The sequence below is a fragment of the Melanotaenia boesemani genome, chromosome 9 (assembly GCF_017639745.1).
Source record: "Melanotaenia boesemani isolate fMelBoe1 chromosome 9, fMelBoe1.pri, whole genome shotgun sequence".
Lineage (NCBI taxonomy): Eukaryota > Metazoa > Chordata > Actinopteri > Atheriniformes > Melanotaeniidae > Melanotaenia > Melanotaenia boesemani.
Genome location: NC_055690.1, coordinates 26674862 through 26735809, shown reverse-complemented (window position 1 = coordinate 26735809; position 60948 = coordinate 26674862). Strand labels below are relative to the sequence as shown.

The 60948-nt window shown below is 38.0% G+C and overlaps 2 protein-coding genes across 5 annotated transcripts; both read left to right on the top strand.

The window, feature by feature from the left end:
* Positions 1-262: 262 nt before the first annotated feature.
* zbbx (zinc finger, B-box domain containing) lies at positions 263-57976 on the top strand. 3 transcript variants are annotated; one of them, XM_041995506.1, is made up of 19 exons: positions 263-417; positions 2053-2185; positions 2675-2788; positions 10719-10821; positions 12424-12475; positions 12589-12674; positions 25027-25234; positions 26538-26688; positions 30215-30315; positions 33184-33305; positions 33517-33575; positions 35786-35988; positions 36730-37560; positions 40915-41135; positions 42164-42199; positions 42940-43108; positions 55525-55830; positions 55957-56023; positions 57761-57939. In XM_041995506.1, the coding sequence occupies exons 2-19, from the start codon at positions 2121-2123 to the stop codon at positions 57837-57839; spliced, it is 2973 nt and encodes a 990-aa protein (XP_041851440.1). In that variant the 5' UTR covers positions 263-417; positions 2053-2120; the 3' UTR covers positions 57840-57939. The 3 variants fall into 3 exon arrangements, with proteins under 3 accessions (XP_041851440.1, XP_041851442.1, XP_041851441.1); XM_041995508.1 differs by lacking the exons at positions 42164-42199; positions 55957-56023 and having other exon boundaries at positions 40915-40971; positions 41074-41135; positions 57761-57976; XM_041995507.1 differs by lacking the exons at positions 42164-42199; positions 55957-56023 and having other exon boundaries at positions 57761-57976.
* Positions 52783-54920, top strand: LOC121646493. 2 transcript variants are annotated; one of them, XM_041995510.1, is made up of 2 exons: positions 52783-53459; positions 53721-54920. In XM_041995510.1, exons 1-2 carry the CDS (start codon positions 53067-53069, stop codon positions 54711-54713), a joined length of 1386 nt encoding a protein of 461 aa, XP_041851444.1. In that variant the 5' UTR covers positions 52783-53066; the 3' UTR covers positions 54714-54920. The 2 variants fall into 2 exon arrangements, with proteins under 2 accessions (XP_041851444.1, XP_041851443.1); XM_041995509.1 differs by having other exon boundaries at positions 52783-54920.
* Positions 57977-60948: the final 2972 nt, after the last annotated feature.

Sequence of the window (60948 nt, the reverse complement as noted above, 5' to 3'; positions counted from 1 at the left end):
GTTTCATCTTTATGATGCAAGGAATTTAATTAGATAAGTATTCCCACTACTATTAACTATTCAGGCAACTTGGGAATTAATTTCTTTCGAATGAGATGTTTATTCCCAAACATAGGCAGTTTGCAATAGTGCTTTATAAAAAGTTTAAGATTTGTTATGAGACACACATGTACTTGGACATACCAGGGCAACAACAGATCCTCTGGAAAACGTCACTGACAGGCTATCGCGAGAGAAGCGTAAGTTGCCATGGTGACGACATCCCAACAGAAACGTTTAAAATAGAAACAGAAGCACCTGCTACCGTGAATATCAAACTTTGAAGCACATATACGACGAAGCTAAATGAAAACACATGTAAACAGCCAATTATAATAGAACAAGCTGGGAAGCTAAAGAGATTCACGGAGATTCTGGGTGAGTCCGATATTCTGAACAGTTTGTATGTTGCTGTAAGCTTCGACGCTAAGTTTCCTTTACTTATTTACTCGCGGTCGAAAGCTGTCTATTGTTAAAAATTTATTTCCCAGTGATGTGTTCCAGTGAACCAGCACGCAAAATACTGGAACTTCCGACAGTAACATGCCATGTCGCTTTCATTAAAGAGATTGAATTCACCCGCTATGGCTTAAATGTCTGACGTGAACAAATGTCTGTGTCCATGTCCGTTACATTTACAGGTGTTGTATCAAGGACAGTTTCCCCTCGAGATCCGCCCAGATCTGCTGAGTCCTGTCCTGTCCACACAGGAAAGAAAAGCATTCTAGAAAAATTAACTTTGTCCATGTTCATATAATTAACAAACCTCTGACGCTAATGAATACTGTAATGTCCTAAGAAAATCTTTATAAAGGTTTAAACGTTTTCATTTTTGAAGGCATTTTTTGCGCTGTTATTATATATATTTTTTTAACGTTTGATAAAATAAATCCTGAAATTTTAAATCCTTCAAATCATAACCAGGCTGTTATGATATCCGGGTGGATGGATCAGGTATCACAATCAGATATTGTTCCCCTGTGTTTAGAAGGAAGGCAGGTCCACAAAACTCAGAAATTGTTAATGATCACTTTTATACCTTTATACTGTTACCTTTTAAAACAAATAAATATTGAAAATTTCTACGTCATAATTGGTCGCATATAGCAGGGAGAACACACCCTGATGGACAGGGTGGAGCTCAAGCAGGAACAGATCTTGACGGGGAAATTGGCCTTGATACAACACTGGTCCTAATATCCTAGCAAATCAAATGTCTTTTTAAACTGCCCACTATTTTTTAAAAACTGCTTTAATATTGTGTACCTCACCTTGTAATGCCACGATAGTTCATCATTGACCTCTCAGAGGAATGGACATGGGACCTCTGACAGGTGTTTGGTAAAGAGGAACTGATAACTACGCATGTGACATGCTGGGTGGGGTCTCTAGATTGAACTTTTTTCTGACTGATATATGATTTGTAAAAATGATTGTTTAACATGTCCCTGGGGACTTTTTGTTGTGGTCATATTTTCCTGTTGGGGGAAGCCACTGTCATCATAAGCTGTTTTCATTGGTGGGTTTGTATGTGGTCCGCAATGGTGTTTATGCGGGTAGTACATGGAAAGAAGCTTGGAAATTACATTTCTGAAAATATAACATCTATATAATTGCTAGGACCAAAGCAGAATGTTGATCATTATGCAGGGTTAAATTATGTTAATTTGAGACGTTTCAGATTTTGCTTGTGTTGTGGATTAAATTTCAATAGGTTTGTGTGTGCTACCATTTTTTTTTTTTTTTTTTTGTGCCTATCTTCTTTTCTTAATTGACTTTTACTTCCTAAAAATCATTTGTCTTGTATATAAATCTGGCAAATGCAATTTGCACACAGCACCAAACATTTTATCTCATACATTTGAGCAAATGTGTCCCATCTATTTTGTTCATTTTCCTGCAGAAATATTCATTTAAGATTGAATGTGATTTACTCTGGGTACCGCATGATTACTAGAATTATGCCACTATCTTGTTTTATTTATTTATTTTTTGTATTTTTTTTAACTGCAGGAGAATCCCAATGTAAAAACACAGTGGTAGACACAGAAGGAATACCTGGATTTACAAAAAGACGAAGCATGAATTTAAATGCTTCTGTGGTGCTTCCTATCACCAAAGCCAGGTCTGTCAAGCTCAATGGCAGGTAAGCTGAGATTAATAATTTGATTTAAGATGCTTGGTTGAGGTCTACTGGAATTATTTGACTGCCACTCTGTTTTCATCTGTAGCCATTCAAAATTTATCCAAGGAATGGCTATTTTACAAAATGGACTTCTATGCTAGATAACCCCTGTGAGGTCTGCAATTATCAATGCATTCCTCCTGTTAGCCTAATCTTTCTATGTATGTCTTTATTTATATTTACAATCTTGAATTAAGTCTAATTTCTTATTGTAGTTTCTCATTTCCTTAGAGGTAATTGACTCAGTTGATGCTTTGCTTGGTGGTACGCTGACCTAGTAACTAATTGATTAAAGTATTGATTAGTCACGGCAACAGGGATCTGCTAGTGCAGAAGATGAATTGAACACTTTTCGATGAAGGCCTGCCTGTCCAATCCGACGGAGGAGGTCATTTGTATGATTGAATACTCTTGATTGATTGCTTACATGTGCATGTGTTGTTGCGATAGAAACATGCAAGAATTGCGAGTGGACACCTTGACTTTGGATGATGAGAGCAAGGAGATGGAGGAGAAACTGCAGCAATTAAAGGACACCATGAGTAAAGAGAAGGAGGAGAGACAGTGAGTATGAGTATTATAGTCCTTGAAAACAAGAATGGGGAGAGGTAAAGGAGTGAATGAGTACAAATTTAAATAAGTCACTTGAAAGCAGCAGGTAGACGTAGAAGATATGGTGATAGAAAAATGAAGATAGAGATGAGATTTGAACAAGAATAATGAGTAACTATGTTCAGGATAGGCTGTAGTGAATAACACCAGCTGTGTTTCAGTTGATCCTAGAATTGCACAAAACCTAAATATTGCAATAAACTGTTAATGGAAACACCAAAAATTTGAAAAACCTCTCAAATATTGCTAAAAAGTATTTATGCTCTCATGAGGTGGATTTTCAGACATGTGAATATAGAAGTATATCACACAACTGTAATGGAAACACTTTTTTCGTATTTACGTGTGACTGGACGTGATGTAGGGGGTCATGTGACTAGCTCATTTCAAGTTAAGATGGCTTATTCATGTCCACTTCCATACATATGGACTTTGCCTCTGATCACCCGCTATTTTCATCTTTTGATGAGGATAGCGGCAACAGCAGTAGTGGCAACCAAAACAGCTGTTCCGAAACACAACATGTCTTGTATCTCTATCCTCAAAATGGAGTCTCTCGGGATGAGATTTTATGAGAGTTACGGCTTATTCGCTAAATACCATTCATTTTATTTTGGGAAAAACTGTTATGAAAATGCAGCTACAGAGGACTAGACAAATTACTAGACAAAATCTTGTACTGCAGTTTGTGTTTTCTGCAGTCCATCTGGTGAAATATCAAGTTCAAATCATCTGAAATTATTATACTGCAAATCTCATGAAGGACAAGTACATGTTGTCGAGACATTTTCTCAACGCAAAATCATTACAATCATGTAAAATACATGATTTCCTTTAGTTTCACTTAATAAATTAATTTGATGGTAATTTCATAAGTTCATAAGGACAAACACAGTATTCACTTGGCCCAAACATCATTACATTTGTTGTTGTAAACTAACAGGCCACCAATTTACTCCACTAATATATTCATAGAGTCACACAAATTAATTTAATGAGTGCCGAGAAATAAATTAGACTAAAATCTTTGTAAATCAAGATAAACTTTTTGGTTAATTTAAGCAAAATTCCGCTGTTTACCTGTCGAGGAGAAACTTTGCCTGCTCAGACTTCTCCACCTTTCAAAACATTCTCCAATATTGATCCTCGTTTTATTCCGTTTTTGGTCTTTTGCTTTTTTAGGAGGATGCCGAGGCTTTTTAGGTTTTTCTGAAACTATTTCTGGTCCGCTTCTTTTACTACTTCTTTTACCTGCACGCTGCTGCTCTTTTGCCGATATAAAATACCAAACGCTGCCTTGTTGTTGTTAGGCAACTGTGGAGAGTCGCATATGTTTGGTTAAGGAACCAGGAAGTTGGAAAGAGCAACACGGTGCACCCAAGTTATTCCGACACGGAACTCTTATTTTGAAGGAGAAAAACTTGACAAAGACATTGTTGATGTAGGAGGCAGATTGTTTATAAGGAAGCTTCCTTTTATCCCTGGCAGCAAATGAGGACATTTTAAATTATTTTAAGGAAAAAATCCTAATTATTCAGCCTTTAAGAGTTCTGAGTACTTATAGATCAGAACATCAACATGTCAATGAAGATAGCAGCTGGTTGATCCCATTAGAATGTGTTTTTAGTTTGTGCTTGGTGTGACAAATGTGTAGTTAAAATATAACATTGTTCTTTTTTTTTTATTTTGTTTTTAGTCAACATTATTTTGTTAAACTTATGAGGGTATAGCTGGAACAACTAAGGAAAAAAATGCAGATTGTGTTTGCTGATTCTCTTTCACAGCACATTGTCTGCATCTTGGTTCGTGGTCGTCTGTTTTCTCACCTTTCCTGTCACTACCTAACAAAGGCAAAAATGCAGAGATTAAAGGACTGCAGAGATGATGTCTGGACAAGCAACAGTGACTAAAGAATTAATATAGTCTGGGGAGACATAGGGAACAGTGCAGATGAGTTATAGAGACATGGATGTAATGTTGGAAGCAGGAAAGATGGGAAACGACTGCCACAGTGGGAAAAGCATGAACAACAAAGGAACTAGAGACAATGAATAATAGAGACCGATGGAGTAGGACAGCGGTTGAGTGGGGAGAAATGATTTCTCTACCTGTAAAAGTCAAGAAAAGGTTGCTGTAGAAGGAATGAAGGAGCAGTGAGAGAAGTCTGGAGAAAAACATCCCATGGATAAAATATAGGCTCATGTCCATTTAGAGGACTACTCTAAAAAGGGGTGAAACAACGACTTGTGCGTAGCTTAACTTCTTGTATGGTTCTGGAAGTAGACACACAGAGGCCAACAAATTGCACGGTGAAACATGTACATGCTGTTTGTATACTTACATTTATTTTTATGGATGCTTTCATGTATTTCATTTGGCTTGTTAAATCACTGTTTTAAACATAAAAAGATACACACTTCCCATGATACAGTTATTTACACATTACAACTTCATGGAGAGGGCCAAAACACAAAAGTTGTTTCTGTTCTTTATAAGATCAACCACGGTGCTCTTGTGACAAATTATACAGTACTGGCTCTACAAATTAGAATTTTGGATAATTTATTATTTAAGTTCATCACTCATGTGAATTCTGCTAAATGCTACTAAAGCTAGGCTTGCACATGTCACTTATTCTTCTTATCGTTTTTATGCACTTATTTACATCCCAGCCTCAGATGAGTACTCACTCTTCATGTTTGTGCATTTTGTATTGTCCTTCTTTGTCTGTTTTTGGTTTTAATGTGTTTTGTTTTTGTACAAAGGATAGACTCTTCTATTTTACAGCAAAACAAATCTACCTTGGGGTATCAATAAAGTTACATTGACCTTGACCTTAACAGCCTTAGCCACTGTGCAAATTGACCATTAGTAATGGAAACGCACTTTGTGCTAGTTTCTACTTTTGTTTCTAAATTCTCCTTGGTCACATGAAAATGTTTTTGTTTCTGTATGTTATCCCATTTTGATAATTAATGGTGAACTGAATACAAAAGCAAGCTTGTTTTGATGATGAAAATTGTCAAAGGGATGCATCAGTAATGCATGTAATGGCTTTCATAGAGTCCCATCTGTAGCAACTTTTTCATAGGTATCAGGTGTTAAAAAGGCTGCTACAGGAAGAGATAGCATCATCATACTCACATGGTTGTTTCCCCACTTTGGACATTACACAGGCTGAATTCAGTTCCAGGACATTTTCCCTGGCCTTTTCAACAACTGCAGCTTGTCTAAATCCACACTTAAAAATGTATGTATACTTACTGTATGTGTGGAAAAAATGCTGCTTCTGTGCTTATCATTTGTGCAGTCTGGGCAAGGTTCTTTCACAATACTAATATAATGTCACTTAATTACAGCAAGGCTATGGAAAACAAAGTAGTGGTCATATACAAAGACACTCATACATCACTTTTCATATAAGTAAAAAGAAGAAAAAAGGATATTTGTCTCTTAAACCAATACAACTCCAGCTCGGAATGTTTCTCGCCATTCCTGAGCTTGGAGTTAAGTGATTTTGTAATTAGTCATGCTCTTTTTAAAATGGAGTGCATGAATATAAATATGGCATGTGTCCTTGAAAGATGCCCTCATTCAGTATATGGTTAATTACTGTGCACCACTTATTACGCTGCTCTTGATAATTTCACATGGCTAACATATGCGTTATCTATAAAATTCTTTAGAGTTATCCCCAATGACTCATTAAATGTCCTCAAATCTGAATGTGTTTGGTATTGGTCATAATGAATTAATAAATAAACATAACATTAATAAATAAACATACATTTTCTTTTTCTATTTTTCTATTTTCTGTCTTGGAAAAGAAACTAGTTGGTCTCTCATTTCCGTGCAGGCCATGGTTGATTTGTAATGCTTTGTTAATTAGTCTTCATTCCCTGCACAGAGCTGTTGTCACAGACTTCAACACAGAAAAAAGGACGAGCTTTTGAGTTTAAAATATTGCATTGCTGCCGTATCTGTGTTTCCAAACCTTTGTTGTCGATTTCTGTCTAATGGTCAACATTTAAAAAAAATAAATAAAAAATGCAGTGGCCCTAGGAAGTAGCTAATTGTATGAAGAAGAAAAGTCGGAAGGAATTTGTGAAAAAGTGAAACCATCACAGAATTAACTACATTTACTAATGAAGAACAGTTCTGTCCTGTCAGGATTTTATGTTTGACCCACACATTTATTTTCACTGAATTTCTCTCCCTCTTTGTATTTGCATGTATAACAGTATAAAGTAAAATCCAGATTTGCAGTTTCACACATTTTATGCCAAAAATGAATCTGTTTCTATTTGATTATTTGACTGACAAAAATATGATGTTTAGCTAACGGTTTATCAGTATTTTTCTTCAAGATATGAATCTTTCCTATATTTCCTCTATGCTTTTTTTTTCCTTTCTCTCTTCTAGTAGAACATACCGGTGTATCTACAGTCTTTACTGTAGATCTTCAAGCTGTGATTTATTCCCAGGCATTGTCTGTTAGGTTGCAGAGCAGCTGAACTAGATCAATTGCTCATCTTACAGTGAGTTTACACATACACACACTCATGTATTCACTGGAAGAATACCTGGACAAATTCAGTTTGCCGAGAGGAGGTGTGGTATAATGAGTTTGTTAGGGGTACTCCAGCAATAATAAGCAGCTTGGGGCAAATGTACTAAATCATTCTCAGCTGTGCCTTGCCTGAGCCACAGATTTAATGTAGCTTTGTCTCTAGGCCTTGTAGCTTACAGAGACTAGCTCTTGTCTTATGTTAAAGTATAGTTGAGGCATCTTTCCTACTTTCCTGCTTCCTTTGCTGTCTCTAAAGTAGTTGTTTTTGCAGTTTTTTTTCTGCAGTGCTATGTTTCAACTCTTTTTTTTTTTTTTCTTCCCTTTTGGCTCAAACAAATTCTGATAGTTTAGACTTTTAGTTTGAGTGCAGGCAAACAATTCACATGTTTTAACTCTGTGACCTGACTAAACTTGTGGTCTGTTAATATTTAAAACATTTTATGTCCGAATCGTTCCTGCCCTTGGTAAGTTTATTTGGTGTTTGAACACTCTCCGTTCTTGCCTTGTTCTCGTGTCTCACACCGGGAAGGTATTGAAAGAAGACACAATTACTTTGGCATTAGACTTCAAAGTGTTCTTGTGTTTCCATGTGTGTGTGCGTGGGGGACACAGATGTTATCGCGTCCCCCATTGGGTGACATGGGTCAGTTAAAGGAGATTGCTGTGTGTATGTTTGGGTATGTCACTGTGTTAGCCAGCCTTGAGTGTTCATAATGAGTCTTTTACCATTACCTCTGCTTTAATTACTGTTTACTATAATAGAAATGTTAGAAATATGCATTTCATAATGAAAAGTACACGTCCTGAGTCTGTATTACTTTTCATTGTGAAACACGAATGACATCTCTCACTGTGTTGCATATTTGTACACTATTTTGTTTGAGGACCAAAGCTTACATATCTATCTTATAGTCTTTTATCCTGACCTTCACAATAACCTATCAAAACGTCAGTAAGTAAATTACTGAAGAATCAAATAAATGTCTTGTTACCAGGCCTCTGCAGGGCTGAATGACATGTGGATGAGGGAATTTGTCCATTTGATTAGGTCTGTTGGTGAAGGGTTGCATCTAAAATTTGCAGGATAGTAGATCTCAGGGACCGGACTTGGGTGCCCCTGGACTACATCATTACAGAAAAATCCTTCTTTCATTAAGGTCATATTAAATAGAAATTGATCGGCTGTTTACAGTTGCATGATACGGTTCAAATAACTTGATCCTTTCAACTCAACTACTCGACTTTGTGTTTCTTGTGGAGTTTGTTTACTTTTTATTAGATTGAAAGCTGCTACTTGTCCAATGTGAAACTGCACTGACTGTGAGACAGGACATAAAATTTTCTGGTGTGTGTGTGTGTGTGCGCACAGAGTACTCTTTGTGAGCAGCAAGGTGTTTGACATATTTTCAGTGAGTGTAATTTTTTTGTTGTGAGAAAAAAGGGCCATGTGTAAATCTGCTTCTCTTGGCTCATAAACTGTGCATTTTGATTCAGTATTCATGCACATCGATATGTCATTAATGTGCAAAAATAAAATATCCGTGTCTTATGTTTTACATTACAGTTATTTATTTATTTATTACATGGTGGGAGCAAATTTGCAACTTCTCTCTGCAAAGAATATGGAGAGGTGCTTGTGTATGCAAGGCTTCATCACTGCTGTAGAATTATTAATCCCACAGAAAAAATGAAAAAAAAATTAGAGATGGGCCATATCATGCAATGAAAAAGGCTACATCTTGTGTGCAGTGGTGTTTCTTCGTAGAGCCAAGGGAAGCTAGGTTCCCACTATTGATTGATTGATTATTTGATTGATTGATTCATTCTTTTTATGTCCATTCATTAATTAGTTTTTAGACTGTGGCTGTCATTGTTCTTGTCATTTCACTCTAGAATTTCCTTTAATTCTAAACTTTATTCCTGCAGTTCAGGTTTAGCTCTAAATACAGATCAAGATGTTGCTCTAAAACTCAAGCAGTAGTTAAAATTGACAGAAAAAACTTTGGTTGTGCTATAGTTTGTATTTATTACAGGAGACAGGGGTGTTTATTTTTCAGTTCGTAAAAGAGACTGCCACTGACTGTGGAAATGTGTATCTATATGCTTTTCAAAACAAGCTAAGTATTTATTTTGATGTGTGGATTTTGTCATGTATTTTAAGTTAATTCAATTTATTGTGTCTGTTTGTGTATATTTGTGACTGCATTAACAAATATGTAATTATGTGATCCAAGCACACATGTCTCTCCAGGCTGCATGTCCTGAGGGGACACCCTGTCATCTGTACCGACAGGGGTGTGCCTCATCTGTCACCCCTAGCGACAGTCTAGTTGCCTAGGTGATGCCGGTAGGGTGATTACCAGACGCCTACCCTCAGTGTCAGCAAAGCACAGCACAGCATCTCAGTGTTGGCATCTCTGTCCATCACATACACATTCATACAAATTCAGTGCCTGACTTCCTGTGCCCTGACAGGCTGCCAGCTCGATCCAAAATAAACTTTTCTCAAAGGCAGCCCGACATCACAATAGCTTAAATACCATAAATAATTCAACAATGTGTGAATAACCCACATCTAAATTAGGATCCCTCCCCATATCTTAACTCTGCAACTGACAGGAGTATCCTGCATGACTTCCATAGTCATGGAATATCCATCATACTCGACACCAGACAGGATAGAAAGGATACCTGCTGTGTATATTTCTTTTTTGGGGGGGGGGGGACTTTAGCTCTGCCTTTGATATAACCATTTTCCAGAAGCTGATTAAAATAGTTATTGGAGTTATTGGACTTTCTGCCTGACAGTTCAGTGGTTGTGAAGGCAAATAAATAGTATGGCATGGACTTGGTTATGAACTGTGTTTTGTCTGCCCATATGTCTGCAGAAACGACACCAACACTTTGCAAGTTGTAGCTAATCTTGAAAATTTGCATAAACTTGAAGCTGTCCAAACAATATACCCAATCACATGTAATATTGTTGTAAAATGGTGCTCAAGTAAGACCTCACTTCTGTGTCCATAGTACAGAAGTAAGACATCTGGTATTGACTCCATCTGAACTTCTCACTTGGTACTGTCATGTCACATCACTGGCTAAAAATGTGCAACAACACACTAGCCATGGGTTCAACAGTTGTTTTCAGATGACACGGTTGTCCTTTTTTCTCTAATTATTTTAGAGGATTATTGTCTGTTTTAATCAATAATTTGTAAATATTTAAGGGTATTTTTCTTAACTGGCTATAATATTTAGTAGGTGATCGATCAGTGGCAATGGTTTTGAAATGTTTTTTTTCTATTTGTATAGAAATTCAAGAGGATTAAGATGGACATCTGAAAAAAAAATTTCTATAAGCGGCAATTCTCTACCAAGCAGCTTCAATAAAAATAAGGAGACCAAAATCCAAAAGGTAAAAAAAAAATCTGTTGGTGAATCACTCTAGTCACTGGAAGAATTATGTCCGTTAATGTCACTCAAGCCTACCTTTGTTTCTGTGGTGCAATTTCTAGTGGCATGTAGTTCAGGTTTATATGTTTTTTATTAGATTGTTGTAGGGCTACTCGATTATGGGAAAAATGATAATCACGATTATTTTGATTGAAATTGAGATCTCGATTATTTAACACGATTATAGATAAGCGGTTTGGGGCGGGGGGGTGGACATTTGAAGTGTTTAGTTTACTGTGGTAATGCCGACTAGTTTCTTTCCACCAGGTCCCCATAGCTATTGTTTGTCTCAGACCAGCAGCTATGTTCCGTCTGGTGTGATCTGGGAAAAAATAGTCTGGAGACATTTCGTTTTCACGTTGAAATCCGCATCAATAAAATGTAGCGCAACATTTCTATACGGCTCTGGTGCGACTTTACCACAGGTCCGTAGCGGTGGCGAAACATCGGACTGTCACCGCGTCTTTCACAACACCCTCACTACACTCATCATACAGGGCAGAGAGAGACACTCCACTAAAATGGTGTTGAGATGGCAGTGATACCGTTTGTCCAAAGTGTTGATGAGTTTCTTAAATCCTGGATTGTTCACTGTGTTAATTGAGAAAAAAGTTCTGTTTATAACGTTTGTCTCTCTGTGACTCTGGGAGCTGGTGGATTATTTAGTCACTCACAAAAATTGAACATTTTTCTATTTTTTTGTGTTGCGTCGCAAGCCCCCATGTGCACGTCTGTGTGCACGAACGCAACATTTTACATGCACGACTGTCGCCTGTCGCTTGGCTGGAGGAGGCAGCGATTTTCGCTTCCTCGAGCAAGTTTACATAGAAAATGATGGAGAAGGAGCAACTCCGCCTCCCGTGTGTCCAGGTGTCTGCAACTCGTTCTGAATAAAACTAAAGCGGTCGGGGCTGTGGGAGGAGTCTGCAGCAAAGCGCTGCAATGCCAGCTGCGCTCGATTTGAAAACAGCACAAATCGAAGGACAAAAAATAATCGGACCATTTCATTTTTATGATCGTTCAAAACCCAGATCGTAATTGCGATTAAAATTCGATTAATTGCCCAGCCCTAGATTGTTGTTAGTTTGTGTTTTGATGTACATTTCAGCACCACATACTCCTTTATCATAGCGGGAAAAGCAGACTTGAGATTGCACCAAACATCCTTTTTTGTTTATTTAAACTTTTTAACCCACTTTAGTGTCCCACCATGGAAGTGAGTGATGACAGAATGGGTTTTAAAGAAAAGAAAAGCAAATAAACACTAGCTCTTATTTAGAGGTTATAACCATAGTACAAACCTTCATAATTTGTCACATGAGCTAAATAATGGCATAAATATGTAAAAATATTCAGGGAGACTTTACCTTGTTGACAGCTGTCAGTAAAAGAGTACTTCAGAGATTTCTTGAAAAAAGAAAACCCTCTATAAATTATACGTTATGATCACCATAGTTCACAGAACTACTTAACTTACATATGAATTTATAAAAACTGCCAGATTCTTTCTAAGCTGGGAGTGTACACAAATGTTTGCCACTAATTTGTTACTATATGCAAACAGGTGTCAGCAGGCAAACAGAAGATTCGAGTTTTGAAGGAAGAACCCCTATCAGGTAAGAGGTCTACAATCCCAACATATTCTTTTATGTGTAAAATATTGGCATAACTTAGTTGATACTCAAATACCATTTACCATTTAACTCAACACTGATTCCTGCCACCCCAGCTCCTGCTGTTTGTCGAGGGTTAACAAGGGGAAGCAGACTGAAAGAAAAGATGTGTGGACAGTATGAAGTGAAGACTGCTGGATTAGTATGTATAAAAACATCCATACACACACACACACACACACAAATACATGTAAGACGTGAAGGCTTAGGCTGATTATCCTGCTGTCTTTTCATCCTCAAGAGGTAAATGAATCTAAGTAATTTGCACTAATCATTTCTTAAGTTTGAGCTTTAAGTGGATAAATAAAACTAAATTCACCAAATAAAACAAACAAAAAAAAAAAAACATTATTTAGAAAGCCAGCTATGCATTTAAAATATAAACCCTGAATCTAATTTTCTTACCTGGTCTTCTTTTCTTTTGCTACATCATAGTCACTCTCCATTTATTCATCATTCATTTATTCCTGCAGCTCCCTTTCCTGCTCTGTGTCTCTCTTGCTGTATTTCTGTTCATCTTCCCTTGCATCAGCTTCTAGCTCCCTCTGTCATTCATATGCCTATTATCTCCCAGCTTCTTTTCACTTGGTCATTAGGGTTAGATGTTTTCTTCCTTCCCCGCTTCTTCTTTCCTTTCTCTTCCCTCTCATATTTTATTTTCTATATTTCCAAGCTGCCTTGTGTTTTGCACTCCCTTTGCCATGTTTACTTGTGTTTTTCTTTTGTTTTCCTCCCTCTCTCTTGGTGTGTCTCGACCATCCTATCTGATGGTCTATCTGAGTGTTTGTGTTTGCACTGATAACAGTTTAGTGGGATCCATTCATCGATACTCAAGACCCCTGAGGGCACCATTGTTTATTCTTTCTCACTTCCATCCACTACTGCTCAGAAGGAGGGACTACAGCCTCCAACTGTATGTGAGAATAAGAGGAGAAAAAGAGCCTTACTCTGTGCTTGTGTATGTATAATGGACTGTGTCAGACTGAGCTGAGTAATGCATGCTTGCTCCCACATCTCCACCTTCTAAATCCCAGGCTTCTTGTGCAATTTCTATCCTATTTTTCAATATGAATCGTATAGACTTTAGTATTGAATAACTGATGCTTCTGAAAGAACTGTGAGGCAGAGTTTGCAAGCAATGGGTGTAAGAGTAACACCAGTGTATAGAGGGAAATGGAAGAGAGGGAGGGGTTGAACTGGTTGAGGTGACATCTGCCACCTCTCTGCACCTTTGTTGTAGAATAAGTTATTTAAGAGACACACACACACACAGTGTGTTTAAATGTAATGTGGTCATTTTGTTGATCGTGCAATTGATGATAATTGTGCTGGATTGTGCTTTGAAGGGCCCCGATACCCCAGTGGTTCATAGTGATGGGCTTAATGTTAGTACTTACCACCAGACAGGGCAAGCACACAGGCTAAATTCATGCACAAGTACACACAGTGCACTTGTGCACACACATTTGGTATATCCCTTGTACCATGTAATGATGGAAATAAAAGGAAGCGGTACAACTGTCACTGCTAGTCTGCATGAAACACACATACACACTCATATACATGCACTCATGGCACACACTTATACACATCTGGGCTTGTTTTAGGCTATGACTCAGACTTAGTAGGATGGAATTTGACAAAATCACATGCACACACAGACACACACCTAGACATAAACACTACAGACTAAGCTGTATTCATCCAGGGGGAGAAAAAAAGTACCTCATCACTTTCTGTGTGCTACAGAGAGTGCAGTGATATGCTGCTTGCAGCCTGATAGGGATGCCTGGTCCCTGGGGAGTGGCTGTAATTTATCCTCTGGCTTGAGAGGAGAAATGAGGCCCTTGCTTTATGTGAGACCCTCAAACTGCTACAAATTTGCATGTGCACACACACTCATTCACACATACAATGTTCCCCATAACTACATTTATTTCAGGAATAATAAACAGAAGGGGAGAAACAAAGGTGTCTCAGACTTTACATGTATCTTGGATTTTGTTTAAAGTGATTAAAACACATTAGTTGTACTGCTTTAAAGAGCAAGACAGTGAGTAATTAGGTCAAATAAATACATAGAACATTGTCAAAAAGGGCAATTAAAGTCCCACTAAAGATAACTAGGATTTTAGGGGATTTGAAATGATATCCCTTTGGTACGATGTATTGAATTTTACATTTTTTGCTGGTCCTTACCTCCACTCTTCCCTTCCTCCTATGCTTGTATTTCCACACTTTTAGACTTTACCTGTTTGCTGTGCCCTCCCAATAATGGCCTGTATCATAAACCTGTCAATGCAGGGACTTTTTCCTATTGCTAACATTGCTAACACACGTACCATACATTTACATACATGCACACGCAGTCATTCCTTCCATGGCCTGTCTCTTTTTCACACATTCAAATGCATACCCAACACACACCTTGCATCATCCTGCCAAAGAAACCATTTCAATATTCATTTCTACTGTCAAAGTTTGTCTGGCATGATTGAGGTTAGGGGATTTGGGTTTAAATCTTTAACCAACGTTTTCTCTATTTGCCACTACAGATAATTACACAAATGTGAACCTGCATGCCTAAAGATTTTATGCCCACATGAATGCCGAATTTTTAATCATTTTCATGTGATACTTCTATCTATTTCTCAGACACACATACATTTGCATAATCTTAATTCCACTTTGCATGTTTGAGAACAGAGAACTATGGCATTGGCTGTTTTGTCAGATTTCTCCAGAAGGGGGCACTGAAGCTCCACAGCATGATTCTTGTTCAGGTGACCATTGTCAAATGCACATCAACCCTCTGTCCTCTCGGTATCTGTCTTCTCTGTCTCTTGTTACCGATACTTTCATTATCTTTTTCAGTCTTATTCTCATTTGACTTCCTTAATTTTTTCTTTTTTTTTCCCTCCTCTTTGGGTCTTGTACCAGTGACTACAGAATGTTTGTTTTAAATATTGCTTATGCTTCGGAAACCTTTATCATTTTTAAATGTGTGGACACCCACACACCTGAGAGCAGAATGAATTACTTGAATGGATTTATTAATCAGATTTTGAGGTGACCCAGTTTTACTCATCTTACCATGTTAAGAAAATTAATTTTTCTTTCACACAGGTAGATAGCCTACTCTTTAAACTCTGGAGCACCATTTAACATAAAAGTAAAAAAAAGGAGTTGCTGATAATTGGCACATGTTCACTATCTTGATGTTCATATTCACACCTCAACTTGCACTGGATGGCATGAGCCCTCCTTCCTTAAATCAAAAACTGGCCTGGTACTGGAGAAACATTATTGCTAAAAAGTGAATGCAAGGAAAATCTGGTACAGTTTAAAAACATGTCAGTAGCAAGGGTATTCTCATTTTCAGCATTACATACACACACATGCTGAAAGAACTTTAACACTAAAGACTTTTAAGACACATCAGTCGATCAACAGTGTTGCAGTGTTTGCAAATGCTGCCTCATATAATAATTACTATTTCTTTATTAATAATCTCTCCTATTATAAGGAACATCCAGAAAATGGATAATATACTATATTGTGAAGCGAAAACAAAAAACCAGTCCATTGCAGGGCCAACACAGAAAGAGACAAGCAACTACTCACACACGCACTCACTCCTAGGGAGAATTTAGGAAGATATCTTTTGTCTTTAATGTTCATCTGTCATTGACTCTTGGTTCAATGACATCATTTTCATCTAATAATTTTCAAAGTGATTGAATATACTTGAATTTTATGTTTGCATATTGCTTTGTAAATAATATGACTGAACCAAGAACTTCATTATCAACATAAGCTAAGCTAATATTGATATTGAAGTTCTTAGTTCAGTCTTGATGTCCTTACTTGACTGCTCTTTGCATCTCCATCATATCATCATAATGATATACACTGAAGAGCCAAGTTGGTGTGTAAAAGCCACTGATTTGGATGGGGACCAGAGTGAACTGGCAAACTGAAGAATCTCTACAAACCACACTATATAGCTCATTCTCTGTAACTCTTCAGTGTTCGTCTGGGTTTCTATCCACACTTTAGTTACTGGTAATTCAAAACTGTGTATTTTGGCAGGATATAAAAACTGGGGATTACACACATGCAGCTGACGCAGGCATCTCTCTCTCTTTTCTGCTAATCTTGTTTGATTTGCCTTGGAAAGATTGATGAAGGGGGAGAGGCCGAATGAGGGACAGAAAGACAAAAAGAATAATAATGTCGTTAGTATGTTGTGCTGACGTTTTTACGTGTGTCTCATCAGATTGTGTGTCCACCTTCATGCACACACAGACCTGGTTCAAATAAGGTTCAGTTAACTACACAATCCTGGAAATGTGGAGTCGGAACGGGTGTGGACTGCCTTGGTGTGCAGGTAGTTTTAAACTGTAAAGCATTATTGAAAGTGACATTAACATGGTATACTTAATCTATGCTATACTCTACTATATCTTGAAATCTGCGTCATACACAGCTCTATGCGGCGGCTTGACCACAGGTTTGTAGCTGTGGCAAAACATTGGGCTGTAGCCACGTCCTTCATAACACCCTCACAACACTCATCATACAAAGCAGGGAGAGAAGCACAACTAAAATGATAACAACATGGCAAGTGATGCCGTTTGGCCAAAGTGTTGATGAGTTTCTTACATCCTGGTCTTTTTTAAAAAAAAAAAAGCAAAAAAAACTGAGCACTGGTCTTTGACGAGAAAAAAAGTTCTGTTTGTTTATAATGTTTGTTATCTCTCTGTGTCTCTGGGAGCTGGTGGATTATTTAGTTGCAACTCACAAAAATTTAACATTTTTCTATTTTCTTGTGTCACGTCGCAAGGCCCTGTGTGCACGTCTGCATCAACAAGCGCAACATTTCACATGCACAAATGTCGCCTGTCGCTTGGCTGGAGGAGGGCAGCGGTTTTCACCTCTTCGCACAAGTTCCATAGAAAATTAATGGAGAAGGAGTGATGTCGCCTCCCATGTGTCCAGCCCATAACTTGAGAGGTGCTTGCAACTCGAGTTGAATAAAACCAAAGTGGTTGGAGCTGTGGGATGAGTCTGCAGCAGAGCGCTGCAAGTGGCGCTCGATCTGCAACTGAAAACACCACAAGAGTAAACTGCAAATAATCGGATCATTTCATTTTTATGATCATATCAGATCATACCAGATCATAATCGAGATTAAAACTCAATTAATTGCCCAGCCCTACTATCTGTCTGTCTCTGTCCGTCCATCTGTCAGTCCGTCTATCCAGCCAGCCAGCCAGCCAGCCAGTTGTGTGAACTCACACAACTGTTATAGATTTGTTTATTGCATCATATTATCTGTTGAGCTAAGACAAAATACAGCAATGTACAATTATGTAGTTTTCATGCCACAATTTTTACTTTGCTAATCATATTTTTAGTAACTGAAATCACAATATGTTTGTTAAATAGTGATATTAAAATTCTCCAATATTTGATATTTGTGGATTTTTAAGTGGTTAATGAAGTGTGTACTGGCTGAAAACAAAAGTGTAAATGTCAGTGTTACTGGTCGGTGTTAACGTTCACTGAAGTGTTCTATGAGTAGTTTAAGGAATTAAATGTCCTATGTTGTTGCAATGGGATATTCTGTTTGGCTAGGTAGGCCTTATCACGAACGTAAAGCAGACTTCAAAGTGTGTAGACTACAGAGGCCACTCCGTAGCCTAAATGGCGAGTTAAAGCTGGATATTTAAAAAAATTGCCTGATTGTGAAGGGTTTAGGGCTGCAATAGTCGACAATAAAAATAGTCGTCAACGAATTTACCCGTCGACTATTGTCGGCGGAAAAAAACAAACAAACAAACAAAAAGAAAACTAAACCTACAGAGTGAGACATTGTCTTCTTACCTATCTCTGCTGAGAGTGGCTCAATGCACGTGCGCAAACTACAGATTGAGACATCGTCTTCTTTTCTTATCTCTGCTGATAGTTGCACATGCACAATAAAGTCTGCCAGGGGAAAAGTATGGCGGCTGGCTAAGGAATAAAACAGCTGCAGAGGATGTCAAAAGTCTGAAATAACTTCATGTTAAACTTACAAAAAAAATTAAATACATGTGAGATTTGTGTACCCCGGAAGTATGTTTGCAATGCTCGAACATTTAAAGATGAGGCACGTCAGACTTACATAACATCCTTATGCAAGATTTCAAAGCTGAAAGTGAAATAAGATCCATTTAATAATCATGAGATACATAATCAAATTGGTTGACTAGTCGTTTTAATAGTCGGTGACTAGTCGACCATCAAAATAGTCATTAGTTGCAGCCCTAGAATGGTTTCATCATTTTTGTTGACCATTAAGCCTAAAGTAAAAATAACAAAGGCAGCCACTGTTGAGGATGAAAATGAGTTTTAACCATTATGCTATTAACAAGTTACCCCAATGAAGAAGAGAAAACAGCAAACCAAACTTTTTGTTTTATCAAGCTTAATCAATTTGTCCAGATCTGTTGGACACATGAACAATGTATCCATGATGCTGTTATAAAAATAAAAGTGATTTAATTTCTTTAGGCTGTACTGTTAAATTAATTTTAGTTTAGCCGGTTTTCTGTTGAGGGGAAAATTTCCATTAAGCGTCTAATTAGCAGCCATAAGATCAGATCAAATTCTCTAAATGCCAAGGAAGAGACCTCCAGTGCATCCTTTATTGTATTATTTAGCATAGGACACCTTGGACCATTCTTTATAGAAAGAAAGGACATCATGCCAGCCCACAACACTTTGTGACCACAACAGTCAAAGGGGCCCACAGTTGTTTTCATGCAGTCATACTAACGGAGGAAAAAATGAAAGCTGAAGTCCACTAATTGGTTTTGCAGTCTTTAATAATGCAAGCAAACTAACATTTGGACACTACCGTTTTTATAAAAGTCAAGGTGCACACAGAACTGAACATGCAATTTTATTGGTGCAGAAGTAATTAAACCTTATTTCTAACCTACAGGGCAGTCAGTGCAAGGCTGGTGCTGGCAGTATTCAAATACCACACCCTAACATAATGTATGCAACACTGAAACCAAAACGTGTCATTCATTAGCTTTGTGTCACTGTCACAAAAATCCACTGACAACACTTACACTTCCAAAAATAAAGGTAAAGGTCTTAACATCTGACAAGGACTGCAAAAGAAATCAGTTCAGTTCCTCCTTGATGGTTAAATTTTCTCTCTTTCTCTTAGTACACCAAGTGAAATGTCCTAAAGGGCTTTGGAAATTTTCTATGTCATATGAACCCAAAACACCTCATTATAAAAGTAAGTGGATGATGTCACCACCTCTTGCAAGGGGTTATCTTTTTTTTGGCTTTTCCCCAAAAATTCAATAGTGCTCCAGAACCGTAGTTAATTCATATAAAATAGATGTGACAGTAGAGTTAATCTGACAAACCTTAATCTGACCGATACACCCAGTTTATATAGCATTTTACTTTTTAAAAATAGATTTTTAATTCATCATCTTGTTAAACTATTAGATTTTTTTTATTCTTTTTACAGAGCAACTGTGACTTCCTAAATATGAAAGATTCTTCCTCCCATCTTTCTTTGACCAGACTGTGGTCAGATGATCAGTGTTTAGGCAGTGCATTAGGTAATTAGGTACAGGTAATGTACCTAATTAGGTACATTGGGAGGATTTATTTGACTTTAAAGAAATTCTGTAATATTGAGAAGCACTGTCAGGTTCTTTGCACCTGCCACCGTTGTTTCCCTGGTTAGTTTTGGCTCAGTTTGGTTCAACTGTTCATCAAACAGTGGAGAAGGGCACAAATGGAGGTTAGAAAATGAGAAGACATGACGCTTACCCAGAGGAATTAAATAATGCTGGCAAGGAACAAGATTAACAATAAACAATGTGCTATACTGGATTATAGACCGTGATGCAGAATATGTTTTTGGAATAAAACGGACACACTTTGCATCAGTTTTAATGTCACCAATCCAAGGAAGTTGATGCACAGTTCTGCATACACCAGTTTCTAGCTTTTATAATGAAAAAAGCCCTCGTTGTACTGAAATCGAATTCCATGAAACAACTGACTCCTATTTTTGGCTCATTTGGAAAAAGTGAACCAATTATAGCACATAGTTTCAACTGTGTTCATTTTGTGTGAATGTCAATGGTTTATTATTCATAAAGACTTGGTGTAAACGTGTTTTACTGTTTCCTTTGTCCGCTTACACAGGATAATCTACTTGTTATATCAAGTAGGAATAGACTGAGGGGTGATTTAAGGGGCTAATTTTGAAGCATGTGCAACAAAACTAAGCAAAACAAACACGATTTTTAAGGTTAGTACAGTGTGGAGGACCTTGCATAGAAAAGACAGCCACACTGCTAACAGGATGTTTAGAGTATTTCATAAACAAACAAACCCAACTGCCTAACATTCAACGTAATATGACATCGATGTGGCATTCTTAGTTCCACTGAGCTCATTGCTTTCAAATATTTGATGATGTTTTGTGATAGCATTGCACATTTGGACAATTATTAAAAGAAATAAACAAGGTTGATGAAATAAAAACAGAATGAAAGAAGTTCAAAGCCATACCTTCCCTCATACATCTGTACATCAGTTGTGTTTAAACTTTGGAGTTTGTATTTGTATGTTCAATTCAGCCCACTGCAACTCCAACATCGAGGAATTTCAAATATTGTGAGATAATCTTACAGTAAGCTCACAGGCCATTACTTCTGACCCACATGTACAGCGTCCCTTTTCCTACAGGAGAAGTTGTGCAGTGTTTCCTGTAAACACATTTTCATTTATCAGGAGCCCTCCATAAAAGGGGCTTTACTGAACTGTCTCCCTCTAAGTACAGATAATTTGTGGCATCTCAGAAGCAAAAGTTCGGTTTCTCACCTATGGGATGCTGCTGGGCAGTGATTGGCTCCAGAAATGCACATACTAGATGTTACTGTGCCTTCAAGCGAATCAGGAACATGAAGTTTTATGGTTGGAAAGTTACATAGTGCAATTTTAAATGTTGCAAATTGTCCTAAATGACAAGTATCACACTTGCATAGACAAGTTTCATGAGTTTAAATATCAGGTTGGTACTGATCACTGATGTTCTTTTTCTATGGTCTGTTGCTTGTTCTTGTAAAATGTTTCCTGGCAGTGTGAATCCCTGTTACCCCTTTTCCAGCTGCGTAATGTTTTGGATGAGGTAATGACGCTGCAATGATGTGGCTTCATGTCGGTGGAAAACAGACAGGTTCTTTGGAAGCACACAATCTAACCAGCTAAGCACTGGCACTAGCACCATCACTGGTATCTTTGGATGAAATAAGGTATGTGAAGGTGCTACAGGCTCAATTTCTGGTGTTGGCGATAAAACCATAATAGATTAAATACATAGTATAACACTGCAAAGATGTTCCAGGCTGCCTTGATAGACTCCACACACCAGGGAAATCCAGAGGAGAACTCATGGATGCTGTTTATCAGGCAGCTGATCATATCAAAAGTCTGATAAGCTGCTGGTTTGACCAGCCAATCGAGATATTAAGATAATATGTTGAAAGGGTACCATTTAATACCATCAATGTTCCATATTGGGCTTGAATAGATTTCTGTGTGCCCTTCATTGTCTGTGGCAGAATGGTGGTTCAGCACTCATTTTTATTTAAAAAAAAAACTTAGAGGAACAAGTTTTAATTTAATCTGTTCTTTCTTAAATCAGCACAGAGTAGAAATCATTCATGCAGTTTTAAAATCGTAATTTAGCACATATTCAGATGAATGTCCATTAGAAAGTTGCACCTTGACTAGAGATTTTTGGTTGCAGTTCTGGTTGGATAGTTAAGCGAGCTTATATAGAAAACTCATTACCTTAAAAATAATTACTAATCAAACACGGGAAAAACAATATAAAACCCACAAGGAAACCTTAAACAACTAGTTAAAATAAATATATAGTTTATTATTCGGCACACTATATAAAATAGAATATGAACCTTAATACAGAAGTGGGAAAGGTATGCATAAAATATATCATAACATATACTGTAAGTATGTTGAGATGTACAAAGAGGTTTAAACATGAATTCGATTAACTGTTTGGGCTGCACGGTGGTGAGGTGGTTAGTACCATGGAGGCCTTTTTTTTAGTTTGATCAACAATAAACTTATCAGTTTAGGTCTTATAAATGTTTGCAAAGTAGCGACAGCTTCCAGTAACTTGCACTAAATGCACCTTGCATTGGTTCAGGAAAGGACCATAATAAGGGTGGTCGCAAATATCTGTGTGTCCAGTTGCCGTCAGCTTTCACCATGGAACAGCATTAATTCATTCTCTAAATGTATTGATTTAAATGCCTAATATAGTCATTTATACAAAAGTCATTTAAAAGATGTTTTTGTGATCTCAGGACAGTCCATTTAACTCCAAATAAAACGTCTAAATATTGAAATTTACTCCTGTTCAAAAGGTATTTCTTTAAATAAATGATCTCTTCTTCCTCAGATCACTGACTTCCTTGGACTGTACTTTTGTACTGTAATGGGAGATGGTCCACACTTGTACTTAAAAGCACATTTTAGCTTATCCAAGTTCAGCAAAGTGCCCCAAGTGTGTGTGTTGGTCAATCCTAAGTTATGAGCTGCAGTCCATCATGATAATAGGAAGGGAAAGGGTCTCTTTTTTATTTTTTAATGCATGCTTGTGTTGCCCAGACAAAAAGAAAATTCAAAGAAACAATTGAAAGTCCAATTGGTGCCAAGCTATTCATAATGCAAACTTCCTATGGGAAATGTTGGCTTCTCAACACCATTCCTATGGAATGAAACCAAAGCTCATGCCACAGGATCATATACAATACCAGTGAAATGTTTGGACACATTTTTCTTTGTAATAAAATGTGTGTCATTTATGGTTGAAGATTTGTGAGAATGTATTGCTTAAAATTGATAAAAGAAAAAGAGATCTTTAGGGAAGCTTATGAATAACTGTGGGTAAATGTGACTTGAATGGAATACCAGTGACATGATTTATCATCAAGAGACCAAAAGTGTAATTAATGTCATAATCCAAACTTGTGTTCTTCCACAGTTCCATGACTCAGAGTTTCTGTACTTTTGTTGCACATGTTCAAGGAAGATGGTCTACAGATTGGCTAACCTCATAAGTCCTGCAGTTAGTGATAATTATTGTACAAGATAATGACTGCAGCATGTGGGAAATCAGTCAGCACTCAGGCAATATGCATGACATTTCTCCTGAGTACAGTTTGGATATAACTGATACAAACCCCTCTTTATAAAGGAGAAATCCTTGGATGAAAATGTATGATCTTGAATAGAGGTTGTCAGGGCAGCTGTAAGACTTTGGTAAGAGTAGACAAGCTTGGTCATGTTATGCTCATCACTATTATTTTTCAGCACAAACTTGTGTTTTACCCTTAAAATTGGGTTATGACAGCAGTCTGTAGTGACCTAATTTTATTTCTATTATGTCATCTTGAGCTGTGATATCGGACTGATCTCTATATAATTGCCTTGTTTCAGTTGTGGATTTGGAAGATTTTATTTTTGCAAATTGATGTAGGACAACTAGTTTATACTTTTGTTGCTTCTAGATCAGACTCTTGGCAATATTTGCTATTATAGTATAACACATCCTTTCACCCCCCCCCCCCCCCCCCCCCCCCCCCTACACACAATTGTTTCTGATTCACATATGTACTGATGTAGTGTCATACTTTTCTTCTGTTGCAGACAAACTTACAGACTCATGTGAGCACCCGTGATGTGGTCAACTGCTTTCAAAGACAGATAAATAACAACTCCTTTCACAGTACCTGTAATCCCAGTTCAGCCCCCAGTTTTAATCACACCATCACTTCCAATACCAGACAAGCAGGAGGGAGCCCAAAAAATACTAAAGGGACTGAGGAAAAACCTATTAACTGGCACTGTGATTGCAGTCAGGTATGTACTGAATAAGTGATCAAGTGCTGAGTTTACAATAATGCAACAGTAAACTGACTTTGAAAAATGTGCAGTATGTGTTATATTTATTTGTTTGTTTATCCAAATTACTAAGACCACAAGCTTGGTTTTATAAATGCAATATTTATGCTCCCATCAAACTAATTTAATTCAGCATTTATATTATAGACTTTACAATTCTTCAGTTCTAAAGTCTATTATATGAAAACATTTTGAATTTTGGCTTAATTCATCTCATACAGTGTATTTCTATAAGATAGTAAATATAGCAAAGTGGTATTTATCTATTATTTATCTATAGATAAATTGGGAATTTGTTGTTGAAAAACTTTTATTGCATTCACTGTTCATTTGCCGTGACAGTGCAGTAGAAAGATGTCAAACAATCTTCTACAAAGTGAGAGTTCTACCTCTAGAACCTCCAAGCCTCTCCGACTTGCATTGCATATAATCTCTGAGTTGCTATAACTGACAAGTTTTTCCTTTTGCTGTAGGTGTTTGTTGTGAATGATGGAGAGCAGAAGGTGGGGATAACTGAAGATGATGAGCTAGGATTGCCCTCCACACTTCTTACAGGACAGTACAATGAGGAGGAATCAGCACAATACTTTCAGGATGCTCTGAGACAGTGGAGAGGAGAAAGATGTAATGAAGGAGAACAAACCATGACTACTGATACAATGTGGAGTCCTGTCAGATCAGGTGAACTGCACAGACATCGCTGCATGCAGATTTCGAATTTATCCCAATGTTGCATCAATTTCATTATCAACACTCCATAAGTGTTAGGGAACTGAGGAGACCAGTTCCTGTAATTTTACATACATTAAAATGAAGTTTGGCATAATTTTGCTGGAATTATCAAAATGATATCCATGAAAAGAATTTAAATGGATGGCACTTTGTATTCCTCCAATGTGCACATATTCATCCATATCCCAGCACAAATGCTGGGTTTAAACTTTGCAGTGATTACAAAGCATATAGTCCTCTTTCTGTGTATGTATTTCTTATTTTTAATTTATTGTTTTAAATTTGATTTCCTTCTCTTGCAACAATGTGACGTTATAGATTGCCCATGTTAACGTTAATGCTCAAATTATTTAAATCTGGCTATCAGGTAACTATAACAAAAAATAACAACTTTTTTTTAAAAATAAATTTGTCCCCACCAGATTTTTACTTGTTACACAGCCTTACTGAAAGTGCTTACCTCTGCAGATGGGGGGGTAATGCATGGCTGTTGTATACTGAGATAATGAGAATGAGAGTGCTAGGGTTTGTACTGCACAGCAAAACTTTATTCACCTGAGCAGTGTGAATGTTTGTGTAAAAATCTTTTATATTTGGCTTTTTGTGCCATTTTGCTCACACAATGTTTCTAGATGTACAAATGTGCAACAGATTATGTGTCCAGGTTCATGAGGGTGTGTATTATTAATACTATTATCCCAGGTTATGTGTGTGTGTGTGTGTGTGTGTGTGTGTTTGTGTGTGTAGGTGTTTGGGCTTTATATTAGACCTCCTGTTTTCTCTTCGTAACTGCTTGGACACTCAGCTACTTTCTCTTCACTCTGCTCTGCAAATTGCTGCTAACCCCTCCAGCCCTAATTATTTCTGTCAGGCCAGTGGCACCCAGGCCCAATTTGAAGCTGCCACAATGGACTGCCAAAGTGTCTTGAGTATAATCATAACAGTTGTTTTACTTATCTATATTTTTATTTTAGTCTGAGGTGCTCACATTTGTTTCTTTTGTGTTTTGTAAATCTCTTTTTCATTCCCATGGGGCTCCATCCTGTCGCTTTGTGTTTTGGCACTTTTGTGATGGTGACGAAGCGTTTTCTCTCTTCTCTGAGTTAAGTGTTTTGAAAAGATGGCAGGTCATGTCTTTCTGCATCCTCTTCTACCTTGTTCAGGCCTTTTCTTTCCTCTAGGCTATGTCTCCCCCACCCCTTAACTTTTTTTTGTGTGTGTGTGTGATCTGCCCCTCCCCACATTCTTCCAGTATCGGTGTCAGCTGTGGCGACCCAAGCTGACTTCCCTCCAGACAGAGAAGCTGAAGGACGAAAGAAGGGAGGGAGGGAAGGAGTTATGGTGGAGTTCACAGAAAACAGCCTTACCTATGTGGAGAGACTACTTCTTCAGAAGCACCGCAGGTAAACACAACTACACGCATGCACACAGTGTAAAAATATACCAAAATTGTAATGCAAACATAATGTAGCCTTATCAAATGGCAGTTTGCAGCCTGGTTGCAAGCCACACTCCTGCTCTGCCCCTCCACTTTTCTCTCCCCCACTAGCCTCTTTATGAGACTAATTTAATGAACAGCTGATCGAACTGCTGAGAAAGTACGAAACTGTATACATTACATTTGACATTTCAGGATACCAACACCGCTGCGTGCACAAACACCACCCTGCCACAAAAATCCCATGTTAAATATGAAATAACTGGGTCAATTGTTCATTGCACATCAAGACACAAAATCATAATTTTAAAAGCATGGTGACTTCTATTTTGCTGTTGCGGTGCGCTATGGTCATTTACATGTAGTGGAAACCTTGACACTTATATTTGTTACTTCATACTTTTGTCTGCCCCTGCATTTTTTTCCATTTTTATGTTGAGAATATGTTATGGTCCATGTGAGACTGATTTAACTTTGTATAAGCTGATTACCTTGTCCATCTTTTATAACGGTCGAAATGACACACTAAAAAAAAATCAGCAGTGTAATTTTGCATGTACTGCTTCATGTCCAATCCAGCCGGGCTTCACTCCAGAATAATTGCAGAGAGAACACGTCTCACAGGGATGATCTCCTGCTGGCTGTAAGTGAAGGATCAACTGTGCACAGTGTTAAGATTCTTTAGACACTGCCAGCAGTCGGCACGTGAACACAGCTACACAGTACACATTTTGTACCTTCTACAGGCTTCTGTCTTGGGGTTCGGGTTATAGGCTCAATAAAAATCTGTGTTTTGTTTTTTCATCATGTCTGACAACTTGTAGTTTTGTTCAGAATGATAACACAATAGAAAAAAAACTGCCTGATAAATTGTGTTTTCTGCCCTCAGAGCAAAAACGTGTTTGCTTAATAAAGCATAGCTCTTATTTATGCTTTAATATGGATTTCAGATCAAACATTTTGCAGCAGTTTTTGATACAAGCCGATTAATCAAAAGTTAAGATTGTAACTTTAATATCACTGACTATTGTTACATGACACTTGGAATTCTGCAGTAATCCTAAAGCACATTTAGTTTTAATTGTAATTTGTTTAAGACTTTCCAGTTTGAATTATTTTTATAAGCATCGTCTATGACCATAACAAATTTCTATACCTACATTTTAATGAGCTACATTTGTATCTGATAACATGTTGGTCATCAAATACTTGTTGAGCTATTTATTACAACAGGGGATGAGTATTTAACCACAGATGTACACAGATCTCACATCAAGTCCTTTGTTTAAAAAGAAAGACATTCTGTTTTCTGCTACTTCCATTAATGGGTTTCACTGTTTCACATATACCCTCATGCATATGTGTACACACAGACATGCTCACGTGTCTCTCTTTCCTCTCCATAGTCAGCCCACATAAGTCAATGGTGTACACAGCAATTTCTTTGTACTTATTGTGAAGTACACAGCCTGCAGGTGTAGCTTCAGCAGGTCCCATTATTACAACCTTTATTTAAACAGCTCCTTTTGGGCTGAGTAGTCCACTGGAGAGCAGGTCAGGAGAAAGGAGAGCATAGTGAAGTTTTAGGCCCTCTCACTGCCTGAGCAGAAATGCTCTAAGTCCCCAGCTGTAGCAGGCTTTAACTGTGGAATAGACCAGAGAGTCAATCTGGGGTGCAATAAGCCTGCAGCAGTGATGGTGGCAGAGCTTAATGGACAGACAGAGAGAGTTGCTGGCTGGCAGGAAGAAAGAAGGAGAGGTTGAATTTTAACAAGCTTCAATAATAATGGGAAAAGAAGTGGGATAAGGAGGGAGTGTGGAGCAGGAGGGAGCTTTAAAGAATTTGCTAAAAGTGCTCAGCTATATTAGAGTCGTAAACTCTATCACCTTGGAAGATTTGTGCATGGCCTACAGATCGTAGAAGGCTAGCTCATGACCAGGGCGGCATCAGTGTGATTTTCTTCTGTTGGTTGAGTAGTATTGGTGGAGTTAGTAAATGCTCCTTTTATCATCAAGTGCAAGAAACAACATGCATGAGATTAAGGCACTAAAGCCTTAAATAAAGGTTTGTGTAGCCAAATGCCTGAGAAGTCAATCAGGCCTTACCTGCATCTGGGAAAACAAATAAAAAAACAAAACAAAACAAAAAAAAAACTGTTTTCATGCCGTCAGAGTAGTTCTGCCAACTTTTACATTACAAGTTTATACATTTTATTGGCGAGTCTAATATCTATACAATGCTTTTACTAAAGCAAAAGCATGTCAAATGTAAAAATAACACAATAAAATAAAATACATGCATTTTAACTTACTTAGAGTATGCTATTAATATCAATAGATGGTGGGAGTTCTGTTTCTTGAAGTCCAAACTGTTACATCACTATTTTCTATAGGAATCAGTTGGTGCAGTTGGCAATTTATCCATTAGATATAACTAAATTTCACAAACAGTTTTTTTTTTTTATGTATTTATTTTTTATATCACTTTTCCACTTCCAAGATACCATGCTATTGCTACATTAGTTCATTTTAAAGTATCATCTTTGGCTGACACAGAATAAACAACAGTGATAAAAATGCAAATAGCATAAAATAGTAATAGAGTTGTTAGTGGCTTATTGAATTAGACTCCAATAGGATAGTTTTCAGAAAAGATATCTTCTCCTGCATATGTACTGTAGTTGTCAGGGTGCCTCTTAACTTGTTTCAGTCATAAAAAGTCAGTGTAGTTATTTTCTTGTTTTTGTTAGTCATTGTGTTTTCCACTTTCTCCAGTGAGCCTGTGGGTCCACACACTTCTGTTTATGCTGCTATTTTTCCTGTCAACAAACTGTCAGTTGTGTTCTGAAGTGAAGGCCTGGATGACTAGTCTGCAGCAATTAATTTGACCTGTGCCACAGAGCTACTCATAGCTAAAGTTTAGTTATGAGTGCAGAAATATAAGCTTGAACAGATGGACTGTTGATCAGAATGCTCTTGCAGATTCTGTTGACTTCTGTGGAACAATTTTTAGTACAAATATTAAATGCGTTTGAGCTAACGTCAGGACAAATAGGCTAACAACAGTTATATTGAAGGATTCATACTTCTTGATGTTTTTATTGCAGAGGGTATGGAACATAAATAGAAATTATAATACGAAAGGATAAATGCATGCTAGTCAAAGAAAAGTGATTCAATTTTAAAACATAAAAACCCCCTAAAGATAAACATTAACAACTCTGATGAGAAATAATTGAATAAGAAGAGAAAATGTAAGCAGCCAGGAATTTAAAAATAAAAATAAAAACTGTCTCATTTGTGCTATACTGTACAGTTTGATCAAGTGTAAACTGTTTATATGAAACTTCAGTAGATTGGCAATCCACCCATCCAGGTTTCAGGACAAGGCAATAAAGGGGCTGGGATATGAAGACAATACAAACAAAATGTATCTTTTTTGTTTTGAGCTGGCCTCATTTACTCACATAACAACAATCTTGTGTTTGCAGAACACCATTTCAAAGTTATCATCCTTCTCTGGACCTTGGCACGGATTCAAAATCTTCACTCACCACAGACACTGAGGAGGACACAGCAAACAACCTAACTGGTAGTTCATACACAACACACATGTTTATCTATGCTATATGACCATGTCTGTCTTTTGACACTGAAAGAGGCATTGATATTTTGAGACCTGTATGATTTAACCGCATACCCCATCTCTGGTACACAAAGCACAAACATGCTCTGATACCAAACAAACTGGGACAGAATTCTTTGGCACATGACCCACACAATCGCATACACATGGATCACACTTAGATATACAAACACACAGTTGCAAAATCTCTTTCTTTCAGTGGATCAGACATATCAGTGCATGCCTATCCATCCATGTCAGTTTGATAGGTAATCACAGGCGGGGATTGTGTGGGCAGAGGACTGTTAAAGATGGCTCAAGCCTGATGGGGTAAAAGAGGGTGGGTGTGGGGGGGTTGGCCTGCGGGGTCTGGAGTTCATCAGTCAGTGAAGTGTTCTGACTTTCTGCCCCCCAACTGAGGCCAAAAGGAGATGAGTAGACCAGGATTTTCTCTCCCCTTCCAAACCTCTGGGCCCTGGGGCTGTCAGCTGCCTTTCAGTGCAACAATCAAGCTTGACTCTTATTTTGACCTTGTTGTCATCTGCAGGTTCTTGCTTTTCCCCATCCCATAGCTGTCTGTCTTAAATAATTACTTCCTTCACATCTATGAGGTCAAAATTCCTGTGCTGATCATAGGACTGTTTATTATGAAATAATCAGAAGATTGTTTAGCATGACTCAAAGCTCTGACTGAAATGTGACTGAACTGTGTGGTGAATTGGGTCTTTGTTGTTTACCAATAGCCCCACAGCTGTCCATTGCACCTTTCCACATTCTGGTTGATTTTTTATTTAAACGATATGCAAGCAGTATTACCCATAACAAGGTTTTTTGTTTTGATTAGAAGGAACTGATTAGGTTTTACTGAAATCCTTATTTTTTCTAGATGAAAACATGCACAAAAACAAACAAACAATAATGAAAAAAGAAACAAAACAAACAAACAAAAAAAAAACATAAAAAATCATGACCTCTCTGTGAAAAATCAGTGAATCAGTGGTGTAGAATGTGCGTGTGAATCAAACAATTGTGTGTAAAAGTGTAAAATGAGCAGAAAATCAAGATCATCACAGGGCTTCCTGCTCTAGGGACAAGAAAGCAAGAGTGCTGTGTTAATGGCAGCCATGTTTTAAAGGCTTGGGACCCAGATGTTTCCAGCAAATCACAAATAATCCACTTTCACCAAAACCTAAAGAAGATAAACCAGTTTTTAATGCAAGAGGAAAGACTGGGCCCATCACACATAAAAATTGACTTCTTTATTACAGACAATTACATCACCAACTCCAATTGGCTTGTTAAAGGGTTTCTGAAGCTCTTCTCCTGTTACTAAATTCTTATTGTTCTTAAATAAACTCAGAAAAATGAATAATTTCTTATAATTGTCACAGGTCTGAGAATTTTGACATGCTGGGAACCTTTATGTGTTGCATAACATTGTATAGCATAAAGTTAAATGGATGTTGTAGGAGAAGTCTTGATGTCCATAAAACTTGGCAGCTTGCATGCGTGTTTATACCTCTGTCCATGTGCATGAAGATTTTCACAAGTTGTTGGTTCCCTCACATACACTAAATGTAACTTGCACAAAGCAGTCACAATAAAGTGTTTCTTTTACTAAAAATATGCCCAAACTATTCTATGAAAAACAAAATCAAATGCTCACAACATAGCTTATTTCTCTGCTTAGAGTTGAATAATTGATACTTCTTTCTTGTAGTTATATGCAGATATGAGGAAAACAGCAGTGTCTTTGGGAAATGAGGAGCTGTTCAGCACTTGATAACCTATTCCTACCACCTGCTTCAAGCTTTTCTTCTAATCCATGCCAGTTACAACAGGTTGCAGAGTTTCTCCTCCTCTCCTGTCTTTGAATAAGAAAGCGTGGGAAATGAGTGTGTGCATGAATAATAAAAGCTGTTTACCGGCATCATGTGGGGAGCACCCCCTTGTTTTAAATTCTCATTTTCCTGCACTGTCAGACCCATGTGGTGATGTGATAGAACCGTGTGGGAAAGAGTGTGCGTTTGTACGTTTGCTTGTGCAGGCAGATAGCTGATAAAACTGAACTGATAAAACAACTGAAGAGGAGAATTCAGAAAGATGTTTTTTTTTTTTAATCACTATTGCATTACTTCAATTAATCGATTCATGTTGATGTCCTATAAAGAGTATTTGAAAACATGTTGTGGAACACTGTTTCATCAATATCTGTAAATACTTTTGCCTGATATTAACACACATTTCCAGGTTGCATAAATATAAGAGAGGAACTGTAGCTCACCTAATGTGTCTGCTGTAGTTTGAACAGCAATGTGGTCCTCCCTATACAGACCATCATTAGTCCCCTGCTGTGTCAGCAACAGCTTTCAACTTAATCAAGATGATAAATTAATACAGATCCAAGTGCGCTGTTCTTCATGACACTGACAACCGATGCCTAGAGGAGGAGGGAATACAAGATGAAAGACATGTCCATTCCCCATCTTTTACAGGCAGAAGAACCAGCCAAGCAACATATTTTATAGGGCTGCACAAAAGTTTATGCTACAAAAAGTAAATAGAAATTCCTTTACAAATATTAATGCATTTTTCTGACTTAACACAATTCACATAAAAAAGTAAATATCAGATTACATTTCTTTTATTTTATTAATTCTTCCCTTTGGAGCGTTTCTGCACAGTTGCTCTAATAATATAGGGCTTCTTTATTATTCTGTATTAAAATGTGTATCTCTGTACATTGCTATTAAGGTCACATTAAATTTAAAGATAAGTATGCAATTGAAAAACACATGCCTTATTCCTTGATTTATGTGTGTGTGTACTTCTTAGGTGAGGAAGAGGATTTTCATCGCTACTATACATCATTGTTTGCTGTTCCTGTCAACAGGGGCAGGACTGAACCTCAGACTTCCACACCTGAATCGTGCCTTGCCATAGAAATTTTGGATGAGGTGAGAAAATAGAAACATTTTCATAAAAAGACAAACAAAAAAAAATCATAAACAATGCACATATACACAATGCCAGTATAGATGTTCTAAAAACACAAACATCCACCAGCAAAGAAAGTGTCACAAGAGGAGAAATTTCTTTCTTTCTTCCCACTTCTAGCTCACTCTCCCTCGCTTATATGACAACACTAATCTTTTTTATTCTTTACAGACTTGCAGTGACATAGACAAAACCTGTGCTGCTGAACAGAAGATGGATAAAAACGAAGAGTAAGACTTAATAGAAACAAAATTTTTACCATTAACCTATCCTAAAAGCTGCCAAAAAACACAAAATCTTTGCTCGTGTGAAAATATGTAGAGCTTTATATTAAAAGACAGATAAAAGTAGAATACCTATTCAATTTATTTCCTATGTTAAAAGTGAAAAGTACACATTTTTTATGCAAGGTGACATTTAAAGGACAATTTCACCAGCTGTTATAGTGCACTGCCTCCATAAATATCTGAAAAACAATTTTAAAGCTGACAGCTTCATGCAATTCTCTTAAATAAAGCCATGTATGAGGAAGAGCTTGCTACTCTGAATCTGCGGTGGTGTCTGGTTCATTTTCATCCATGTGGCTAGTTGGCTGTTATTGCCACAGAAATACAAGAGGAGACCTTGATCTCTTTAGGTACTTTAATTCACTATGTCTTAAGTTATAGAATGGCTCTGCCAGGAGATTGTCATTCCTAAATGTAACTACACCATATATGCAAACTGTTCTTGATGCTGTAAAAGGCACACAATGTTGCAAACCAGACTATAGACCCTCCCTGAGCCTACAGTTTCTCTATCTCACCTTAACACAGCCTCGTCTCCCCTCGTATCAGGACACACAGCGACCTCCTCTGTCTCACCCTCCAGCCTGTCTGTCTCCTGCAGCTAGATGGAGAAACAACTGGAGAGACTAAACTGGAACAATGCTTCATGTCCAGATGGTGTCAGCCCCAGGGTGCTGAAAACCTGCTCAGGACAACTAGGTTGGATTCCACAGCACCTTTTCAACACCAGCCCCGAAAGTCAGCAAAGAGTTCCTTTCCTATGGAAGACATCCTGTCCTGTTCCAGTACCTAAAAATCACAGCCATCTGAATTAAATGACTACAGACTGGTTGTCTTAACATCTCATGATTAGCTCACCTCAATAATGACTAATGAAGATAATAATGAATAATGTATGACTACCTAACAAACAGACCACAGTTTGTGAGACTGAAAGGTTGTGTGTCCAAGAAGGCGGTCGGGAGGACCGGAGCACCACCAGGGACTGTACTCTCACCTTTTCTTTCAAGCTGTATATCTCAGACTTGTAATACAATGTTGAGCATGAGAAACATACTGCAGTTATCTGTGATGGACAAGAAGTTGAGTACAGGTCTGGAACTGGTGATTCAATTTATGGGATGGTGTGAAAAACAGTCGTCTCATCTTGAACAGAAAACAAAAAGAGGTGATTGGATTTTAGGAGGAACAGAAGTTAAAATAATGTTTACATCCTGGGAGAAAAGGTGGAGGCAATGGAGGAATACCAATACCTGGTAGATCAGCAGGACAACAGAGTAGACTGGAAGTGCAACACAAAAGTTATCTCCAAGAAAAGACAGAAGAAACTTGGATCCGTCAACGTATGCACCAGAATGTTTAATATCTGCTATCAGTCTGCTTTGCAGCCATTAGCTGAGGCAACAGCATCAGAGCCAGAGACTTAACGAAACTGAACAAACTAATCAAGAAGGCTGGTTTCTGTGCTGAAAGCAGTTTGTGCCCCTTGAGCTCTGATTGTACAGCGAAGAATGCTGCACAAGTTGCTTGAAAACAATAGACAAACGTTCACACCGTATACACAACCCAGCGAGGAAACAGCAGAATGTGCTTAGTGAGAAACTTCTTCAAGTACCAGACTGAACAGTTCAGGAGGTCATTTCTGTCAGCAGCCAGCGCCCTTGACAACAAGACTTGACTCTGAATTACTTTTTTCTCATTTCTCTCTGGGGATAAAGTATTTTTGTTTAATTTCATCCACCACTTTCATTTCATTGCATTAATTTAAAAACCTTAAGGATGAGAGGGAATTTTAAAAAGCCAAAAATGTCACCTATTAATCTAGCAGCCGGTAAACATGTTTTCTTCATTGGTTTCACTTTTTGCTTTTTAGAGACAAAAGAGATTATTACAGTAATTTTAGTTTACAGATTTGTTTATGTCTTAGCAAAATAAATGGGAGTTCTGTAAAAGCTTGAATCAGTAGTGAGGTTTTAGAAATAAAATGCAATATATTACAAGTGCCAGTTAACATCTACTCGTTTAAAATAAATCACAATATTAAAATTGATTTATCCATTTTTTTCAAATGTGATAATGTTATTATCACAGTCTCATTTTGTTATTATACAGTGTCTGTGAACTTGCCTACAAATTGCTCTGTTTTCCTACAGGGTACCTTCTGTTCAGCAGATCTCCAGGAGAGAATTAACTCGAGTGTCTAAAATGGCTCTATCCAGTAACAGGTCTTCAAGAGCTGGACTTTCTTCTCCCAGTAAAACACAACCATCCAGACAGTCCGGCATGCCAGTGCAATCCAAAGCAGCCAAGAAGCTCCATTCATCTCAGACTTCACAACCAGAACACTCAGTCAAAGGTGAACTGTGTGTCAAACAGAGATAAGTTAAAAAAAAAAAAAGCTATGCTTTCTGTAGAGATTTCCTTACAGACAGCAGATATCATGTTAGATTAATGCACTCTTGAGCTTATCTTTGAAGTGGTTCAAAGTGTAAAGGTTCACTATTTACACACAAAACTTTTTTCTATGGTTTGTGTAAAAAAAAAAAAAAAAAAAATCATTTCATTCATACTGAAAAATTTATCTCACCTATGTGCCTCTGCAGGATATGAATGTGACTTTTTTTTTGCCATGTAAGCGCATCTGTTATGATATAGTTAATCATGAGGAAAGATGGATGACAGTGATTTGTTTGCTTTGAGAACTGACAGTGTGGTGTCACTGCATATTTGCCAAAATTCTAAATTATGCAATGGGTGTTTAATTTATACTCTATGAAACTAGATAGCTGAAAGGGAAATGAGTTTTTAATGTCTAAATAAATCTTATCAAATGAAAACCAAGAATCCCTGGTGCAGTGTAATACCCCTGACTTTGGTAAATGTGGCCTTAAAGATTCAGATCATGAGGTAAACATTTTTCTAATAATACTAACAGGGTAGGACCTGGAAATTAAGAAAAACATATGCTTTTTAATAATCCTTATTGGACAAACATGTTTCTTCTTTTTGGTAGCCACACTTAAAAATAATTTGTAACTACGTGCTCGAAAACCAAACAATATACTTAATATTATTAACATATGTTTATTTTGCACAGCATTGTCTTCTAAAAGTAAGACATCTACGTGTCCCACTGCTGTGACCTCTGGAACTTCAAATAAATCAAAGAAGAAAACAGCCTCAAAGTCATCTATGTCTATGTCCTCCCCATCTACCATGAAGTCAAACGATAACTGTGGATCGCCACTGAGTTCATTCCTTTCACCAGAAATCCCTAAATCTTCAACCAGCCCTCTTTCTTTTTTTGATGAAGTTTCAGCTTTAGATGGTAATATGTCAGCCAACCCAGAAGAGCATCCTTCCCATTCTCCATCAATATCCTTTTCCCTTCGGTCAACCTTCACAGTTTCACCATCAAGCTCTACTCAGTCAACCTTTTTACCCAAGGTTTATAACTCAACCCTGCTCCAAAAAGACTTGGACTTGTCTCTCTTGTCAGCGAAACGTCAGTCCTCCCAGTTATTTTCTGAACCAGTCTCTTCTCTGAATCTTTGTGAAGCTCCAAAAGGCAACCTGATATTCCAACAACAATCCCAGCATTCCATGTGTGACCCAGACTGTCTTCAATCAGAAAATCAACTCAACCACAGTTTGTCACCAATGTCTGCCACCCCATACCCAAAACCAGAATCCCTGGAACCAGTTCGATCACTACTCAGCCCTGTGCCATGTGGAGTATATGCAAATTCTTTCTGTACATCAGCTGAAAAATATGAAAAACATCCAGTTTTTATATCCTCTACGCCAAGATCTGGTGACCAGAAGTCAAGTCAGTTTCTTCAAGATCCACGTTTTAGTTCATCATCCAGCCTGAAAACTGTCATCAACAATCCTGTCAAAATGGACAAAGTCAAGGAGCCATCAATAGGTACATGAAATGTAATAATTATATTATGTGTGCATGTGTCTGTGTTGATTCTGCTCAAATGTTGATAAGAGCATCAACTAAGATCAACTAAGAGCAACAACTTGATATTATACTTAATAATGTTAAAGCTCACTATGTATTAGTGGGGAGTTGAAACTGTTTTTGTTTCCCAAATTTTAAGAAGCCTAAGTAAATGTGTGATACACATAATGGCAGTTTTATAGCCCGGACTGTCAAAAACTAAAAGATTTATACAAAACTTCTAGTTGTTAAAGTTTCAGCTTCTGTCTTTAGGTGCCTCTCAATCTCACCATGCAGTTTGGTTTAACTGCGGTGTGTGTCTAAATTGCTTTGTGTTGGTGCTCTGGACTGGGCCTACGCTTCTGATCTGTTTATTTGGGTGCAGAGGCTTAAATTAGAATACTTGCTGCCTTTCCTGCTTCATATCACCAAGAATGTATGACAAACTCTTAATTATTCCTTAATAAACAACACAGGCAGATTAAATGAATATATTTTTCTATCCTTATCATTTAATAAAAGACAGTACAAATTTACACTGCATATCATTAATGAAGATCATACGATCTGGAAAGAATATTTCCACCTTTGCTCTGACCTTGTTAAAACAGGGTTGTAGCATAATTTCACCCACTGGCAAGGTGGAAATAGAAATGTGTAAAAGACATGCATGAGAAGTAGGCAGGTTAATAAGGGTTATGGATATTTTTCTAAGTCAGTTGTGGTAATAGACTTACTAGTAAATCTGTTAGCTAGCCAGCTGTTGTTAACTAAATCATTAAGCTTCAAGTCTGATCGAATGAAGCATTCATACTCTTCACTTTGTTTTTACAGGTTTTACACAGAGTAATTTAATTTCGTCTTTCACTAAAATTCCAAGAAACTCGGGAAAGAATTGATACATTCTAGGTGCTGAGATTTTGCTAAGAAAATAAACACTTTAGAAAACAAAAAAAGTTCTGTTTTTGGATGAGGAAGCATAGGTCTTTGCATCCAAAAAGGCCATTTCATCATACTGCAGTTTGAACACATTGATTGTTTATATTAATAAACGGTTTGTGGTTCTCAGAGTAATGGCTTCCTTTCATTCCCTCAGGCTGTCAAAGCCAATTTAGATCCAACCATAAAACGTGTTCTTTTTCTATTTATTAAAATCGATTAAAGTTTGGTTTTAAGTGAATACCTGACATAGCACTGTACCAGACAGGAAGGTAATTACACTGTAAAGAATGACCCTGAATTCTTTTAGTGTAGAAACCACACTCACACACATACACGCACATTTATTTAGCTAAGATTCACTGATGGAAATAGACAAATCTTTTTCAAATTACTGCTTTGTTTTTGGCTGTATGCTCTCAGCTCTTATAAAGGATGTGCTCATTAAACCATCACATGAAAAGATTCACAATCAGGAAATGATGGTTTGGACAAAGCTGGGAGGCTCTTAGATATGATAGGTCATACGTCCTTTTTGGCAGTAACATCCTCAAAGAGTATGCACATTCTTCGCAAAATATTCTGCCTCTTATAAGGTTCTTACTAACCTCTTTGAGCACTCTGCATTCAGCTTTTTGAGACAACTTAAGTGGGCACCCAGTAACCACAGTGCAACAGTATTTCCATTAAAAAGTAGTCTGTCTTCTACTGCTACTACTACCTTTTGTTCCCATTTTAATGAAAAATGGAGTCATGCTGCATGCCATGATTCTTCACAGGGTCATTGCTGCTACATGACAAATTACACCACAGTTATGCTAAGATGAATATAGAAAATGTTAAGGGTTATTTGTTGAGCATCCAAAACTGTCAGAAGAATGTTTTGTTTTTCGAGCTCATAAGTATGACTAAAGTATGATTACACCTTTTGATATAATGAATCTACATAGTGCACTAATTTAGCCAATAATCTAATTTTAAAATTTTATATATTAATCTATTTAATACAGAAATAATTAAAAACACTCTATATTTCCATTTTCTTACGCCCCCTATGGAAAGCTAATTCGGAATCCATCTTGCATCCTATCTGTACTGTGAGCTCTGTCCAGCCAATAAAAGACTTATTTTGACTCTTGTCTTATCTCCTACTTTGTCTCTTTCTCTCTTTCTTTTCCTCTCTTCCTCCGATAACGTCTTCTTGTGTTTCTTTGCTGATTCAGCCACAGTGCTTTTTCAAAACAGCTGGTGTGTTTATATCCGTTTGCATTATGCACCGCGTGTGACTTGTGACGCGGTGCATAATGCAAAACTTAGCTGCAACGTCACACTGATGAAAAAGTTGTGTTGTGCAGTTTCTAAGCCTTGGGATGCTGCTGGGCAGTGGTGGCTCCAGAAATGCACATAATAAATGTCACTGTGCCATCAAACGAGTCCGGAACGCAGAGTTTTAATGTTGGAAAGTTACAGAGCAGGACTTTAATGTACATTATAAATATAACCTTAGGTTAATTCTTTAGATCTGCATGCTGTGCTATGCTAGCTGCTATGTGTCATGATCTGAGATTTTGGTTTTGGTTTTTATGATCTTGTCATGTTTAGTTCTGTTTTTCCTTGTCTTATTTTGTAGGTTTTCCTACTGCTTCCTGTCATTAGTGCACCTAGTTTGATTTAGCTGTGTGTTATGAGATGGACTTTTACTTTTTTTTTTTTTTTTTTTTTTTTTGTATCCATGCTTGTTTGTGTTCCCATCTCATGGTGGTTTATAGGATGTAGTTTATTGTGTGTGTGTGTGTGTGTGTGTGTTTTTTTTTTTTTTTTTTTTGTTTTGTTTTGTTATGTTATTTTTAAGAAGTATTAGAAAATATATCCAAATCCTTGTTTGGAGTGTTACATCTACAACAGTTTGCTGTGACCAGTGTTGACAGTTTAAAATAAAAGAGGAATATTATTTACAACTTTCCCTTATCTTGCTTTTACCTTATCTTGGATCCACTTTCTTCACACACATTTTTTCACACATTTACCTTGCTTCCTCTGTTCATTCTTCATGCCAATGTCATCCCTCAGCCTTGCTATCCTTCACATCCACCGCTTCCTACAGCTCTTTGACCAGTCAGACACTTGAATGCCAACCTTATCAGCTTATTAGAGCTTTACATTGTCAGGGACACTCCCATCTCGTGTTGCAGATTAAAGTGTTGCATCATTGGTTCAAAGCATGATGAACAATGACAGTCAGAGTGTTTGTACTGTTCACCTTGAAAGTCCAACAAATTGTAGGAAATGAGTTTAGCATTTAAAAAAAAAACGAAAAATAAATTTTTTGATTCACAACTCAGAGTAAACCTTTCTGTCTCTATCCGTGTGTTAATATGTGTGTTTTTCATGTAGACAGTGGAGATGAAATGTCCATTGACAGCCTGGGTCTGGCTGAAGAAGACTCTTCAGGCGAGGAAACACAAATGGAGAGACGTTTAACGAGAGAGAAATCCAAAGAAGAAAACCACCGTCCTGTGCTGTCTCATCTTGATGATTCCTTTATTCTTGCAGAGGTGGAAACAAAGAAAGATTTGCAGACTGAGGAGCCAGAAAAGCAGTCAAAATCATTCATGGTAATATATTTCCACATTCCATTCTGCTTTTGGTTATTTTGAAAGAGTATCCCTTGGGCTAGAAATCTGTAATAGCTCTCTAAAACACGTTCATCTCCCAGTATAGGAATGTTATAGCATGCATTTACAAAGATGTACGTGTTGTAAGTGTTTGACAAAAAGACAAGGGAGCATCAGTGAAAAGAGATTTTTATTTAAAGACGAGGAGCCTACTCAATGTAATTCACAGTTTAGTCGTATTTACAACCTTTCTTCCTGTGCATGTTATTCAGATTGTAAAGTAGTATCACAATAATCCATCCCTTGACAATTTATCATGTTTTTAATGCAGTGTACTGCTAATTCAACTACCTTTGTTTTGACATTGTATCATATCTTGAAAATATAATGTCTTGTCAAAGATCATTCATTTAAATGAATGAAAGAATTGAATAATGCCCACATGAAAGTTTATCTTCCGAGCATGTCAGGATGGGTAATAAAAAGAGTACACGGGAAAGTTGTAGAAGTTCATTACACTGAACATAATCACTGCACTGAATGTGAGGACTTAAGTGACATACAGTTAGTCAGGGCTTTTATTGTTGCTGACATGATTCTTTAGATATAAAACTAATTGCTTGAAATCATTCATCTGTAGTGCAGAGGTATATAAAGCTGTGAAGACATAGGTACAAACTGTCGAGAAGAGAAACAGTGGATTAAAAAAGAACTGACTGAATACTCTCAAAAGACTCATCAGCTTGTTAATAGTGTGATTCCTTTATAGTGTGTCAGAGAGATGAAAGAGAAAAAGAAGGGGGGGTGGGGCAGTGTTTTATTAAATCGCTAGAACAAAATGATCATGATTTTACGGATCACGGTTATCTGGGGCCTCTGGACCTGAATCAAACTACTCCTAGGATGATTGGATACTAATTTATTTTTAATCTCTGTCTTTGGACCAGATCTCTTCTGGGCAGTTGTCCTCTGAGTTCCTCACACCCTCTTATTCTATCTTTTTTTCTGTTTTTTGCACCCCATCACAGTTTTGTGAACTGCTGCATCCTTCGCATTGTCAGCAGGTATTAGTCTTCACACAAAAAGGTTTTTTTTGTATCATTATTTCTTTATCTTTCACTCTTTCTTTCTCTTGACTTACCAGTCTCTGCTCCTTCCCTCCAAGCGGTACTATTCCCACATGCATTTCTCACTATATTCTCCCAGCCCATCTGCAGTATGTCACAAGGCTAGCATGCTAATGTGTCAGATTTTCACTAAACAGAGCTTACTTGCTTTAGTCCTTTCTCACACAAGGACACTTGCATGGGAGGAACAGCTAACACACCACATCACTGTGAGATGCTCTTACCAGCTCCAGGGGTTAATTAAAAATCAATTCATGAAGTGGAAACAAAGGAAACAGAGAGAGGGAAATATTCTCCAGTAAAAGATGCTATCTTATTAATATGCATTTTCACACTTGGCATTAAAAATACAAATTTAGCTCACGTTGTTGGCTTAATAGAAGTTAAACTGTTATTAAATCTTATTTTGTCCTTTGATCTGATCGTGTTTGAGTGAAAAGACACACAATTTTTAAATGAAGCTATTAATTTCCCATTCCACTATATTCACTCTATGTTCTTTTTTTAATCCATCTACTATATATTTGCTTTTTTTTTCTTCATTGCCACCTCCCTTTGTGTATCGTCTCTCATCCTTACATGACCTGTTTTTCTCGCCATCTTCATTCTCTATTCCACCATCTTCCTCCCATCCCTCCTTCTCCTCTGTCCCTCCATCTGTTTCCATATCCCCTTAGGTGATGCAAAAACAGAGTGCTGGGTCTGGATCAGAGCAGTTCTGTGATCTGGATGGGTTTTTGCCTCTGGGTTTGGACACGGATACTGGTCACCTCAGCTCACCAGAACATGCACACTGTGAACCACTTCACACGCGTCACTCTTCAGTGTGTGAGTCAGACCCAACAGGTTAGTCAAAAAGGGAAAGTCTTTTCATATATACAGAGGTGAGCTTGAATATTATGCTTCAGATTCATCAATCTAGATCATGTTTTCCTAAAAGCTACATCAGAAAGTGTCACTGCTGCTTTTGTGCTTCAAGAGATTAGATTGTAAAGATTACCTCTGTGTCCAACTTTTGCCTGAAAATACTTTCCAATTTGCAAGCATTATTCATATCACAAAGACCTCATAATAGGATTTTGAACAAATATGTAAAAATGTAGAGCTTACAAGGGACATGAAAATGAGTTTTAAACCCAAAGGAATGCTGGCTGCTTAGTGGGGAAAGGAAAAAAATGGAGACGAGGGACAAAACAGACAATTTACTGCTTGTGGGTCCGAGGGGAGCTTTTCTCTGAGATGTGTTTTTTTTGTTATGTGTGTATGTATTTGTGCCTTTGCCTGCACATGCTTCTGGGCTTATAATTCTTTTTACCTGTATTTTGTTCCTCAGTTCAGTTAAACCGACATGCACAGCCCACACCAATTAACCCTACCCTATCAACACAACTTCCATCAAAACAGCTCAATCCCAGACAACACTTCTGTTTTTGTCATGTTTATTTCTTAACTGGAACTTGGACGTAATACTGCCCGTGTCCTTTAAACAGATTATAAAGTGTCCTAAAAACTTAGCTTGTGAAAGGAGTCATCTTAGACATATTGAATATTGCCACCAACCACCTCTGAAAACATTTTCCAGTTTGTGTTTGTTAGTTTTCCAGACGATGTTCACTTATCAGTGGCTCTGTTAATGAGTCAGCGTTAGCCAAATTGCTAATATTTAACTCTTGTCTCGTGGCCAGATGTTAAATTAGCCATTAAAAGAGCAGTAAAACTACAATTACCGCCTTTCCTTGGTATGAATTCACAAAGCATATCCCCCTGCTCCAAAATTATGGAGGAACACAATGTTTTTGAATAAGAATGTAATGTCAAAGTCATGTTTAACTTTTGGATATTCAATGTTTGCTATTTATCATTTCATCATATTCAACATTTGTATGAAATTTTGTGACTAACACAAGTTTTTGTCAGGTCACACAGACTCTTCCCACCAAAATCCTAATCTGTTTATTCAAGTGTACATTCGTGCCAAATTTTAAAAACTTTCCTCCAAACATTGCTCTGATTTTATCTTCACAAGCCTGCAATGAATAGATTTACAGATGGACAAACAATGCAAAAAGTTAACGCCTTGGGCAATGTTACTCTCTGATGCAGATACAAAACATAATTTAAAACTGGTCCAGGAGAAAAAAACACAACGACAAGTTCAAACTAAATAAAACACAGCAAGCAGCATGCGAAGTAGATAAAATACAAAGAGTAGATGTAAAACCAGAATAAAATGACAGTGGGGACACTTAAGGCACAAAGCTAAGTTATAGATGAGAAATAACTGCAAAAAGTAGGCGCTTTTGTGTTGCATTTGCTAAGCAATACAAATGCCCTCACATCCACTTTAAACAGATGTATCTGTTTTAAATTTAGTATGGTTTCAATTCTTACTTTACCTGCTTAGGTAAATTGCCTGTGCACCAAATGACCCATCAGTCTTTTCCTTGAAAAAGTGTTAAAGCCAGTTTTTCAGTTTTGTTGCCATGCCTGTGTCGAATGATTGAGGTTGACAGAGCGAGACCCCCACAAGGACATCACTGTCTTCTTCGCATCATAAAGCCAGCTGTTCAAAATCCCACACTGTCTAGGCCACCGGCATTGAAACTCCAGAGCTAATTAGAACAAAAGGTTATAGACAAGGAATATCACCTTGACAACCCTTCACACTCAGTTTTGTCCCTTCGAGGGTCACCTCTATTTTTTTCTTTCTTTTTTCCAAATGAAATTGATTCAACAGATTTTATATACGACTACACTACCCTTTCAACCTCTCTCTTTCCATTACTTTCTGTCTTATCATCAGTCATAAAATAAGGTTGTCAACAATAAAGAAGACCACAGCTGCAGCAATGGCAGAGACGCTAACATAGGGGGAGAGAGGAGAAAAGACACAGGGAGTTGTACGTAAACACTAGCAAAGTGATACTGACAAACCGATGGAGAAAAAAAACAGAAAGTACAGGAAAACAAAGCAACATGAACAAAAGATACACAGTCTGACCAATATATGTTCAAATATCTGTCTTTTTAAGCTGGCTGATAGTCCCCCACTGTTCCTCATTTTATTTTCAGCTGATTTAAACTAGTTAGTAGATTATCCATGTAGTCAATAATATGAATAATTGGCTGACCATTGGAGAGAAAGATGAACATAGCAGTAATTGCTTTGCAGGATTGGCTGAACAGGCTTGTTAAGCAATGCTGGTTAAGCACTAATGTTGCTGCTTGGTAGAGAAATGGATTTTTGTATTCACAGTGATTACAAAATTCACTTGAATGAGCTTATGCGATTATTGACATTAATGGGCTGATGTATTCAGTGTGAAGTGAAAACTTGAAATATACTGAAAGGATTTCATATTCTCTGACCTTTGTTTTACCTAGTGGTTGTTTTGAGTAATTTGTCAATGCAATGTTTGTAAGCACTAAGTACTCTGTTTAACCCACTGACGACCATTGGGGAGCTTTGTTTTTATTGAAGCACACATTTAATCTGTGATCAACTGTGACAATATGCTGTAATTATGAGATCGATCATATTAAACCCTGAACAGTTAGTCATTTGTAAGCATAACCTGTAAGCATACTTAATTCCCATTTATTTCTTTGATAAATAAACAACCTGAAGGGGAATAACAACGTTCAGTATTTCAACTGCAGTTTTTTTATTCTGGGTACCATTTGTTTGTAGATCATTTGTATGTAAATCTAAAAAAATACCCACTTGAGTCAAAGCTGATGTAAAAGAAAGAAATTGCTGTAGGTAAATAGCAAAGACAGTAATTGCTACTTCCACTTATTGGCTGTGTTCAGCTACTAGTAGTGTGGCATCTGTGGTTTTGTATCAAATTTTTCCTTGCTTCCTGATATTTCATCTGCTTTTTAAAATATGTAAAGACCATTAGAGGAATAATGAAAATTGATAAACTGATGGAGTGCTTTTAAAATAAAAGAAGTGGAGAAGCAACCAGAGAAGAAGAAGAACCATTTTGGGGGGACCCAGCTACTGTTTCCATCAACACTTAAAGGTTTCTCACTAGTAAACTGTGTTAAAAACACATTTAAAACACCCTGAAAAGAAACATCCTCACCACGATAAGATTCCTAGAGACGTGAGGAGTTGTTACAATTCAGAAACACTGATTATTAATAACTTAGATCAATCTGCTGAACAATGACTGAAGTTCAGGATTAGATGCGTTTCACCTGTTTCTGTCTCAGAAGTCAGTGTTTACCTTGCGTTTGGTGTAGTTCCTAAAGCTGTCATGCATTTAAAAACCACTCATCATGTTCATGCAACCATTTTACAAACAGATGGATTAAAATCTGCAAGTCTATCAGCTGCAACTACACCATCATACTCATCACTAATATTAATTAAACATTTATTGTTCTGATATGTTGATTCTGAAATCAAAAACATTTTCTTTTCATCTGTGTGGATTAATTTCTGATGAATTAATATATTCTGGGTGTTATAAAAGATAACACATGTCTAAATATACAGGCGTAATTAATTTAATACATCTTGCAAAGGAGAGGAGCTTTTGCAATCAAAAATAGGAGGAAGTATATTTATTTATTACAAGAACGATGAAATGTATAAAAAAAACTTTACTGAATATGATGGCTGGTCTACACTGAAACGTCTAAAAAGAGTAAAAAGTCCTGAATGTTTTGGCTGAATGTGTGACAGAACAACACTGGGACTCATAATCAACATTCTGTTGGAGGAAAGTGATGTTCTCATCTGCACATGGGAGTTTCATCCAGATCGGTACTACTGAATTTAAATTCACGTACTTATTGCGTCTGTAGTCAGTAACCCTTTCTACATGAATTCTCGGGTGTATGCCACCACCTCACCTGCTCTCTCATCCCGTTCATCTAGTTGACAACATTTTAAAGGCATCCATTTTTACTTCTGCTCACATGAAGCCCAAATTGTCCTTTATATCTAACTCATGGCCAGCCAAACCCCATCAGCTGGAAGAGTTTCTGCAAAAGTCCACTGTTCTCTGGGATGTGTTTATCCACCATATTCACTGCGCTGTACCAAGTCGGAAATGAATGTGTAAAAACTTACAGTCATGGATGAAATTATTGGCACCCCTGGAATTTTTCCACAAAATACACAAATACTCCCAGGAATTGTTGCAATTACAAATGTTTTTGGTTTAATTGTGTTTATTTCCTTCATGTGCATTGGAAAAACAAAAAAGCTGAAGAGAAAAGCCAAAATTGACAAAATTTTACACAAAATCCAAAAAATGGGATGGACAAAATTGTTGGCGCCATCTTATAACGGGGGTAAATAATTTTATTTCAATTAGGTGATGCTTGTTTAAACTTAGCTGTGGCACTTACCAGGTGCTGGTAATATAGAAATCACACCTGACACCAGTTAGAAGGTATAAAAGTTGACTTAACCTTTGTGTTGTGTGCATATGTGTCACACACCAAACATGGAGAAGAGAAAGAAGCACAAAGAAGTGCATGAGGATTTAAGAAGCAAAATTGTCGAAAAATATAAACAATCTCAAGGATACAAGACCATCTCCAGAGATCTTAAAGTTCCTTTGTCGACTGTGCGTAATATAATCAAGAAGTTCATAACCCATGGAACTGTGGCTAATCTCCCTGGACGGGGACGGAAAAGAAAAATTGACGAAAGGATGCAACGCAGGATAGTTCGAATGGTGGATAAATATCCTCAGTCAACATCCACACAAGTTCAAGCTGTTTTGCAGACTCTGGGTGTAGAAGTTTCAGCTCGGACCATACGTCGTCATCTGAATGAGAAGAAGCGCTATGGCAGAAGACCAAGGAGAACCCCGCTGCTGACTAAGAGACATAAAAAAGCCAGAATGGAGTTTGCAAAAATGTACCTGAGTAAGCCTCAATCCTTCTGGGAGAATGTTTTGTGGACAGATGAGACTAAGGTAGAGCTTTTTGGAAAAGCATATCATTCTACTGTTTACAGAAAAAAGAATGAAGCCTACAAAGAAAAGAACACAGTACCTACAGTCAAACATGGTGGAGGATCAATGATGTTTTGGGGTTGTTTTGCTGCCTCTGGCACTGGGTGCCTTGACAGTGTGCAAGGAGTCATGAAATCTGAAGACTATCAAAATGTTTTGGGTCGCAATGTAGGGCCTAGTGTCAGACAACTGGGTCTGCGTCAGAGGTCATGGGTGTTCCAGCAGGACAATGACCCAAAACATACCTCAAATAGCACAAAGAAATGGCTAAAAACAAAGCACTGGAGAGTTCTGCAGTGGCCATCAATGAGTCCGGATCTGAATCCCATTGAACACCTATGGAGAGACCTCAAAATTGCTGTCGCAAGAAGGCACCGTTCAAATCTGAGAGACCTGGAGCAGTTTGTTAAAGAAGAGTGGTCCAAAATTCCATCTGAGAGGTGCAAGAAACTTGTTGATGGTTATAGGAAGAGATTACTTTCAGTTATTTCTTCCAAAGGGTGTGCAACCAAATATTGAGTTGAGGGTGCCAACAATTTTGTCCATCCCATTTTTTGAGTTTTGTGTAGAATTTTGTTAATCTTGGCTTTTCTCTTCAGCTTTTTTTGTGTTTTTCCAATGCATATGAAGGAAATAAACACAATTGAACCAAAAACATTTGTAATTGCAACAATTCCTGGGAGTATTTGTGTATTTTGTGGAAAAATTCCAGGGGTGCCAATAATTTCATCCATGACTGTAAATAAAAAAAAAATGACAGGATGAAATACTCGACAGAAAATCGGTATAAGATGGAGATCAAAAGGACCAGAGCCCCTTCTGAACCAATGTAAATAGACGGCAATACAGCCCAAATGTTGATTTTTCCCATAATTATAGTGTGTTAATGAAATGGGTGCTCATTCTCTATAAGGAAAACACAGCAGGAATTCACTGCAATGACATAAAAGGATCATCATGACTCTACATAAGAATGGAAAAAAAGAATAATAAAATGTTGACTAACTTAGACTACTTAGACATGATATTACTCAAAATATAAACATTGTATAAAATAAATCATGGAGTATCTCTTATCAGAGCCATAGCAGCTGTACTGTCAATATAATGCTGTGATCAGTGCTTTGGCACGTTAGTTCTAGACAAGTGCTTTAAACTTTGTCTTCATCAGGTCAGACAGTGCAAAGTCATTAAATTAAATCAACATCTGCAGAATGCATCCAAGAAAATAAATACCACTTGCTAAGTGGAACAAAACTGCAAGATTAACAAGACTGTTACAATACCAGATGCATACAGGGAGCTAATATCTGGCTAAACATTACACCAAATTTGAATTGACCACAGACAGTGACCACTTACAATTATATCTTTATTAACTATTCTACAAACTACATGGTATGAAATATGAACATTTTAAACATAAACAGAAAATATCTAAATATGATGTTCAACCAAAGTTTGTACTGGTGACACTCAGACCCGGCTCTGTTCCACTGTCCCTGAATCCAAAGAGTCCCCCACCTCCACCAGGTGGGGTTTGGTTTGTGTTGATGGCTCGTGAATGGCTCCACAGACAGATTTGTGGACAAGGGAGTGTTCCTCAGAGTCATTTCTCTGAAGTTGCCTTCAACCGCACACATTCAAGCCAATTATTCAGTGCCAGACAGGAGTGTTCTCTTTCAGGAAGACCTAATCCTCTGATCAATAAAATTCCAAAGCATGGCTTTTTAGGTGTGTGCTTCTTTCTGAATCCTTTTGTCTTACTAGAATTCTCTACACTGGTGTTGGTATTTTTGTCCTCTGTATCAAACCACTCTCTGACTTGTACTCTGAAGTGTCAGAGAACTGCTATTCAATAAGCAGCCTCAAAAGTTGCACTGAGAAACCTCTGTTTCTCAGAAGAATGTAAGACAGAATTCAAATTCCTACCACCAGGAAATGAGAACTGTCAGGAACATCTGGAAAAGGGCTGCACACTGATAAACATATCTCTGTGTTTGTCTGTTTGTCCTTGTGAACAGTTTATAGCCTGCTGAGCTGTTCCCATTATGACTTTACAGGAGGAGCTAAATTTCATACACAGTTAATACACTGTGTTCTTATTACATACAAACATTTCTGGTACTCACTATGAAGGTTTCTTAAAAAAATCATGTAGTATCACTCGCACACGTGTCCTATGTACACACATACATTTCAGTGTACAAACACATCTAAGTGCGAGACTTGGCTCGAGAATATGTCCTCTCATCACTTTCTCTGTACAGAAGCAATGCAGTAATCTGATTATGCTCATACACACACACTCCCTTTCACTCCTACACACACTTGAGAGGCAGGACAATAATCTGTTTTACACTGTTGACACATCTAATACCCCTCAATGCCAGTCAGTTCTCAGAGCCGACTACCTTTCCTCCTCCACATATATTTGCGGTGTAACTTGGCCGTTTTTATTCCTCCACTCTCTTTTCAGCCTTATCAAACTTCTTTGCCCTTTGGTCTTACATCTTCTTTATAAATCTCCACTGTTATATCTTTCATTTTTAACCTTCTGCCCATTTATGGTATTCTTCAATTTGATGTTTTACTACTAACCTGAATCCATTCATGCAAGGTTACAGCTCCAGAGCAAACATGCTGCAGGACTGAATGTTTTCCAGAATGCTGATTCACTCGAGAACTATAAAGAATTTTGACGTTTTTAATCACACCAGGAAATTGACACGGGTGCTCAGCATGTTTTCAGTATTTTTGTTTGCACCAGTGAAGCTGAGCATAGATGTTTTGGCAAACTGCCTCATTCAGAATGCTTCATTGTTCTGTCTTGTCAGCTTACTGCTCCACTGTGCTGTCTGACAGCGTGATATAAAACATTTTACACCGAAACATCTGTGCTTAGGCTCCCTTGTGTCATTAATGAATGCCTTCAAATATCATCTTGCTTCTGAGCCTGTTTTAAACTGAGGAAATATGTTAAATCTTCTTTTCATAGCAATTTTTTTTAGTCTAATGTTAGACTGAAGTTATACCAAGTTAAGATTTGTCATGAGGAACCCACACATATGTCTTTATGTGACTTCAATTTTCAAACAGTTTATATTCAGTGTTACATTACATTTAATGCACTCTAACTGGTAACTAAAATCTAGAAACATGGCCCAAATTGAAGTAAATAGAGTCCAGAATTATGTTTATCCACATGTGTTTGCAGCTCTACACTGCATCATTTCTCCCATGCTGCTTAGTGTGACAGTTCAGGTGGTTGTGAGGGACTAAATGGAGGTTGTGTGCCAGCTTAAAGACGGAGCCAGACACAGAGAGGGAACTGAGGAGACAATGGAAGATTGAAAGACTGGAAGATTTAACACAGGTGCTGAAACTGGTTAGACAGCAAGCAGCATGAGGAATCAGTGTGCTGCACATACACACATACTCACTCACACCATCATAGCTTCTCAGTGGGGACCTCGATGTAATTTACAGTGAGCAGGTGGGGATGGATGTTCAATCTGATTCAATTTGATGTGGCTCACAGTGGAGTGGGATGAGACACCCGTCATTCCACTGACTGTTGTGATCAGTTTGGTATCTCTCACCCTCTTCTTGAATCCAGAGCAGCGTTCCCTTTACATTGAGTTTCTCTACTTATCTCCTTTCTTTCCCTCCCTCTTCAACTTCGCTTCTGCTCTTTATTGAACACAGAGAATAACTTTAAACTTTACTGTACAGTGTCTGTCTACCGTTGCATGCCTCAAACTATAGTGCTGTTTACTAAAAGGTTACATTTTTGTCTAAAGAAGAAAAATCTTAATGCAAATCACAGTAAATATCTGAATTCTACACCTAATTAAAAGTAGTACAATATCAAATGTTAAAACTGAGTTTTTTCATTTGATGGCAGTAATAAAAAGTTTGAAAGCTACTCTGTTGCATCACCGCTTCTTTTAGTAGTACTTTGTAAGTACTTTGGAACAGGAGAGAAACATTTTCGTCTCACTCTTGTTTGATGTGACATTTCAGCTGCTCAACAGTTTGAGGACTTCTTTATTCTGTTTTTGTTTTCTAATGCATCGTGTTTTTATTGCAGTCCTTTATCAGCAAGTAACTTGCAGACAATCAGAATAAAGTATTCACACAGACCATTTTTTTTCTTTGAATAATAAAGTTTTAACTTGTATCTGTGTCTGTGGTTTAACACTAGAAAACCCAGAGATTTCTTACCCCTCTACCATGCCCAGAGTACAGCCAAAAGGCTCCCCGGTTTGAAATTAACAATTCAATGGCCAACAATTAGCCCCTTTACATTTGTAAACACAGCCATTACCTGCCGTTAGCTGTTCAAGCATACTCCTTGGGGGGAGGAGTGTGCTTGAAAAGAGCCTTGTAGGGACTCTGCTTTCTACTGTGCTGTATAGTTTCACTCACCACAAACGGTATATGTGCTTTTGACCATTTCTCACATTTTCATGTACCCTTTATTGAGCATTGGTCATGTGAGGTTTCATCGTCATCACACTATTGTACGCCCAGCTTGCTTTCAAGTGAGAGATTATCACGTTTCTGTTTCCACAAAGGCCAAAAGGAAAGCATAATCAAGTATTTCAAATGAGAGATAATTACATTCCTTTTGACCTGGGAACAGAAAAGCAAAATCAAAACTGGTTTCACCACATTGTGGGATTGTTGTGGGTGCTTCACAAATTGGTGAAATGGTGGGCGTCGGTGTGAACGACTAAACTAGGGAACTGAGGTGGATAAATAGCTCACTCACAGCTTCAAGATTTCCATGGTGAACAACGGTAAGCCAAGAAGTGAAGATGCCAAAATTCTACAGCGCTCAGCAGGCTTTGGACATGATCCTGGATCATGTCAACCCTTGCGACTCAGATGGAGATGATGTCGTCCTTCAGATGAGCTCAGATTCTGAAGTTTCTTCTGATGAGGAGACTTCACTGCCCCCAGTAAAGAGAGGTCGAGTGGAGACCCACACTGGGCCAGTGGAGAAGGCAAAGGACGGCACAGTATGGTGTGAAGAACAGGTGGGGAGGCCTTTCAATCAAAGCCCAGTAGAACCATATGCTACAGACGGAGAGCCGACAGCTTTGGTCAGAAGAACGGTGTCCAGTCGCCTACAGAGCTTCCTCTGCTTCATCACTCTTGACATGCTTCGAACTGTTCAGGAGTGGACTGTTCAGCATGGACGTCGGACAGAGGAGAGCAGTTGGTTCATGGCCGTCCCTGAACTAATGGCGTTTATTGCCATTCTTCTCTTGCGAGGGGTAATTAGACTTCCATCACTGCGTGACATATGGTCTTCAAAACTGGGCCACCCACTGATCACCAGGATCATGGCTCGAAACCGCTTCCAAGACATCATGCAACACCTACGCTTTGATGACATGGACACACGTAGTGAACGAGCTGAGACTGACAGGTTTGCTGCAGTTGCTGATATTTGGAGGTCTTTCGTTTCCAACTGTATCTCATCCTACAACCCAGGCAGGCACATCACCATTGATGAACAACTTTTTCCGTCAAAGACTCGCTGCTGTTTCTTGCAATACATTGCAACAAAACCGGACAAGTTTGGTATCAAGTTCTGGGTAGCATGTGACCTGAAATCTAAGTATGTGTGCAATGTCATCCCATATCTTGGAAAAGACCCCAGTCGTCCTTCTGGAGAGAGACTTTCTGAAAATGTGGTGATGAAGCTGATGGAACCGTTTATGGACAAAGGAAGAACTGTGACCACAGACAACTTCTTCACATCACTATCACTGGCGCAACGACTGCTCAACCGGAAGACCACTCTCCTTGGCACAGTCAATAAGATTCGACGGGAGCTTCCAGGTTCAGCAAAACAAGCTATGAACCGCCAAGAATTCAGTACTCAGGTGTTTTCAACCTCTGGTGTCACACTGACTGTCTATGCGCCTAAACGGAGAAAGACCGTCTGCATCCTCAGCAGCATGCACAGCGTGGTTGAGACTGAAGACACACGAAAGAAGAAGCCAAACACAGTCACCGACTACAACAGCATGAAGCGTGGTGTCGATGTGATGGACCAGATGGTGCGAGAGTACAGTGTCCGCTCAGGAACACGGCGATGGCCAGTCGCTGTGTTCTACAACATGATAGACATGGCAGCATTGAATGCCTATGTGCTTTATCAGGCGTGCACTGGGGTGCAGGAGAGGCGGGTGGACTTCCTGGTGGAGCTTGCCAGTGAGCTTGCTCAGTCACATTTGGGAGCCAAGAAAGTCAACAAGGAGAACCTTCTTCGCCAACAACCTCCCACACCGGACCAAGGGAAAAGAGCAATGTGCCAGGTGAACTGTCGTTGCAAGAGAAATCACGCTACTGTGCGCTGTGTAGATTGCTACAGGTACACGTGTGGCAAATGCAGAAAGGAGGTGGCATGGCAGTGCCAAGTCTGCTCAGACAATGCAGGTCAAAATCACTGAGAACATTCCACCATCATGGAACATGTGAAATTTTTGTAACTTCATTGCACTGAGTATTTTAAATGTCAATCACTTCACCCACATACTGCACTGATTTATTTGTACACTTTCTTGCATCTATAAGAAAAGATTCCTTGTTCAAATCTTGTACATCAGAAATAAAAGTCATGAAGGAATGAAAAAGACAGACTGTGTTGATCTCTTGCTGAGAAGGTGAATAGGAGAGTGAGAGTGAGCAACCCCCCACAACTTGGCCAACGTGTGGGGGGTTGCTCACAGAACATCTCATTTAGAGAACAATAGTGTCGTTCACACCTGAGTTAGGATATTAGCTAAAACTAATCCCGCCATTTGGCTGCCCTCTGGGCATGGAAGGTAGAAACGCCAAATGGCGCAGCTTTGGGTTTTCTAGTGTTAATGAAGGGCTTTTTTTCCCCCATGCAGTTACTTCCACCACAGAATTGTGTTTTGAACACCTGAAGACCTCAGTCATTCAGTACTTTTGTTTTTGTGCAATTAAACAGATTCCCATAGATTTTCTGAATCTTTTAGTGTTATTACATGCTATAGAGGATCAAACCCTTTAATTTTTTTTAACTATTTACCCACATGTTCCTAAAAAATATATTGTTTTTGTAATTAAAAGAAAAATAGGATGTAAATTATTTGTAAATTGTTGTCTTCTACCCTCCCCCCTCTCTCTTTTTTTCCCAGTTTGTCAATGTTTTAAGAAACAAGGATAGATTTCTGTGTACCAGCAGGTCTCTCTATTAATTTCTTACATATCTCCTTTGTTTTTCTACTTGGCCAGGATGTAACCTGTCTGACAAGCCCACACCAGTTCTTTCTAAATCATCCAGGAGGAGAAGACCTCTCTCTGCACCTACATCTTTCAGCCTCGTTTGTACTCCATCTCCTCCTCTGTCTGCTCGCCCGTCTCATCTCACACCAGGCTCAGAATTTTCTCCAGCATCTCGTCCATTTTCCAGACCCACCCAAGAGATCATGGAGATCTGTGGTGTGGACCAGAAAGGCTGTGAGGACCCTGATTTGGAGATGGATATAACGGTACACATGCTACACAGTCTGGAGGAGGAATTAAGAGTCATTACAAAGGGTACAGACATACTCGCACATACATGTACATACAAAAATAAACTATAACCTAGTCAATATGAAATTGACTGTGGTTTGAAATAAAGCCCTAAACACTTATATAATTTAATATCTGTCTTTGCAACAGCGACTCATGCTCTGGTATTGGATGGGGAAAACGGTGGAAGTCAAAATGGGAGTCATAGTCTCAAACGGTGGGTAATGTGCACCTATAAGCTGGACACAAGTGGGTTGACAAATGGCTTCATCCTAATGACAAAACTGTGTCATTATTATTTGATCTGCAAATAGTAACATATTAAAGTCTGCATATTCAGAACATTGGTATGTCCTCTAAAACCTAAAGCTGCTGGCTTTGGAAGCTGGTAAAATTATTGTTTCAGTTTGATATCTTGACAGGCAAAATCATGATTTTGTTGTGTGAGAATCTAAACCGGAAGCCATGTGAATTCCTGCTTTCATACTCTGTCTTTTCACCATGATCAGCATGTAATCCATTGCTTTCTTGCCCCCAACACTTCCTACAATCCTCTACTATTCTAGTGGTCACAGTGGGGGGTAATCCCTCTTTATTTTTTCTTTGTGCTCCATCAATCCTTCAGTCTGTCTGATATAAGGAGTGTGTAATGGATGGTTAGCTAGCATGACTTTAACTTTGACAGCGTGTTGGGGTGAATGTGTCGTTTTTAATGTGTATATGTGTGTAAAAAGAGACCAAACAGAGTGTATCAATGTGTTTCTCTTGTATGTCAGAAATAGTGTGGGTGTGTGTGTGTTTGTGCATTGTTGATATTTTGTGCATGTGCATCTATCGGGTATAATCTGCGCCAGAGGCCATGTGCAGGGGAGGGCTCTGAATATGTGAATATCACATTTAGACATGTATTAAACAGATTACCTCATACCATAGAGAGAGCACACAAAGCAGATTTTTACACACTTACACGAGCAAATGTACACACTCATCTGCTTCCTTAACGTTTTCTTCTTTTTTTTTTTTTTTACTTAGTCATACACAAAAACCTCCATTCTTATGTAGGCAACTTTAATAGTTCCACCCCTAACTGTGTGACAATAGTTAAGATTACTATTCAAAAGTTGGATTTTAAATTATTTCATAATATTTATAATATTTGTGACATGATTTTTGCAGTTTTGTCATATATCAAACCTTCAAAACAGTTTAATTCCAGTTAATAAATTAATTTAAACAGGTATCACTACTTTAAATTGAATGTGTCACCTAAAATTTGAGGAAAAACAGTTATGATCTTTCATAACATAAACATGTAAAACCAGATAAGTAATAATTCAAAAACTAGTAATCCATAAGTGATTTATGGTCAGTCTCCAGTTCTCTGTTGTGTGGTACAACTGTTAAAGATCCTAGGTTTTTCAAAACACAATTATAGGAAATTCTCAACATATTAACATTTTATATTAAAGAATTCTGTTTAAAGTTAATTAGGTATCACATAATATTTTATATTTCTATTGTTTTATTTAAAAATCCTTCTAGGGATGGACGTTTGGAATTAGATGTTCTCTCATTCTCTGTTGATACATCTATAGCTATTTAAATAAGCAATGAATTAAAGGGATGTTGAAAAGAAAGCATAAAAAATTAACTATACCATGGCAGAATTTTACAAGTTTGCTAATGTCTAGAGTTCAAAATATCAAATGGCTTAGATTTGTTAATGAATAAATAATATGAATAAAGTTGATTCATGATTATTTAAATAATACCACCTCATCTCAGTCCCCACAAACAGCACTTACAGCTGGTGCATCCAACCGATCCATGTCACAAATGTCATCTGGGCAAACCTGCTGAAGGCTACGCACATCTGTTGTTCCATCATTGCTTGGTATTTGAGTGTTGCACATGTAAGATCTTCTGCCTTTAATCACTGGATCTGGTCTTCTAGGGTTGCAGTCAGCAAGGAACAAAAGGAAGAGGACGAAGACGCGGAGAGAGACCGACAGAGTGTCCTCCTCCTACCCTGAGACACAAACACAACAGTCATGGAACAGATGTAAAATATGTTTCTGTTTTAGTTCACCTATCTTTTTATTGTTCAGAGTAGTCTGTAACACGATGACATGATTCTAGTATATATATAAAAAAAGTTAAAAACTGAAAATATTCCTGATAATAAATTCTGTGTTGATCCATGACTTGTCTCTTTTTATGTGTTTTGTTGGTTTCTGTGCACTATATTTGTTATATAGGGATAGTTGGCGTGAGATGCATGCCTGTGGATGGATTAGCTGAGGATATAATACAAGGTGACAGGCAATGCAAGCGGAAATGAGAGGAAGTGACGGGAAGACAAATGGAGATTTTGCCTTTATTCTCAGCCAGAATCTGCTTGGATCTTCTTGACTGTGTGTGTGCGGGCGTCTGTATGTGTGTGTGCTCTTTTAGACATAAGTTAAAGGATAGACGTTGAGGGACAGTTGGTTGTGGTGCCAATTTCACCTACAGGGGTTAGAAGGAACATTTTTCACTGATGTCACCAGTTTGTTTCTTAATAAGGTTAGGGTGACACTGGATCAGGTCAGACTGTCTACACACACACGGTGGAGGCTCCTGTAGGTGATAAATTATGTTTATAAGGGAGGGAAAGGCACTGTGCTGGCGTTCAGTGCTGCCATCTCTCTATGTGTGTGCAGGAGTGGAGGAAGATAAGCTCCAGACACTGGAACTTGTTTGTTGTCTCCATGGGGCATGTGCACATGCTCTGTTGGGGTGTGTTTCTGCGTATGCTCCTCAGTTCTGCCGTTTTCCATTATCCTCCACAGCCAGTCCTAATTTATCATGCTCAGTTGAGATCACAACCCAACATCCGCCACTTTATCTCCAGCTGATATGCATTTTGGATCAAACAAGAACAAACAGGTAGAAAATTATGCCTACAGTAGTAGCGGTTTAAAAGTTCCCCTGTTTCCATGATGGGTCCTTGACTGGTTCTTGACTGGTCCTTGACTGGTCCTTGACTGATCCTTGGCCGATCCTTCACAGGTCTGTGGGGGTAATGTAATCCCCCGCAATGACGTCGTCAGCGAGGCTCTGCCCCTAAGCAGCCCAAGTAAAAAAACAGCTGCAATCCCTCTTTTGTCCACGGGGAGGAGCAGTGATTTGATCTTGCTGCTCTCTAAACAGTTTATAATGAGCTGTGTCGCTCATTTGTTGCATTTTTGCCAACATTTAAAAAATGATTTGATTTGAAAATGGCGTCAAATAAATGTATCAAAAAAGCCGACATGTGTAGCTAATGGTGTTATGAGGCAAAGCACAACCTCCTCAAGTCGGCTAAGTGGTGAATGTCACTAGCAGCGAGCTTTCTAAACATCCCGAGGATCGCTGCCAGCGGTCATTTGACTGCAACGTAAGTTATTCACAGTGGGGGTTGATACAGCTGCTGCATAACTGAATATTGACAAAATCATAACGTAATATCGGCAGGTAAAAATAACATAATACTGATAATGTGTAAAGCAGGGATCACAAAAGTCCGGACCCAGCCCAACCTATATTCTGAATTAGGCCTCAAAGTGCTATTATCCTAAGTAGATAAGTAAATAAATGGTTTATACTGTGAAATGAAGTGTCCCTGGATTTTATTCATAGCGATCTAGTGATAAAACGTGATAAAACGTCATACAACTGTGTCTCAGCGGTGGGACAGCTGCCTGCCCGCTGTCTGAAGCAGGCACATGCGCAAAGGCTGGTAGGAATGACAGGAACCAGCAGCCTATCATCACACAGGGTTTGTGATCTTACAGCCAATCAGAAGCAGAGTAGGGCGGCCATTTATTACAACTCCATAGCCGTGATATACGACAGTTTGGCTGAGAAAGAGTCTCCCTGAGCGGCTCTGTGGAAGTTTAGACGTGCTAAACTGCTCGTAAATATTGATGTGTTTACTTTTCCAAACAAGTAAGCAGGTAAAACTATAGACAACAACTATATAATAAAAGTCCTAAAATACCAGGTTCAGCCGTTTAGTTTTTAATACACTATAAGCATGGTAGCGTGACTGGCGGTCATCAAAAGACCGCTGGCGGCGCTTCCAGTGTTTAACACTAGAAAACCCAGAGATTTCTTATCCCTCTACCATGCCCAGAGTACAACCAAAAGGCTGCCCGGTTTGAAATTAACAATTCAATGGCCAACAATTAGCACCTTTACATTTGTAAACACAGCCATTACCTGCCGTTAGCTGTTCAAGCATACTCCTTGGGGGGAGGAGTGTGCTTGAAAAGAGCCTTGTGGACTGTGCTGTATAGTTTCACTCACCACAAACGGTATTTGTGCTTTTGACCATTTCTCACATTTTCATGTACCCTTTATTGAGCATTGGTCATGTGAGTTTTCATCGTCATCACACTATTGTACGCCCAGCTTGCTTTCAAGTGAGAGATTATCACGTTTCTGTTTCCACAAAGGCAAGAAGGAAAGCATAATCAAGTATTTCAAATGAGAGATAATTACATTCCTTTTGACCTGGGAACAGAAAAGCAAAATCAATTTAATGTTCCTCACTTCCTAATATGGTGCAACAAGGTTCACAGTCCTCAATGTTTTTAGTAAAAAAAAAAAAAAATTAAAAAACACCTTACTAACAGGGTGGAATGGAACATAACAGAGTGGAACAGAATATAACAGGGTGGAAAATATTTGTTCCCAATTCCAAATAAAAACGCTTCAATGGCCAGATGATCAGCAATGAATAAAGATATTTCTACAGTGATCCAGATTTTTTGTTTGTTGTTTTTTTTGTTTTACATTTTAGATTTTGTAAGAGATGGGTGTGTTTTAACAACAGCAGTTTTATCCGTGACTTTAATCGATAATTATTATCATTATCCAGTGTATAAAAATGTTGGTGTAAAAACGCCAAAGATAGATAAGCATGATGCTGAACTTCGTGGTCTTAGCTCCTGGTTTGGTGTGTCTTGTTCTGTTTATTATCATTCTGAAAGGTATACCAAGTTGTGGGCTGCATATATGCAGCCCACAACTTGAACAAAGGCTAAATTCCTCAACATTCGCACTTGCTCCATAAAATTACCATCTCCAAGGCTCCTCCACCACCACTTTGACTATGGA

What these genes read in the sequence shown, in the direction of transcription:
- zbbx (XM_041995506.1), top strand. Translation starts at nt 2,121, where the DNA reads ATGAATTTAAATGCTTCTGTGGTGCTTCCTATCACCAAAGCCAGGTCT. An exon ending in CTTCTTCAGAAGCACCGCAG is followed by an intron (nt 26,689 to 30,214) that starts GTAAACACAACT and finishes TTGTGTTTGCAG; the next exon opens with AACACCATTTCAAAGTTATC. An exon ending in AAGATGGATAAAAACGAAGA is followed by an intron (nt 33,576 to 35,785) that starts GTAAGACTTAAT and finishes GTTTTCCTACAG; the next exon opens with GGTACCTTCTGTTCAGCAGA.
- LOC121646493 (XM_041995509.1), top strand. Translation starts at nt 53,067, where the DNA reads ATGCCAAAATTCTACAGCGCTCAGCAGGCTTTGGACATGATCCTGGAT.